The 72089-nt window shown below is 36.8% G+C and overlaps 2 protein-coding genes across 4 annotated transcripts; one reads left to right on the top strand and one right to left on the bottom strand.

Moving 5' to 3' along the window:
- Positions 1–1210: 1210 nt before the first annotated feature.
- LOC125679548 (uncharacterized) lies at positions 1211–27011 on the top strand. Of its 3 annotated transcripts, none has more exons than XM_056156472.1 (12): positions 1211–1312; positions 8073–8393; positions 9603–9665; positions 12214–12282; positions 13033–13131; positions 15819–15953; positions 18195–18389; positions 20480–20583; positions 22066–22279; positions 22821–22907; positions 23653–23844; positions 26165–27011. In XM_056156472.1, the coding sequence occupies exons 1-12, from the start codon at positions 1295–1297 to the stop codon at positions 26459–26461; spliced, it is 1794 nt and encodes a 597-aa protein (XP_056012447.1). In that variant the 5' UTR covers positions 1211–1294; the 3' UTR covers positions 26462–27011. The 3 variants fall into 3 exon arrangements, 2 of the variants coding, with proteins under 2 accessions (XP_056012447.1, XP_056012448.1); XM_056156473.1 differs by having other exon boundaries at positions 8073–8381; XR_008800568.1 differs by having other exon boundaries at positions 1225–1312; positions 23653–23924; positions 26165–26365.
- Positions 27012–30291: 3280 nt separating this feature from the next.
- On the bottom strand, positions 30292–51419 carry LOC125679565 (transmembrane protein 272-like). Its single transcript, XM_048918880.2, has 4 exons — positions 51108–51419; positions 36951–37125; positions 33797–33856; positions 30292–30731 (listed from the first exon to the last, which is right to left on the bottom strand). Exons 1-4 carry the CDS (start codon positions 51297–51299, stop codon positions 30292–30294), a joined length of 867 nt encoding a protein of 288 aa, XP_048774837.2. The 5' UTR covers positions 51300–51419.
- Between the last annotated feature and the right edge of the window lie 20670 nt (positions 51420–72089).

Genomic DNA, 72089 nt, shown 5'->3' on the forward strand with positions numbered 1-72089 from the left:
TCAGCAAAAAATGTCGATTCATGAATTATTCCCATCCTATCCGTAATCCCTGCTCATACTATTCGATGTGCAATGACCTTGGAGGTGAAACCAGCTCGGAAAAAAGCGAAAGCGAGGCACTGAGCACGTGTCAGATTTATAAACAATTTAAAATGCCAATTTTATAGGAAATTCACCATCAAAATTTTATTTGAGTGGCACATTTACGCAATTATTACTTTGCTACACTTATATAGTACTTCTTGTCATTCATGAAATGATGTAATATTCTAAAACAAATGAAACATGTAGTTACTCACGTCAGTTTCCGTCTTTGTAAATGGCCTCGGTCTCAGCAACCCGATTATGTTCGGCAATCATTGTTCCCATGTCCGTGTGCATACATGTACGGTGCAATGGCGCTTTATACAAAACGCTCATTGTAGGTATGCTCTCAAACAATATTTCCTTGTTTATTTGCTAAATTTTCCTTCAAATCTTGGGGATTATATATTAGCTATATATCGATAGGTGATATTTAGTGCATAATTGGATAGTTGAAAAAATACCGTCAGTTACAGCTTGTATTGCTTAAAAGATTTTCTGCTAGTCCATTCCAAAACATCTTTCTTAACATTTGATCTGTATTTGTTGGAGTGACCTCGCCGTTCTGAATTACTTTATTGAGCAAGTCCTCTAACCTACAGCTCCACTCTGACACATCTTCACTTCCTCCTTGTGCTGCACTATATAACTGGGATAGATCTTCAATAAGCATTGTCATCAATATATATACAACATCAAACTTCTGTAATATGTTTTCTATTGAAAACATGATATTTAAAATGTTTTCAATTTCTATCCCCAGTGGGGGGGAAAAACCGAGAATCTCGTGCTAACCAGACAGTTGAGGATGGAGGCTAAGAACAACAAATTGGTGTCGCAGAGAAAGAGGGCGTTTCATTGAGGAGATCTGCAAGACGAAAGAGAACACCACGACATTTATACGACATAGGAGTGTTTAGGTTGATTTCAACACAGACACACAAAACACTGAAGTTAGAATGAACTGGCTAGCATGAATGAACGAGAATCTGATCTAAATCTAAGTACAATGTAAAATGATAAAACAAATGTCCAACTATCGGTTCTTATATCATATTTACTGGATATTTTATATATTGTTTATATAAATATTTTAACAAAGCGCTCAGACTACGAAATGTGTCCCGTACGAGCTACCATATGTATGGTATGGGATTTTTGTGTGTGGTGTACCTACTTTCGTTTTGTTTTCTGATTGGAAACGACAGACATGGCAGATAAAGATGGGGTATCTATGCTTGTCTAATTCTGTTTTTATCATCATATATTTACTCGTTCTTGTCTGCTTTATTGTATTTTGTCTCACAAAAGTAAAGTTATGAAGATGATATGCTTGCATTCACTTCACTGAGTGCAAACAGACGTATGCAAACATCCAATGTCATGAGGTGAAAATTTATTTTAACCAGAAAAATAGGATTTTTTCGGACTATCTCCAACTAAATTATAGCACGCTCTGGTATAAAATGTTCTTTTATGTTAAATGGTATATTTCCTTTTATCTAGAAAAGTACAAATATATTGAGTGTTGTATTTAACATCCTTGAAGTTTTCACTTTCTGTTTTGATGAATTATTCATGTTGCGCGTGTAGCTGCAGAACTAATGTATTTCCCTGGGCTGCGTTGAAGATCATAGCGGCTTGACCAGCTGCTAGGCTAGATATATCTAGGTATATTGAATGCGCTGTATGAATTAACTCTTTGTTATCCCTATGTAGGACTAGCCTAACACATTGTTCAAGATCGTAGCGCTACCGATCTCTACGTAGCCGCAACGATCTTGAACGCAGCCCAGATTTAAGGCATTTGTAGAGACGACGTCGTGAATCCTGAATTTACATATCCGAGAGTTACAGAGAATTCTGTATCTATCATTTCGTTGAAGTTGGAGATTTGTTATTGTCAGCATAAACGACTGTTTGGTATAAAAGATTTATTATTTAACAGTCGGGGGGGGGGGGGGGGTCATAAGTAAAAAATAATCAACAGGGTTCCAATACTACTGACACAGACAATGATCGAGTAATCTCCTGTAATTTTTGAAAACAACCAATTTTCTAAACTATTGTAATAAATCTATTTAAAGGGACTGGTTCATGTTTTTCAAAAGAAATATTTTTCGTATTTTATGTTAGAAATTCAAAATATAACTCATTTAATGTTGACAACCAAAATTTGGTCGTCTGAATACAAGGATAGGAGCAATATTTTAGCCTTAAATCTGTGTTATGTAAACAAAGACTCATGACTCAAGTCTTTTTATGTAAACAAGCAAACCAGTGAAACATTAATTTTGTAATTTAAAGTACTTTTATTTTGTACAATCACAAAGTTTAACTTTTAATTACACATTTTACCTAAAGTATATTTGAGATGTGATATTTATATAATAAACTTGGATCAATATTCATTTATTTTGAAAACTTCATAAACAATAACACACCTCAATCTTTGTTTTCAAAACAAATAATAAACTCTCTATAATGAGTTTCTGTCATGATGAATAACCTTTTTTTTTTTTTTTTTGTGAAACCTTCTAAACATGTAGACTGTAGATTTTGATCATTTAAAGTGAAAAACAAAATTTGGAGGAAAATCGTGAATCAACTCCCTTTAAGATCAAATTATTTTATTTATTTTTTTTATACTATTATTGGTTTTTGTATACATGATAAAGTACATGAATACAACAAGTCATATATAATTATCATTATGTGCATGGAGAGAGGTAGTGAGAAAGAGAGAAAAAGAGAGAAGCATGTTTTAAGTAAAATTAAGTTCCATCTGTTCCATTGAGTATCAATTTTTTTCTTTTCACCATTCTTATATGCTATATATTTGTGTGTTTCATAAAATAATTTCATTTGTGATATTGCAGCGGGCAAGTTTAAAAGTTTCTTAGTGCATCTTGCAGTATAGACATAATACTTCAGAAATAAAATGATTATGTTTTGTATATCACTATTATTTTCAATACAAGCTAAAATAAAGGATTTCTTTGTAATTGTAATCTGTCGCTCAGTCTTGTCTTCTAAAAATTGTTTGAATTCTACAAGAAATAATTGTAAATAATTACATTCCCATAAAATATGTTCTATTGTTTCCTCTTCAGAGTGACAAAAGTTGCAATATTTAGAATCTATTCTTTTTATTTTGAACAATAATGAATTTGTTGCTAAAATTTTGTTTATAATTCTGTACTGAAACCAGTGGAGCTTACAGTCTTTTGTCACTCTGAAGGGTATTTTGTGAATCAGTCCCTTTAAGATCAAATTATAACAACTAAACTTTTCCACCATCAACAACACAAATATGCTTAATAGACAATTTCTGGTATCAACATAAAATTCTCTTATGAGAAAACTCGTATAATACAATTATGGACTGTTTAGCAGGGATGCATCACAAATTATCAGGTCTTAGTAGGGTTATCACCTGAGGGCGCCTATGCGTTTTATTTTTCTAAAGAATCTGAACGTTAAAAACATATCGCACATTTATTGACTTGTTTCATGTCTTTTTTAAATCTAAAACGTCAACAAATTCGTAACAACTTTCTCTACAGAAAATTCTTATAACTTTTCAATAGTTTCCGAGGGGTGAAACTAATATGTTATATCCTCAACTACTTGCACTATTTTGTTTTACACTCAATGTGATTGTCATACATTTATTAGATGTAAAGCAAAACATTGAGTGAGAGAAAGCTTTCAATTGTGACGTCACAGTAGAAGGACACAAAAATTAACATAACGTCAAACGTAAACATTTCGTAACGTATTTCAAAACAAAAACGTAAACATCAAGTGAAATACAAAATTGTAATGTACAGTGAAACTTCTCCAAACCGGCCCCTCAGAAAACCGGTTCTCCCTGAATATCGGCCGATTTTCAAAGTCCCGGCAGAAACCTTAACATTTCCTTACAAAGAAAGTCTCACAAAACCGGCCACCCCTGAAAACCGGACATCGGCCACTTTTTAAAGTACAATTGTTAACAAACATGTGTAATTTACCCTTATAATACCGGCCACTATTTGAAGACTAGAAAATTTTGGCCAGATGGATGATTAAGATCGGCCAGGTGTGGAAAATGACTGACCTACTGGCCAGGTGGGAAATTATCTACCGGAGGTGTGAAAAACACAAGTGGCCTCTATAAGTTCTATAGTTTACCTATTGTCCAGGGTGTTAATTGGTGCTTGGCTAATCCAAGTGACCCTTTCAAATTTCTGTACGAAATGTTATAAACAGATACGCACATATTGAATGAATACAATCAATCCGCCATATTGTTGCACCATGGATATAAGCGGCAGTTAATAAACAACAAACCATGACTGTTAATGATAATTTTCAATAGATAAATGATTTTTTGGGGGTTTCCATAGACTTAAAATTCCTAAGAAACATCAAAATTAAAATTATATATTTACTACTGTACTTTTCAAAAACGTCAAAACAAATTTGTTAACGATATAAGCAATGGACGTAAACAGAGTTTTTATGGGTAAGAGGAATTCCAATAATAAGCCATTAATAGACCTCTGTGTTTTCTTTATGTATCCCGTTATAAATTTTTAGTTAAAATTAGATGATTGCAGCAAGACTATTTCTCGTAATAATTACCTGTAGGTACGAGCGGACTAGTTTGATCTCCACCGATAATTGATCAGAGATCCCCATATCAAAGCGAGCAGTACCTACTCTGTGTATTAATTGCAGCAATCAAATGGCTATGTGTTTGTTTTGTTTATGAAAACATAAGCCGAAATTCTACATAAATGCTGCTAGTCTACAGATTTCTATACATATATCAAATGCAGTTTTATTTAAACAGAATGTTTTCCATTATTTATGCATGTCAATGTAAAAATGTTTATTCATGTTTAAATAGTTTTAGTGCTATAAATTGAAAATAAACATGTTAGTAAATTATTTTGTTTTATTTCCAATAGTGAAATAATAGTCCTTGAACGCCATATTATATGGTTTGTGTTATGTCAATGAAATATCTAAAAAAAAAAAAAAAAAAAAAAAAATTGAGCTGAAACGTCTCTAAATGCCAAATTCTCGGTATACCGGCCACCCCTCTAAACCGGCCGTTATTTTCGGTCCGACAGCTGGCCGGTTTAGAGAAGTTTCACTGTATTCGAATGGGAATATTTTTGTTCTTAGTTGTTATTTGTGACTGTTACTGTTAATCGCCAATAGAGCCTTTTCACTTGTGCCATTAAAATTTATCTTCTTTAGACCTTCCAAAAGAGTTGTAAATATGTGCAATTCACATTTGCACTGAAAAAGTTCCCAGATAAGTGAGAACAGCAATCATCAGATGATCCAGTAGAAGACTTATTGCTACACTGTAGATATTCAGGGGACCAAGTTTTGTGCTACGCTGTAGAAATTCAGATAATCCAGCTTTATGCTACACTGCAGAGATTCATGGGGCCGAGCTTTGTGCTGCGCTGTAGAGATTCATGGGGCCGAGCTTTGTGCTATGCTGTAGCGATTCATGGGGCCGAGATTTGTGCTACACTGCTTTGTTCTACACTGTAGAGATTCACAGGACCCACCTTTGTTCTACACTGTAGAGATTCACAGGACCTACCTTTATTCTACACTGTAGAGATTCACAGGACCCAGCTATGAATCCTGGTCTTGCTGCATTTTTATACCCCCCGCAACAAGTTGTGGGGGGTATACTGGAATCGGGTTGTCCGTCTGTAGATGCAATGGTTTCCGGGCTCTAAAGCATTATCCTTTCCACCTACCGTCACCATATCATATATATGGACTACCCATGGGATGAAGATGTTCCCTATTGATTTTGGGGTCAAAAGGTCAAAGGTCACGTGCACTGGACATCGAAGTAGCAATATGGTTTCCATTTAAATTCTTTAACGGCTTTTTTCATCGCATGGAGATGCTGTGTTCCTAGATACCTTTTGGATCATAATACTGAAGTTTTACCTATTACCAACACCCTTTGGGAGATTGGGGTAAGTGGGGGGTATTCTTAGTGAGCATTGCTCACAGTACCTCTTGTTCCTTCCTGTTCTACGGCACTAAATGTAACAGGACAGTGCTCCAAGTTGCGAGTAAAACAGTCACATTTGCGACCAGAAAATCGATTTTGCGACTAGAGATTATATTTAAGTCGCATTTTTGCGAGTGGAAAAAAATTGGGCATCCTGTAAAATTTTGTAATCGGGATCGGAAGTTTGAATAAATATTTTTCAGTCTCGGTCAAAACAGCATTTGAAAGCAATCAAAATGGCGGTAAAACGAGGGTTAAAACACTTTGGATTTGTCAGTAGTAAAAAGTAAAAAGTAGAAGCCTCGGCCTAGTACAAGTAACGAAGAAATTCAAGAATCACACGGAGAAAGTTCTGCATTTAAAGATGACGTAGATGTGTCTAAAGGAAACTGCAAAAGTAAAGGAAGAACCCCAGTCCTAATGGCTGAAGGAATTTTCATGGTTGATATACAGAGATTGCAAAATGTTTTGCAGAATTTGTGAGGCCAATTAGCCAGCAACGTCCACCATTTCTGGACATCCATTGTCCGATTTCACCACAACCAGGTGTACATCTTTCAAATGTGGAAGTGTGACTATTCACGGTAACAGTAAGAGACACGTCTTTGTCCGTGACTGCAGTATTAGCAGTAAGTTGAGCGGGGCAACTAGCTGTTGCTGCTAATTTTCACAGACAATTACAAACTCGGGATGTGGTGTTCTTATTGATGCTGGTACTGATTGTTCAGCAAAAGATCCAACAAAAGTAGAAGCTCTTATTCGCATAAGCAGCGAAGGCTCACTTATTGAGGACTTTAAAGCAAATCCTTGTGTGGAACGCTGAGTTTTCTTCCCCAGAAGCGTACTGTAAAATATACAGGACGGCCCAATGCAATACAACTTTTGCCAGAGTAAATACTTGACTTGTTTGCACCCAGCATGTTTCACAGCACATTTCTATTCAGTTTAAAAATTAAACAAACAAAACGCATACATGGGTATAGATTTTTTTCTTGAAAGATATTCAAATTAAAATAAAAACTTGTAGGTCTTATTTACAAAATCTTTTACCATGACGAGTAGAAATTTTTAACATGGCGACTAGAAATTTGAAAATGGCGACCAGAAATATTTCTAGGTCGCCATTTTGCGACCTGATAGCAGATGTGACTTGGAGCACTGCAGGAAGGGAGAAAATGCAACGGACCAGACCGGGACTCGAACCCGGGCCCCCTGAATCTCTAGTCAGGTGCTCTACCAACTGAGCTAACTGGCCACCGAAGATCGAACCCTACTGACCGCTACATTAGTGATATCTTATGGTATTAAATAGGTATATCTGTTTGTGTCTCTAATCTACTTATGACTTGCATTGAGTGATTAATCCATGTAAAGCATAAAACAGTCACACACTGAACACAATACAAAATATAGTTCTACCTCAGAATCTTTCCAAGTCGAGGGTTATTGATTCATTACCTCGCACTTAGTGCACTTAGTGCGAGGTAACGAATCAATAACCCTTGACTTGTGAAGATGCCTCAGAATCATATTATGGAAATTTGCATGAAGACACTAACATATTTATTCAGCCATTGCATTTAAACATCTGTATGTACATGTATACAATATAAATGCAGTTGGTCACATGATCAAAATCTTATAAAGCCTTCAGGCAATCTCATTATAATCAGTTCCTCAATCCGCTCTTTTTAGAATTTTTAAGAATTTGACTCGAGGAGCTGAGTGTAATCAGATTGATCAAGTGTGTATATCGTATAGATGTTAAAAACTGATTTGGAACAACATTGGTAGTTTTACCGAATGTCATGAAATAATGTTGCAGCTGAACCACATGGCTGTGACCTCTTGACCCCAGTGTATAGCAATACAATAGGGCACGTCTCTGTTGTCTGGTGTTGTTTAAGACAAAACATTAACAGATGTAGATATCTCATTCTATTTTTAGCCTACAGGTAAAAATGGTACTCCAACGTTGTCGAACACGAAGGACTACATAAGTAAAGTTATTCGAGAGTTTGAGAAAGACCCACTATATCCCGAGGCATCAAATGAATATGAGGACCTTCTGATGGGCAAGGGGTACAGATTTTCTCAACCAGTAACTCCATTTAAAGAAGAGAGCGTGACTGCAGAACAGAGAGAATATAAGCCAAATCTGGCCAAAATTCTTCTGCTTGCAAATAAACAGAAGATTGTAAATGCAGGGCTGGCATGGATGTCTTATGTTGATTTGATTGGCAAACACAAACTAGCAGTAAGTCAACAGGTGTGTACACGACTTCCTTTCTTATGAATTGAACATTAAAATGTGATTTAAAATGATTTTAATGGATAATATATGTATCATCCCTCCCCCCCCCCCCCCCCCCCCCCCCCCCCCCCCCCCCCAGTTATAATGCCACCTCTGCTTATTACCTGAAAATTCTAAAGAACAGGTTAACACCCCTGTTACAATACCAACCCAGCATAATGTTATATGCCACTGCTTTTCAAAAACGAATGCTCAGATTTGATAGGGTTTACCCTAGATAATAATGGCAATTACCTAACACCCATCAATAATCACACCTGTACTTTCAGAGTAGGCAGTGAGGTGTGACAAGATAGACAAGGTACATGTATTCCGTACATGGAATCAAATGATTGCTGAAAAAAGTCCATGTTTAAACAGAATGTAGCCCAAATAAATTTATAGGATTGAATTTCTTTTGAATGCTCAATGAATTGTATGTAATGGTGAATTTGTTATATTGCCACACCCGATTTATTGCCCAAATGGTCTTTAACAAAAGTTGGCAATTTATTTCGAGAAAGCATTATTTATGATTTTAGGGGAACAGTATTTCAATATCGTTGATACCTCTAGTGTAGAAGTAGTGTGACTTAAATTATATGTTGATGGTATGTGCAGAACTGAATCAGCAGAGTACAGCAATTCTCCTTGGATACCGGTAAATCTTCCACATCCTCGCATACATTATATGCCATTACAATGTCAAGGTCACACATACATATGTACAAATGGAGACAATGATGTCATTTCTGTCTTCTGTGTACTGTTATTTTTTTAAGACAACTGTCATCCTATCATTCACATCAGTTTGATGTAGCAGCAATTTGCAAAATAAAGTCATTCGAAGAGAGATTTCCATTTTGATCACCTTTTCATAAAATTTTATTTTTCTTATATGATCAGAATAATATGATTGTAAATATGCTGAAATATCATTGAATGTGAAAGGTAAGCTTTTTTTAGAGAAGGAAAATATACGTCTCTTGACCAACATAATAAGATTAATATTTTTGTCACCGTTAGTCAACAGGCCAAAATTTTCTATTTGTGAATCAAATCACACTTTTTTGCCTGCATTTTGTAATATCCAAAAAGTCAGACATGGCCAAATTATTGCAACAACTGGACAGTGAAAAAATAAATGCATAATGTTTTCTGGTTTTTTCCATACCTTTTGATTAGGAGCCATACAAAGATCCATCCTCGGGAGGTGAGGGAGGACAAACGGGAAATGATTCAGTCAGGGTAAGTAGATTAATTAATGCCACAGCAAACTGTCTTCAATTCTGTCCATTCATCCCATTTTGCATTCAGCTCATTATAAACATTGATAAAATTGCAAGTTGGTTTTTTTTTTACCTTCACCTTCTGTATAACCTTGAACTCACATTTGTGGTTTGCATTCAGCTCATTTCTGATGGATTTTTTATGTAAATAATATTGTATTCTGTACATGTACAATGAGATCAGAACCCACAGACTGACCCATATAAACCTGAACCCACAAACTGACCCATAACCCAAACTCAAAGATTGACTGATAACCCAAACTCAAAGACTGGCCCATAGCCTGAACCCAGACTGACCCATACCCTGAACCCACAGACTAACATAACCTGAACCCACAGACTGACCCATAACCTGAACTCAAAGGCTGACCCATAACCTCAACCCACAAACTGACCCATACCCTGAACCCACAGATTAACACATCATCTAAACCCACAGACTGACCCATAACCTGAACTCAAAGACTGACCCATAACCTCAACCCACAGACTGACACATAACATGAACCCACAGACTAACACATAACCTGAACCCACAGACTGACCCATAACCTGAACGCAAAGACTGACCCATAACCTCAACCCACAGACTGACACATAACATGAACCCACAGACTAACACATAACCTGAACCCACAGACTGACCCATAACCTGAACTCAAAGATTGAGCCATAGCCTGAACCCACAGACTAACTGATACCCTGAACCCAGAGACTGACCCATAACCTGAACTTAAAGACTGACCCATAGCCTGAACCCACAGATTGACCCATACCCTGAACTCACAGACTGACCCATAACCTGACCCTACAGACTAACAATTAAGCTGAACCCACAGACTGACCCATACCCTAAACTCAGACTGACCCATAACCTGAACCCACAGACTGATCCATAACCTGAATTCAAAGACTGACCCATAGCCTGAACCCACAGACTGACCCATAACCTGAATTCAAAGACTGACCCATAGCCTGAACTCACAGAGTGACCCATACCCTGAACTCACAGACTGACCCATACCCTGAACCCACAGACTAACACATAACCTCAACCCACAGACTGACCCATACCCTGAACCCACAGACTAACACATCATCTGAACCCACAGACTGACCCATAACCTCAACCCACAGACTGACCCATAACCTGAACTCAAAGACTGATCCATAACCTCAACCCACAGGCTGACACATAACCTCAACCCACAGACTAACACATAACCTCAACCCACAGACTAACCGATACCCTGAACCCGGAGACTGACCCATAACCTGAACCCACAGACTGACCCATACCCTGAACTCAGACTGACCCATAACCTGAACCCACAGACTGACCCATAATCTGATCTCACATATTGACATGTAACCTGAACCCACAGACTAACACATAACACAGGCTGACCCAGAACCAAAACCCACAGACTCGTACGTCAAACCTAGGACGTTAACATAGTTAGTGAATGCTCCTTTGCCAAACGCTCAGCATTTAGAAGTGAGAATCACGGGTCTTTCAGATATGACCTTAAAAACAGAGGTCCCTTGTCATGGCATGACAGTCATGGAACCTCACTGCTACAGCCCTGAGTGCTAAGCATAGGCATGAAATTTTGGGACTTCATATACAACTGGTGACATCTTAATATGAGTGAAAAATTCTAGATGGGAAATAAAACTAACAAACAATCAATCATTCACAGACTGGTTTATTATTAAACTTGAACTCACAGAGTGACACGTAACTAGAACTCACAGACTGACCCATAACCAAGATTTTTAGAGGGGGACAAATACCTATGATTTTTCTGAGAGATTTACCCTACAATGATATGAAAATTAAGTCCCAAATAGCATACTGATAATAGAAATTCAGGGTTAAATAGTGTTTTTGAGAAGGCTTTGATAGTGCTTAACACTGCTACCAAAAATAGGTCAGTGCTGATTCTGATTTCAAAGGAAATAGCTAACTGTCTGGGCGATTAACATTTTGGGGGGAATAGTTTTCTGAGTGATTAACTTTCTGGACCCAGTTGCATGAAGGTTGATTAACTTGAACTTAAAGTTAACTTGCCATTAACTTGAACATTTATATAGCGTTAATTTGAAGTGATTTTGTGCAACTTGACCCTGGGTGACTAACTTTCTGAGTGATTAACTTTCTGAGTGATTAACTTTCTGGATGACTAACTTTCTGGGTGATTAACTGTCTTGGTGACTAACTTTCTGGGTGATTAACTTTCTGGGTGACTAACTTTCTGGGTGATCGACTTTCTGGGTGACTAACTTTCTGGGTAATTAACTGTCTGGGAGACTAACTTTCTGGGCTACTAACTGTCTGGGTGATTAACTTTCTGGGTGACTAACGTTCTGGTTGATTGATTTTCTGGGTGATTAATTTTCTGGTTGATTAACTGTCTGGATGATTAACTGTCTGGGTGATTAACTTTCTGGATGTCAGTTTTGATGACTTGCATTGTAATATATCTATCCATTATTTTAAGGGATCTGATGCTATTGACCAATCACAGACGACCGTAACATCACATCCTCAGCAGGGTGACAAGGAACAGGTAGTCACAGACTGAATAAATAAATTTCATTTTTGAAAATTCATGAGGGTATGAACTGCAATGCTTCATGCCAGCATACTTCTTGGAGCGTATTATACATGTAAATGGATATTTGTGCTTTTTTATTAGGTCATTCAAAAGACAAAAATCATTAATCTGTGCCTTTCTATCATCGTATGTTGTAAACTTTTGAACATTCTTGACATCTTTTCTAAAACTTTGAGAACAATTCCTCCAAAATTGTTGTGAAACATCTTTTAAGGTTGTAATGAAATAGCAGCTCATGAATACTTGGTGCAAAGAACATTATTTATGACCAGCATGAGAAGAACTAAACGAGTTATTCAACCATAAGAACAACTTGTCCTCGGAGTTTTAGAGATTCACACTAGTGCATTTTACACACAACATTTCTAATTTAATTCCATTATTGTATGATTATCAGGTGACTGTTAAGGCGGGCCCATATGGCCTATTGTTTTTGTTGGATTTTCACCAAACACCATAAAAACCAACATTTCCTGAAGTTATCCTATATGTGGTATTTTCAGAGTTCTGTGGTAATGCTACTACACCTTTCCATGTTTTAATGAAACATATATTATTTAGTTAACAAAGGGGACGAGAGACGTAGTTTCTGATCCATGATTTTAATGAAAAGCCTCTTGAATGAAACTAAATCTACATTACATCTTTATAGACTCTCATTGCGTGATTTACTTATATCAAATTATATATCAAACAATTCAGGGGCCAGTCGAGCCAGGTCCCCAGGTGACAGTCATCAATGTACCCCCACAACAGACTGGACCAATGGAGGGGGCAGATAAACCGGACGGGAAGACACAGGTATGTAGGTTATCAACCTCCTCCTTAATCTTATGTAGGTCATCAACCTCCTCCTTAATCTTATGTAGGTCATCAACCCCCTCCTTAATCTTATGTAGGTCATCAACCTCCTCCTTAATCTTATGTAGGTCATCAACCCCCTCCTTAATCTTATGTAGGTCATCAACCTCCTCCTTAATCTTATGTAGGTCATCAACCCCTCCTTATAATCTTATGTAGGTCATCAACCCCCTCCTTAATCTTATGTAGGTCATCAACCCCCTCCTTAATCTTATGTAGGTCATCAACCCCCTCCTTAATCTTATGTAGGTCATCAAACCCCTCCTTAATCTTATGTAGGTCATCAACCCCCTCCTTAATGTTATGTAGGTCATTAACCCCCTCCTTAATCTTATGTAGGTCATCAACCTCCTCCTTAATCTTATGTAGGTCATCAACCCCCTCCTTAATCTTATGTAGGTCATCAACCCCCTCCTTAATGTTATGTAGGTCATCAACCCCCTCCTTAATGTTATGTAGGTCATTAACCCCCTCCTTAATCCTATGTTGGTCATCAACCCCCTCCTTAATCCTATGTAGGATCAATATTAGTCAGCAACAAAAACAAGGTCCCTTTTTTATGGATGCCATAGGAATGATGATACAGTAACTTGCTACTGACATGATGATGTGAACCTTCAGCACCCTAACTACCAAATAATGCAACCATGGTTTAGAATAGATCAAATTTCATTCTCATCATTTTTCTGGGGATGATAAAGTTCATAAACTGTGAACAGTGATAAACTACAGTTCTGTGAATTCCTTATTTTACGTGAGTATCGTGAAATGACTTGTAGACATCAAATTGCGAGAACATGAATTTGTGAGTGGTATTTTACATGTACTTTAGCAATACAAAAATCAAAGGGGGTAATTTTATTTTGCGAGTGATGCTTCTCACGAAATTATGCGATGATAAATTCCTCGTGTATATTTCGGTATCTACAGTACCCTATATCATTCCTTACCCTCACAACATGGTTTGATATTAACTTTATTCCCTATAATTTGATTTTCATAATGACCAGAAATTTTATATTTGAATCACATTTATTGCATACATTTTTTAAATCTGCAATATCATGCAGTGTTATGATGTCATAATGTTGTGTATGTACACCAATTTTAGCTCACCTGAGCTGAAAGCTCAAGTGAGCTTTTCTGATCACCCATTGTCCATCATCCGTCTGTCTGTAAACTTTTTATACTTTTGACTTCTTCTCCAGAACCACTGGACTAATTTCAACCAAACTTGGTACAAATCATCCTTGGATGAAGGGGACTTAAGATTGTTCAAATGAAGGACCATGCCCATCCCTTCAAAGGGGAGATAGTCACAAAATGCAAAAATAGGGTGGAGTAATTTAAAAATCTTTTTTTTCAAGAACCACAAAGCTAGAAAGCTGAAATTTACATGAAAGCTTCTTAACATAGTGTAGATTCAAGTTTGTTAACATAATGCCTCTCGGGAGGTGGGGTGGGGCTGCAATAGGGAATCAAAGTTTTACATGTGGATATATAGGGAAAATCTCTGAAAATTTTCTTCTTAAGAACCATTGTGCCAGAGAAGTTAACATTTACATGCAAGCGTCCTGAGATAGTGCAGATTCAAGTTTGTTAACATCACAGCCTCCGGAGGTAGGCTGGGACCACAATAGGAGATCAAAGTTTTACATACAAACCGTACGTAAAGCGAAAATCTTTAAAAATCTTTTCAAGAACCACTGGGCCAGAAAAGTTTACATTTATATGAAAGCTTTCTGACCAAATGCAGATTCAAGTTTGTAAAAATCATGGCCCCAAGGGGTAGGTTGGGACCACAATAAGTATCAAAGTTTTACATGGGAATTTGTAGGGAAAATCTTTAAATATGGGCCAATGTGACACAGGTGAGTGATATGGCCCATGGGCCTCAATAAGTCATGTATTGAAACCAATCAAAGAAAGAACACGGTACGATTGTATAAACAAAAAAAACAAAAAATTTTCTCTGTATAAAATGTGTCTGGAATTAACCTTATTCAGCGTTTTAAGAAAGTAAAATATATGCCAGGTACATGTATACTATGTCAACAAAATCAGAATGATATTCCTAGTTGCTAATTTTTGCTATACCTAATTTTTTCAAAATAAACCTGAAAACTATCAAATGTCATCCAGATTATTGTTTAGGAAAAGATGTACGCATTTGTCGAGCAAAATGAAAATTATATATTTTGTGTATTATTTTAAGATGAAAAACATACTTGAATATGAATATGCTCGACGCTTGTGCTAATTGTTTTCTGAAAGGAAAACCACCTGAATTTATGGATATTTTCATTGAAAATGGCATTTTTTAATTTTATGCCAACTTCAAGCTCTCGTCATATGACACAAGTCATTTTGCTGATCAAACTGAGCAGATTTTGGGTTTGCTAAACTATTCCTTATTTGAATACCAGGGTTTGAGCTCCAAGTGAAATCATCAATATTTTGGGCCAAATGACTTTAGAAACTTCTTTCATGTTACATTATCTGAAAATATTCAGCTGTGAACATCAGTGTTTCCATGATTTATAAATATTTTGAATTGAGAGATACTTTGATTTCAATACTTGAATATCACGGCTGTATAAATTGGATATTACCATCTTTATTTGAAGGAGGAGGTTCTCAATTTGTTTGATCTGTTGGAGAAAGAGACTAACAAAGAAACTGATGAATATGAAGAGGCTCATCAAGATCTGGTCCACATGTTTACCTGTCAGGCGGTGCTCAGAAGTTCATTTCCACAAGCTGTGAGTTGATTAAGTTTACCTGTCAGGCGGTCCTCAGAAGTTCATTTCCACATGCTGTGAGTTGATTAAGTTTACCTGTCAGGTGGTCCTCAGAATCTCATTTCCACACGCTGTGAGTTGATTAAGTTTACCTGTCAGGTGGTGCTCAGAAGTTCATTTCCACATGCTGTGAGTTGATTAAGTTTACCTGTCAGGCGGTGCTCAGAAACTCATTTTCACACACTCAGTTGATTAAGTTTACCTGTCAGGCGATGCTCAGAAACTCATTTTCACGCACTCAGTTGATTAAGTTTACCTGTCAGGCGGTGCTCAGAAACTCATTTTCACACACTCAGTTGATTAAGTTTACCTGTCAGACGGTCCTCAGAAACTCATTTTCACGCACTCGGTTGATTAAGTTTACCTGTCAGACGGTCCTCAGAAACTCATTTTCACGCACTCGGTTGATTAAGTTTACCTGTCAGACGGTGCTCAGAAACTCATTTTCACGCACTCAGTTGATTAAGTTTACCTGTCAGGCGGTGCTCAGAAACTCATTTTCACACACTCAGTTGATTAAGTTTACATGTCAGACGGTCCTCAGAAACTCATTTTCACGCACTCAGTTGATTAAGTTTACCTGTCAGGCAGTCCTCAGAAACTCATTTTCACGCACTCAGTTGATCAAGTTTACCTGTCAGACGGTCCTCAGAAACTCATTTTCACGCACTCAGTTGATTAAGTTTACCTGTCAGACGGTCCTCAGAAACTCATTTTCACGCACTCAGTTGATTAAGTTTACCTGTCAGGCAGTCCTCAGAAACTCATTTTCACGCACTCAGTTGATCAAGTTTACCTGTCAGACGGTCCTCAGAAACTCATTTTCACGCACTCAGTTGATTAAGTTTACCTGTCAGACGGTCCTCAGAAACTCATTTTCACGCACTCAGTTGATTAAGTTCACCTATCAGACAGCTTTAGACCTGTCATCCTTTGATGTTGTAGGCTGTGGTTTTATACATGTTATGATGTATCACTTATAGGATCACTTCTGACTGTATATTACACAAAATGTGCATTTTCACGTAAAAATTAAGATTCGTTAGTTTGAGTGGAGAACTTGTCACATAATCCACCATGTGGTCCTTTAACACTTACATTGTGGTCGCCAACATAAGCCCCGGCAAGAATTAAAGTGCACAAGGTCATGCTATCCTCAGCATAAGCCCCGGCAAGAATTAAAGTGCACAAGGTCATGCTATCCCCAGCATAAGCCCCGGCAAGAATTAAAGTGCACAAGGTCATGCTATCCCCAGCATAAGCCCCGGCAAGAATTAAAGTGCACAAGGTCATGCTATCCCCAACATAAGCCCCGGCAAGAATTAAAGTGCACAAGGTCATGCAATCAACAAATATGCTTGTTTATCTATGCTAAAAATTTTACTCTCTGAAACTAGAATGAATTCAAGGAAGGAAATAATTTTGAAATATATGTCAACATTTTATGTTTACTGTTCTTTGAAAATGTGAAATGATAAGGCCACATCAAATCGATTCTCTGGTGCTAAGACAATTGTTTTTCAAAAAATGGGTAGGTAGGTAGGGGGTTTAGTTTTTCAGTTTATCTCCATGTCACAAATGGGTAGGGATTTTTGTCCGTGGTTTTTTTTTTTTGTGTTGTGAAGAAAGTTAGAGTTTACAAATTATTATAATAATTATCTTACAAAAAGTTCAACCACTTCAGAAATTTTCACTGTTGAAAAAACCTTATTGCTGTCAGCCGTTTTGTTTCGACCTACGAAAACGTCATACTTCAACTCGGGCTTGCTTTCATCAATTTGTTCCTTCATGGTTTCAATTTCTTTAAATTCACTGCCCAGAAGTTTCTTGCAAAGCGTATCAACTGTCAAGGACGAGTCTACAGGTATAATTCTCCATGGAACAATCTGTTTTGAGTTAAAAATAATCTCAATGCTGACAAGAACTGTTTCTATCGCCGTATTGTTTACATCAACTAAGCAGCACGTCTTATTCAGCAAGGCGCTTTACGATTTTGGTGTCAAAACATGAGTTTTATTTTGACGGATCAAATATGGGCGGCGGCGATTTTTTTCCGGAGTGGCAATAAACTCGTGTCAGCAGCCGATTTTTTTTGGGGGGGGGGGGGGGGGGGCGGCGGGGTCTGAGAACCAGAGAATTGATTTTATGTGGCCTAAACAAGATGAATTATTGAGTTCTCATTTTGATTGAATTTTCCCCCAGAACATCCTACCTCTTGTGACTGTAAACATCAGTAAACCAGAGGAAGTACCAGAGTTAGTGAGAGAGAGGGCGCTGTATCGGTACCTCGCGAACCTGAAGCCGGAGCTGTACAACAAAAGTTACACTGATATGTGGAGGGAGTATGGCACATTACTGATGGCTGAAAACCTGCTGGACCTCGCCAAGAAAGCTAATGTAGGCATCAGTCATAGAGACTGAGTTATATTATACTAGATAAAGGGCTCACGGCGGGTGTGATCTGTCAACAGGGGATGCTTACTCGTCCTAGGCATCTAATCTCACCTCTGGTATATCCAGGGGTCCATTTTTTCCCAACCCTTAATTTGGTATTCTTTGTAGGAATTTTGAGATTGACCACTGTTTGTTATCTTTACTTTTTCATTAGGATCCATGTGTAGTACAGCTTTGCTATTCAAGGGTTTTTGGTCCACTCTGCTCCCCATGAATAGAGTGAACCAACAACCCAGGCTAGCAAAGTTGGTAATTGAGTGTAAAACTCAATTGGTATCTGATTGGTATTGCAGAGGTTTTGAAAGGGGGTTGGGGGGTCATTGTCCAGGGCAAGTACAGGGATACTTGTCTAACCCTGACTAGGTACCAAGAAAACAATCTTTGAATTAAACAACATCTGGAATATACTTAACTCGAGTGTTTCTTACATTGGAAGTCAAAAGTTTGCTGCCAAAATACAGACTCAATTTTACACAACAACTCAGATTGTGCAACATCCAGATTAAACAAGTTTCGCTGTAGCTGGGCCATTATGGTATACAATTTGAAACAAACACTTATTGAAATGGAGCTGACAGATTACTGTAAATCAGTTTTAAAAATTGATTGGTTCGTTTTGAAACTGTATCAAAACTTATATGTGTATAGTGAACAAGTAAATTTTAAATTTCACATTTTGAAAATACAGGGGGCATGAACTGTGATGCTTCACATTGGCATACTTCTTGAAGTACATTAGCATTTTGGTACAGTGGAACCCTGTTATTACGTTTTCCACTGTACCAAAATGACTTTGCTGCCATACTGGGGCATAAGTGTTTTACAAACACATCTTGTTTATATTTACATTATGGTACCAGAATTACTTTACAGCAGTCATACTGGGGCATCAGTGTTTCACAAACACATCATGTTTATATTTACATTGTGGTACCAGAATTACTTTACAGCAGTCATACTGGGGCATCAGTGTTTCACAAACACATCATGTTTATATTTACATTGTGGTACCAGAATTACTTTACAGCAGTCATACTGGGGCATCAGTGTTTCACAAACACATCATGTTTATATTTACATTGTGGTACCAGAATTACTTTACAGCAGTCATACTGGGGCATCAGTGTTTTACAAACACATCATGTTTATATTTACATTGTGGTACCAGAATTACTTTACAGCAGTCATACTGGGGCATCAGTGTTTTACAAACACATCATGTTTATATTTACATTGTGGTACCAGAATTACTTTACAGCAGTCATACTGGGGCATCAGTGTTTTACAAACACATCATGTTTATATTTACATTGTGGTACCAGAATTACTTTACAGCAGTCATACTGGGGCATCAGTGTTTTACAAACACATCATGTTTATATTTACATTGTGGTACCAGAATTACTTTACAGCAGTCATATTGGGGCATCAGTGTTTTACAAACACATCATGTTTATATTTATACATTCTACTTTCATTTCTGTTGGAATTCCTAGCTAATGGCCTAGTTCGATAATTAATTTTGAACCATAGTACGATCGAACTGTCTTTGGTCGAAACCGGAAGAGGTGTTACTGCGCATGTCTGGTCTACCAAACAGCAGCCTTTGCTTACAGAATGGTTAAACTTTAGTTACCAGACATGTGCACGGAAGATCCGGAAGCTAGGCATGCGCAATTAAGTTTCGGAAGTCAACTAGATATCTACTATGGTTGATGATCGAACTAGGCCGTTTAAAAGACATGCTATATTTATCAAGATCTTACCACTGCAGCACATTCATGAGGAAATGGCTATCATTACAATTTGTTAAATATCAAAGGCAAAAACATTGGAAATGTAAATATAATGAGGTATTGGTAGAAACATATTCAACCAAGATATTGGCTTTGGTTGAAAGGTAAAAGTTCATGTACCTGACAGAGCCAGAACTTTATCTGCAGCGTGTGAATCAATGATCATCACCCATGTCAGATATCTACTGTAAAGATATCTCATGATGCTTATCAAGGTTCTAATTGTTTCTACAACAGGGTCCAGACAGAAACATTTATGTCGTGATTGAAAAGAAAATGTTTTACACCATGCAGACAGAACTTCAGAAGAAGACACAGGAAGTAGAAGAACTTTCTACCAGGTATATATGTTGTGGATGTGGAAATTTTCCTGAATTTTACTTGTTCAAAGCCAAGTTTCTATCTACACTTCGTCCACAGTTCCTCTCCACTTAATCATCTATATCCACAGTCTCTTCTAATCCGTCTATATCCACAATCTCTTCTAATTCATCTATATCCACAGTCTCTTCTAATCCATCTATGTCCAGTCTCTCTCTTCTAATCTGTCTATGTCCACAGTCTCTCTCTTCTAATCCGTCTATGTCCACAGTCTCTTCTAATCCGTCTATGTCCACAGTCTCTTCTAATCCGTCTCTGTCCACAGTCTCTTCTAATCCGTCTCTGTCCACAGTCTCTTCTAATCCGTCTCTGTCCACAGTCTCTTCTAATTCGTCTATGTCCACAGTCTCTTCTAATTCGTCTATGTCCACAGTCTCTTCTAATCCGTCTATATCCACGGTCTCTCTTTTCTAATCCGTCTATGTCTATAGTCTCATCTAATCCGTCTGTGTCCACAGTCTCTTCTAATCTGTCTCTGTCCACAGTCTCTTCTAATCCGTCTATGTCTACAGTCTCCTCTAATCCGTCTATGTCCACAGTCTCTCTCTTCTAATCCGTCTCTGTCCACAGTCTTTTCTAATCTGTCTATGTCCACAGTCTCTTCTAATTCGTCTATGTTCACGGTCTCATCTAATTCGTCTATATCTTTATCTGTTTGTAGATGAGACAGAAACTCATCATGACAAGTGAATTAGAATTACTTGTTTTATTTTTATATTACTGATATACATGTACTTGATCAACATAGCACTCGCAAATTTCCATTCTCGCAATTTGACGTATACTAGTCATTTCGTGATATCAAGTTCTCGCATAAAATAATGAATCAACAGTAAATTGAAGCACATACTTACTAGCTACAGAAAATTGCTTTATGATTATCATTCTTGAATATCCATAAGTCATCATACATGTCCTTGTATGGTAATAATAATTCTATATGAAGGGAACTTTCACAGATTGCAGTATCAATTAACGTGCAAATTTGTTTGAATATCTCTATATGGTAGTCAGGCGGGTTTTATTGCTGGTGCTAGATAGCTCAGTTGGTAGAGCACCTGACTAGAGAATTCAGGGAGCCAGGGTTCGAATCCCTTTCTGGTCCGCTGCCTTTTCTCCCTTCCTGTTACATCTATATATCTTTAGGAATTTATATGTAGGCATAATGAAATTTATTTTAAATATTGTTTCCTATGACCTTTGACCTTAATTGATCCCAAGGAAGCTCTGTTACCTTTTGTAATTATTTGAATTTCAAGATGGCTGTCATAGCTTCTGATTTATAAGGCATTGTTCACCTTCTTGAGTATGGCTATAAACCCCCAGTCAAACTATTTACCTGTATTATGTCCTTTCTATGCACCATACCTTTCTCTTCTGACAATATACAGCTTTATAACTAAACATGTAATATATCATATTAATTTTCTTTTTATTCTCAGGTTGAGCAGATTTGCCAGCCAACAGTTGACGGAGGGAAACCCTAACATAGCTGATCTTAGTGATGTCCACCGCCCAACTAGACTAGGGGAAATGTACAGTCAACTGTTTGATGACGAGTGGTCCGAGGCGTTTGAAGCCCTGAAACCGTCCACAAAGGAAGACGAGGATGATATCTACCCCAATACACTGGCACTGCTTCAGAAGATTGTACAGGTCAGTGATTTGTCAGTCTGAGGTGGTACAGTACCTTTCATAAGTTACATATGTGAGACAAGACTGTCAAAGGTGGTACAGTGCCTTTCAAAAATTACATGCATGAGTCAGGACAGTTTTGAATTTCATTGAGAACAGACATATTCTTATAACTCTGTGAAAAATCTGACAATTTCAAAATGTAGACTTTTGCTAATCCTCTTTGTTTTTATTGCAGTAATTTGGCTTTTGCTTCTATCTATATCGTCTATCATCCTGAAGAAGGGACAAGTCAACCCGAAAATTTGACAATACCATATTGTTCGTGTGATTGGTCAATTTTAATGTTAATATATATTTTCCAGAAACAAGTACATGTAGCGAAAGAGAGAGATCAATTAAGGATGCATTATTTGTGGTTGAACGGAGAGGAATGTGAAATAACTCAATAGTCTCAACAGTAGTACCTGATCCAAAGTTTATCACATACAACCCTTGCAAGTTTTATGAAGCGTGACACTGGGGGTGTTTTGTTTAAGTTTTTACAATATTATATTTGTAGGAAGTTTTCACATTCTGCCAGAAGAAGTCAACAGAACAGCTACAAAGACTGGAAAATCACATGAAAGAAGCCCTAAAACCAACACAAGTAAGTGCTTCATTCAGTATATAGAATTCTATATTCAGAGCCACAGACATAAGCTAAATCATTCAGTACATAGAATTCTATACTCAGAGGCACAGACATAAGCTAAATCATTCAGTACATAGAATTCTATACTCAGAGGCACAGACATAAGCTAAATCATTCAGTACATAGAATTCTATACTCAGAGCCACAGACGTAACACAAATCATTCAGTACATAGAATTCTATACTCAGAGCCACAGACGTAACGTAAATCATTCAGTACATAGAATTCTATATTCAGAGCCACAGACGTAAACTAGATCATTCAGTACATAGAATTCTATATTCAGAGCCACAGACATAACCGAGATCATTCAGTACATAGAATTCTATATTCAGAGCCACAGACGTAACGTAAATCATTCAGTACATAGAATTCTATATTCAGAGCCACAGACATAACCGAGATCATTCAGTACATAGAATTCTATATTCAGAGCCACAGACATAAGCTAAATCATTCAGTACATAGAATTCTATACTCAGAGCCACAGACGTAAACTAGATCATTCAGTACATAGAATTCTATATTCAGAGCCACAGACATAAGCTAAATCATTCAGTACATAGAATTCTATATTCAGAGCCACAGACGTAAACTAGATTAGAAGCATATGATATGAATGATAAGCATTTCTTTGTGCCAGAAAATAAAACAACAAACTATACAACCTGAACTATTAGTGTACTTTGATATTTGAAGTCCTCTACATCAAACTCCGAGGAGGAGAAGATGGAGGTGGATCAGAGCCCTGCAGGGGGTGGAGAAGGAAAGACAGAAGCTGGAGGAGAGAAGATGGAGGGTGGAAATTCTCTACTAGATCAGGTGGTGGAGAGACATGGCAAGGAAGTCAGAAAGGCAGCATCTACTGAGACGGCCCGACATCAGACTAAGGTAGGCAGCATCTACTGAGACAGCCCGACATCAGGCTAAGGTAGGCAGCATCTACTGAGACAGCCCGACATCAGGCTAAGGTAGGGGCATACAGTAGATATCATACAGACATCGCACCAAGGTACAATGTAACTATATGTCATAAAGACACCCGAGATAAATCTTAGGGAGGAATGCTACACCAGAGAAATTTCATGTGGGTAAAAAGCGGAGGATATGTACAACAATATTTTGAAACTTGAAACTTTCAAATTCACTTTATTACAGTGTATGTCCAAAAATGCAGTTTTAGTAGAAAGTAATCTGAAAAAAATTTAAAACACCTGCTGGACTTGAAACAGTGATCTACAGTTCAGCAGTCGACATGCTAACTTACTGAGTTACTCAGCTCGACAGTTAGATAAAAAAGGAATTGACAAATATTGCTGATATTTATGTTTAAAGGGAAGTCGGCCATTATGATGATGTAGTACAGCTCCTTAAGTTCTAAAGGCAGCCTGTATAAGTCATTAAATACAGCAGCTGAAATTACTCAGAAAACTTAGGAGATACTCTACCTCATCATAATGGCTGACTTCCTTCTAAAACATGAATGAAAATATGAATATCAGCAATATTTGTCTATTCATGTCAAATATCGTTGAGTAGCTCAGTAGGTTAGCACGTTGACTGCTGAACTGTAAACCGTGGGTTCTAGTCCAATAGGTGTTTTTTTATTCCGATTGCTTTGTACTAAAACTGCATTTTTTGACTTAATAAAGTAAATTTGAAAGTTTTCAATTTCAAAATATTGTTGTATATATCCTCCACTTTTCATCCATATCAAATTTCTCTGGTGTAGCATTCCTCCTTTTAAAATAAAAACCCTAATCGCCCGTGTGAAATGTAGACCCCTTTAATACATGTATTAAGCTCTCTGTCCCTTTAAGGATTCATATTCTGACAGAGGGGAATGTCGGTAATAAGGAAACAGTACGCTTCATTGATGATACATGTATTTCGACATCGTGGAACTTGACATGACGGATCGTCTATCTACCAAAGTGCATAACATATTAGAATTTGTTACCACTTTGATAACCTCTATATGGGCAAAAAATTCTGTAATGAGAAATGAAGCAATTTGCAGACAAGTAAACCATGATAATACAACCTGACTTTATATGATCCATTAGTTCTAGATGTGTACAGAATTTCATTATGGGAAACACATCTTTTATTATACCCCCCGCAACAAGTTGTGGGGGGGGGGGGGGTATACTGGAATCGGGTTATCCGTCTGTCTGTCTGTCCGTCCGTCCGTCTGTAGACACAATGGTTTCCGGGCTCTAAATCATTATCCTTTCCACCTACCGTCACCATATCATATATATGGACTACCCATGGGATGAAGATGTTCCCTATCGATTTTGGGGTCAAAAGGTCAAAGGTCAAGCACACTGGACATTGAAGTAGCAATATCGTTTCCGGGCTCTAAAGCGTTATCCTTTCCACCTACAGTCACCATATCATACATATGGACTACCCATGGGATGAAGATGTTCCCTATCGATTTTGGGGTCAAAAGGTCAAGCACACTGTACATCGAAGTAGCAATATGGTTTCAGGGCTCTAAAGCGTTATCCTTTCCACCTACAGTCACCATATCTTACATATGGACTACCCATGGGATGAAGATGTTCCCTATTGATTTTGGGGTCAAAAGGTCAAAGGTCAAGCGCACTGGACATCGAAGTAGCAATATGGTTTCCGGGCTCTAAAGCGTTATCCTTTCCACCTACAGTCACCATATCATACATATGGACTACCCATGGGATGAAGATGTTCCCTATCGATTTTGGGGTCAAAAGGTCAAAGGTCAAGCGCACTGGACATCGAAGTAGCAATATGGTTTCCGGGCTCTAAAGCGTTATCCTTTCCACCTACAGTCACCATATCATACATATGGACTACCCATGGGACGAAGATGTTCCCTATTGATTTTGGGGTCAAAAGGTCAAAGGTCATGCGCACTGGACATTGAAGTAGCAATATGGTTTCCGGGCTCTAAAGCGTTATCCTTTCCACCTACAGATACCATATCATACATATGGACTACCCATGGGATGAAGATGTTCCCTATCGATTTTGGGGTCAAAAGGTCAAAGGTCATGCGCACTGGACATCGAAGTAGCAATATGGTTTGGTTTGTCATGCCATTTGTTGTTTACACTCAGAAAAGAGGTAGTTTATACCTATTACCAACACCCTTTAGGAGATTGGGGTAAGCGGGGGGTATTCTTAGTGAGCATTGCTCACAGTACCTCTTGTTTTAAAACAGTTGTTCATTGAACAAAAGCTAAGGGAGCTTTTACCTGATGAGAAACATCACCAGGACGAGAGAGTTCGAAGCTACATCAATAAATCCGTGGAACTGTGCTGGTTCATGTGTATGCAGGACCCTCCTATGGAGCTAGTCTTCCCGCAGAAAGGTGACACGATAGACAAAGCCTTGTTTTCTCACCACGGCAGGAAAGGAAAAGTTGCGGACACATGTGTGTGGGCGGCCATGCTTCTTCACAAAGATGGACCACTGGTGTGTAAGGGTTACGTGCTCCCCGAGGAAAAGAAGAAGTGAACGAACAAAATGAAACAGTATTATCATATATGTGTTTTAGTTTATACATTAGGGCTAGATCTCTGTTTCTTGACAGACAACTGATTGATTATCATCTGTATTTACACTTATACATTTGCAGCCATATTATTTATGAATTTTTTGTATGTTAGCCAGATAGTAGTGTTATTTTCATGCCCCCGTAATCAGAGATTCGGGGCATAATTTTCTCTTTACACATGTAAGCTTCTTTGAAATGCTGTTTTTTTAATGATTAAATCAGTTCCTTTGAATAAACATAGTTGAACTTCAACACACTACATACATGTATGTTAAGAGTGAAGCATTTATTTGTACCATATTTAAAATGGATCTAACTAATCTTTTACATACAAATGTACCTTGTCAATTCAGTGGATTTTATTACCAAGGATATTCCAAAATGTAAAAAAAAAAATTGAAGACATTTCCTTGGAAAATGGAATAGAAATTTTGAAGAAGAAAAAATGTTTGAACAAATTGGAAATTGTATTAATAGCTGAATTTAAATAAAGTTTTCTCTCATGTTTAATTTTGTCAGGAAATTGTTTTAAGAATGGGAGAGGCCTTAGCATTTGCACCTTTTGATTTGTATACACAATATTATATTATATTTGTTGTCAATGTTTGATGTAATATTGTGAGATTTTTATGCCCTCGAGATCGAAGATCGGGGGGCATATTGTTTTTGTCCTGTCTGTCATTCTGTAATTCTGTCTGAAACTTTAACCTTGCTAATAACTTTTGAACAGTAAGTGATAGAGCTTTCATATTTCACATGAGTATTCCTTGTGACAAGACCTTTCCATGGGTACCAACATTTTTGACCCCGTGATCTTGGAGTTTGACCTAGTTTTTGAAAACTTTAACCTTGCTAATAACTTTTGAACAGTAAGAGATAGAGCTTTGATATTTCACATGAATATTCCTTGTGACAAGATCTTTCCGTTGGTATTGAACCTTTTGACCTTGACATTTGACCTACTTTTAATTTTTTTTTACATTGGTCATAACTTCTAAATGGTAAATATTAGAGCTTTCATATTGTACATGAGCATTTCTTTTGACAAGATCTTTCTACTGGTACCAAGATATTTGCCCTTGTGACCTTGGCCATCTTCGGAATTGGCCATTATCAGGGGCATTTGTGTTTCACAAACACATCTTGTTTCGCCATTATTTTGAAATCTGTGGCGAGAATTATACAAAGGGTAGGAGAACTCCAGATAATGGGATGGAGAGGTTGGTTGAGGGATTATTTTTGCGAGACTGATTGAGGTCCAGAGAGTTGCCTGTAGTAATGCTGAAAAGCTCGAGAATGTTTGATTACATAACACCACATCCAATTTAAACATTCTCGAGCTTTTAAACAAGTAATCCACTGGGGAGACAGAATCGTGGCAATTCCAATTAAATTTCATGTTGCCATTTTAACGATGATATTTGAAATTGGAAGATTTTTTTTTATTTTTTTTTGAAATTGTATTAGAGAAAATAATGTTAAAAACATTTCTAGTTGAATACAGCAAATTTTCTGTTTGAAAAGTCATGGTGCTAAAGGGGATTGGTGATAAACATCTTGTAATATGAAAAACAAAACTCCAATGAAGAAGTAAAAAGTTTTAATCACAATTTATATTATTCAGTTTAATAAGATACAAACCACATACTTGTAAGATTTTAAGAAAAAATAATAAAACATTTTTATCATCGGGTTATACAGCCCGAGTACAAAATCCATTAATATGTCCATACATCACAGGATAAAGCCACTTATTTGTTATGATGACAGTATACTTTTGTAACACCCTCTATATATACTAAGCAAATCCTCGCTAACACAGAAGTACTGTGGTACAAATATTTGATTAAATTTAAACGTACTACATGTATCTTAAAAATGATATTTTCATGTACAATTTGGGATAGGGTTGAGGTTTTGAAATCATACAGTGGGAAAAGGAGACACTTTTAGAATAAAACTAGATGTGTTGACACGACACGAATGCCCCGGCCTTCAGGCACGACACGAATGCCCCAGCCTTCAGGCACGACACGAATGCCCCGGCCTTCAAGCACGACACAAATGCCCCAGCCTTCAGGCACGACACGAATGCCCCGGCCTTCAAGCACGACACGAATGCCCCAGCCTTCAGGCACGACACGAATGCCCCCGCTTTCAGCAAAGTCAAATGTAGGAAATCAATCAAAGCATAGTATTGAACCTGGTATTCAGATTGTATGTTACACACATTAAGTAAAATTAAGAACTTAACAACAATCCTTTATATGTTTTAACAGCCATAAAATAAATACATGCTTTATAAAAGTTGCTTCTGAATCGATAACAGCTTCTGAAAAGAAAAGAAAAATTCCAGAAAACTGGTCCTATCAGTAATTTTTCTACGTTAAAGGGGCACAACTACATAAAAAAATCAACAAACTGAAACAAAATTCAAACTTGACTCGATCTGTAACTCATCAATATACATCTGCATTCAAACAAATCAGTTCAATATCACAAGGCGTTTAGAAAAAGTCCGGAAAATGCATGGTCCATACATTTATTTTTCTACGTTAAAGGGACACAACTCAATTTTAAAAAAAAATCAATGCACCATAACAAAATTCAAACTCCATCAATATACATCTGCATACAAAAAAAAATCAGTTCAATATCACAAGGCGTTTAGAAAGGAGTCCGGAAAATGGTCCATACATTTATTTTTCTATGTTAAAGGGACACAACTCAATAAAAAAAATCAACGAACCAGAACAAAACTCAAACTCGATCTGTAACTCATCAATATACATCTGCATTCAAAAAATCAATATCTCAAAGCGTTAGAAGAAAAAGTCCGGAAAACTGAGTGTCGCGGAAGAACAGAAGGATGGACAAGGGTACAATTATTTGCCCCAACCACATTGTGACGGGGAGGGGGGGCATAAAAATGATTTAGAATATCGATAGAAACAAACGATATGGCCGATATAATTCGGATATCATTTACAATATCAACAGAACCTATACAACAATCTGATTTAAATCGGATCAGTAGTGACAAAATATTACCGGAGCAGATCAAAGATCTGTATTTAGTCAGATTGGTATGAAACGAAACCAAAATCATGAAAACATAATCATTCACATTTCGAGTCGTCAAAACTATAGACGAAGTTAAGATTCGAACACACTAGTGTTGCTAGTACGTTGGTACTATTAGTCTACAACTTTTATCCTCTGACGGGAAATAAACAACATTATGTTCTTGATCTGAACTCGGGTAAATCACACTTACAACAAAAAATGAGATTGATTGAATATTGTTTACCGTCCCTCTCGAGAATATTTCACTCATATGGAGACGTCCACAGGGGCTAAGCCCTATATTTATGGTAACACAGAGTTCGGGCCCGAAACGGGCTTAGCCCCTGTGGGGACGTCACCACTGCCGGTGAAGGGCTGCAAAATCTAGGCCTATGCTCAGCGCTTACGGCTTTTGAGCAGGGAGGGATCTTTATTGTGCCACACCCGCTGTGACACGGGACCTCGGTTTTTGTGGTCTCCTCCGAAGGACCGCCCCAATTAGTCGCCTCTTTCGACAAGCAAGGGGGTACTGAGGACCTATTCTAAACCGGCTTCCAACGGAATAAAAAATGAGAGTCTTGTGATATACGCATGACCACCGTCCATGCTACTACATGTATTTATAACGAATCGGGATATTGACGAGTAGGAATCAACGTTAATAGACCCCACCCCACCCCCAAATCTCTTGTCAGATATACGTGTCTCAGTATAGGTATTAGTACTATTTGATATAGGTATATTTCTTGCAACAGTAATAACTAATGAAGCAAGTCGTTGTTAGCACCGCTAGTCCCAAAAGACCGTAACAGGTTACCAGCTGATACAAGGTGTAGCGAAACACGATCACGTGACACCAATTGCTCGGTTCATGTAAAGGCTGTTCAAAGTTAGGCATCCAGTCTATTTTGTAAAACCAGATGTTTCCCATGACGAACCACACAAACAGAAACACTGTCAGTATGAACCCGGTGAACTTTGTCGTTCGGTGCACGACCGCGTCCTCAGTGTCGGCGTCATCATCCTCGTCTGCGCATGCGTTGTTGCTGTTCTTATTTTGGTTCCACAATAACAGGAATACCTTGATGAGACCGAAGCTTCCACCAACCAACAGGTAGATCGGGAGTCGAGGTTCTACAGGACACTCGTTACGATAGGTCGACCCTGAAAGATGCAAAACGGATGTCATACGAGTGAGAGTAAGTGATGTTGATCCGGTGTTTCCCGCAAGCCACTCTTCCACCCGAAACCTGTCTATATGTAACAGGATTAACCCCCACCCCCCAGAAAATCTGCTCAAAAAACGGGATTACCCACCACACACAGAGAGAGAGAGATAAAACCTGTCTATATATATAACAGAATTACCCACCCCACCCCCCAGAAAATCTGCTCAAAAAACAGGATTACCCACCACACACAGAGAGAGAGAGAGAGAGAGAAAACCTGTCTATATATATAACAGGATTACCCCCACCCCCCAGAAAATCTGCCCAAAAAACAGGATTAGCCACCACACGCACACACACAGAAAGAGAAAATCGGTCTATATATATAACAGGATTACCCCCACCACCCCACCCCAGAAAATCTACTCATAAAACAGGATTACCCACCACACACAAACAGAGAGAGAGAGAGAGAGAACCTGTCTATAAAACAGCATTGCCCCCACAAAAAACTGACTCTATAGTAAAATTCTTCCACCCGAAACCAGTCTATATATATATATATATATATATATATATATATATATATATATATATATAATTAAAACAAGATTACCCACCACACACACAAACACACACACAGAGAGAAAGAGAGAGCCTGTCTATATAACAGCATTGCCCCCACAAAAAAGCTGACTATATAGTCAAATTCATCCCTGCCGATTTTATGGACGACCAGTTATGGTAAAAACTAGCAATGTTTGATTTTCACTGTGAAATATACGGTATTTTGAAGAAATGTGTGCACGAGATAATAAGTCTTGCACACGGCATAATATTTTGTGCGTACTACTTTTTCGTGCGCACTACTTTTTATATCGAGCGCACAACATAATATATCTCACAAGACTGAGAGACTACACGTTGGTGGAAGTCAAATATTCAAAGCAGGAGAAAGAATCTGAAAGGTTTTTATTATTAGCTCTGCTTACTTAGCACAACACATGAAGCTCAGGTGACCAAGCATTTTCAGTGACCGAAAGATTTTAATATGGGGAAAATCTTTCTAAGAGCCATTGGGCCAGAAAAGTTGAAATTAATGACGAAAGCTTCGATCCTGACATAGTGCAGATTCAAGTTTGTTCAAATTATGGCCTCTGGTGTAGGGCAGGGCCACAATCACAGGCAATCATATCGCTTGAATTCAAATTCACTATTAAAGAGTTATAGAAAATTGGAATTCATGGTCCCCGAGGGTAGGGTTTGGCCATAATGGGGATCAAAGTGTTATATGCTGATATATGAGGAAATATTTTTTAAAAATCTCCTGAACTATTTAAGCCAGGGCTCTTATATTTTGCATATACATTTTTTTTTTACCAAAAAAACTTTAAATGTGATGTAATGGTATATGATCTTGTGACCTAGACCTGGAAGTTTGACCTACTTTTAATAAAAATCTTACCTATGTAATATCTCCTGAACTATTTAAGGTATATACATGTACATCTTTCATATCTTGTTTATATATTTCTTATGACAAGACCTTTCATATGATGTTATGATCTTTGGCCCTGTGACCTTGAACTCGGAGTTTGACCAACTTATAAGAAAGGATAACCTATTCAATATGTTCGGAAATATTTTAGGTGTGGCTTTATTATCTTGTGTATAGATTCATTATGTCAAGATCTTGTACACAAAGGTGTTTGATCTTTTGACCTTGGAGTTTGGCTTACCTTTTATTAAAAAAAACAATCCCTGACCTATTCAATGCAAGGTGAAGATAACGAACAGTAATCAATCTCATAACTCCTATAAGCAATACAAAATAGATAGTTGGGCAAACACGGACCCCTGGACACACCAGAGGTGGGATTAGGTGCCTAGGAAGAGTAAGCATCCCCTGTTGACCGGTCACACCCGCTGTGAGCCCTATATCCTGATCAGGTAAACGGAGTTATCCACAGTCAAAATCAGTGTGCCAAGAACGGCCTAACATTCGGTATGAAACACGTCAGACAGCATTTGACCCAATGCGAGGTTGTATTGACGAACTAGATCGTTATAAAGACCATAAAATTTGCGAAATGCTGACTTCAATCGAGACTGTTGAAACCCCTGTACCATCTCCTGAAATATTTAAGGTAGGGCGTTCATATTTTGTATATAGGGTCTTTATAGCAAAAAATTATGTTTTGAAGCTTAGTATTGTGACCTTGACCTGGAAGTTTTACCTACTTTTAATAAAAGTCTTGCCTATTTAACATCTCCTGAACTATTTAAGATATAGCTTTCATATTTTGTATTTAGATTTCGTATTGCAAGGTGTTCATGTCATACCACGATCAATGACCTTGTGACCTTGGTCTTATCCAGAACAGCAGGATCATACCCGGGTATTAGTCATATTGGTATTGAGGCATCTCAGGTATGTGAATTAATTTTCAGTTATGTTGTGATCCTTTGGGGCCACAATATCGGGTCAAAATTTTTCATGGGAATAAAGATGGAAATAAAGATTGATAAAACAATAAATCTTTTAAAAATTACAACAGCTGGACAATGGCAAACCCAAGGCCACTCAGGTGAGCTATGTGGCCCACGAGCCTCTTGTTCTTCTATGAACATTGATTTCGGATGATATAAACTAAACACCCCCACTAAACAATTTGAATTTAGATTTTTATCTGACATTGATCTATAGATCTACCTATCAAAGTCGTGTGACCATGGAAAAAAGCTTCCTGTTTCTCATTGGCTCAGTAAACTCCTAAATCTACCCGAACACTGACACATGTTTTAGTGAGCTGAGTAGAAATATTATTGTAACACATCTTAAGATTCTGCTTCCCATCTGATTGCAATGATTTAGAATCAATTCTCTCGGATGTTCCTCCTTTGCCAAACAATGATATTTCTTATCTAAAGTGAGTTAAACCAAGAACTGATTTGGTAAAAATTTCTAGGAGATCACAAATCCTGTAACACTCCCGATAGATCCGCCATTGATATTCCTTTAACACTCCCGATAGATCCGCCATTGATATTCCTGCTTACCTACTGCAATCATTGATATTGGGAGAGCTGTCAGCATCACCAGGAACACAGTACTCAGGACTACAGAAAAGAAGACAAAAGCTCAATATCACAAAGATACCCCGACGTTTTCACTAATTGTTTTTATTATTAACTAGACTAATTACAGTTTTCTTAATTGATTTTTATTAACCTGAGTTTACCCAAGTGCTATATAACGCCTTGTGTTAACAACTGAACATTTTTAACTTCTTGATAACTCGGTCATTCCAGAAAAAAGTGCATTTTGAACAAAATCAGTGTCGCCGGATAAGAACTTAATACAGAAGAAAAAAGAACCAATGAAAAAGAAAAAAACTGTCTCTATTTCAAGGCAGTTATAAAATAAAGTTTTAAAATGTATACAATTTAAAAGGTCTAGTTTCGATAAATCGCCGCTACATATGACATGGTATATGCATACATGCTAAAAAGCACATGTCGCAAGACAACTTGTCATTGCATCAGTTTGAATTCTATTTTGCTTGTGCTCATAATCACGGAAAAGTTTTACAAAGTTATTTTTGTATGTCCATTGCTTCTTTATTTGTAATTATTTCTTAGAAATTTCACTTTGAAATAAAATCATTATGGCTGAATACATTGTCGCCAGATAATACTTAACCTCCGATACCGAAATTCAAATGGTTGTAGATAGAGCAATGCATATGTCACCGACCCCCCAAAACACTTTACTTTCAAGTTAAGGGTACTTTAAATATGAAAATGTACGGAAAGTTGAATAACTTTCATTATTTGAAGACTTGGGTTCCCATGTTGACAGCTGATTGTTCTGGGACAGATAAGGAATTAATTTCCAAGACCATAAATTTGTACCTTATTCATTGAAGGAAAGTTTATTTTGCTGTAGAATTAGTAAGAGGTATCTCTTATCTGCAAAACAAAATGATTGTTTGCGTATAGACTCGAATCAAAAAGAGAATTTTTGCACAAATGGCTTGAAATCTTTTTAAACCTCCGAGATCATTAACTTCCGATACCACAGATAACCCCCCTTTTTTCTGGTCCGGGTTCCAAAAACCTGTAAGGTTACAGTTACGCGTTATATCTATATTGCGCTTACAAAAGTTTGTGCACGCGGCAAAAACAAATACTGGACAGATAAATCCTTCGAGATACCAGTCCCATTATTTCCGGGGAAGGTAAGTATTTCAATTTTTGAAAGTCAAACCATCCTATGACATAGAATAGGTGTAGAATGCTGATTTATGTGAATTTAAACGAGAAAACATGAATAATGTGATACAAAGCATACATACTTTTCATTTCATTCTAAATTTGAAATGGAAACAGACTAGCTGTATATTTATGAAAATTGTATCGGAAGTTATTACTTTGGCGATCATAGACGGAAAATTATGCCAAGGATATGAAGTCACGTGATTCAGATAATAAAGCATATATATGATTAACCATTCTAAAGCCAATGAATACAACATATATCTTTTTACAATGATACTATCCAGGCTTGGTAACGGAAGTTACCACAAATATAAGATATTCTATTTTCCCGTGGATTTTACCTTTACAGTGTGATCATTTTATGATTAATTTGTCAATAGCATTGTAACAGAGAAAGGAAATCATGAAGTCTCTCCTGTAAGACATTTAATTGATTCATGACAAATTGATAAGTAACGGAAGTTAATTAAAGAAACAGTTGTAAGTTACACGTTTGACACAAATTACACATACGAACCCTGAAATGTGATAGAAAGTGGTGCTCTTTTAATTTTCAGGTAAATGGCTCTCTTGAGACAAGAAATTCAGAGGCGTTGCAGAGAACGGAAGAAACAAACGGACCCCAATTATACAAACAAAGTGAATGAACTTCCGTCATCCTTTACTTTCTCAGTACTTAACTGACTTTATTCATGCCTTAACATGAATTATTGCGTTAATCCTCATTTGCATTTGTTACGGCATAGATAATGTTTTCTTCTGTTCAAACTGACAATACATTTGATAAACAAAAGCTTCCTTGATAACTTCCGTAACAAAATCTAAATGTAGAAAATTGATGAAAATAATGATTCTTCCCGTGGACTTGTTTAAACTACGTTGGAAATCAACCATTTCATCGACTCGAGACGTAAAAGGAACTTTTGAAGAGATAATTCTATCCCCTAATTTGTGTATTAACTTCCGTGACTTTGATATGTTTATTTCAAAGTGTAAGCATTTGATACCGATATTGTTCCGTGAAGAAAAACATTTTTTCAGATATATTTGATACGACCTCATGATGTACAATATATATTTTGTCATTCTGAGATATATTTCCCCCTTGATTCAGTTTGATGTTGAACCAAAAATAAGGTTCCAAATTGTGTCAACTATAGCTACTTTAAATAAACAGCTTTTCGGAAGAAAATATTTGTTGTTGATAAGTGTGAATGTTTTTGTACGGACAATAAATTGTTGTAAGTCACAAATTAGCAGCAAATTTACTACCATGACAAGGTTATCTGACTGAAAATGCTACATTCAGTGTTCTACACGTCAAATTTAACCTCGTTACTTCCAAATACATACCCATGATCAAGGGATCATAGCTTTTTGATGAGAAAACTTTTACGAGTAAAAGTTTGTAGTTTCAGGTGATGGTATCCTATCAGGAAAACGTAAAATAATTAGTGGATTCATTTTTATCATTTGCTGCTAGTAAAAAATGTCATTTCGCTGGAATGACTGAACTACATTGTACCCTTCTAATTCTTTTAAAATTGGGTATAAAGCATCTTTGGAACAGGGGGAGATATTAATGTTAAATTCCAGGGCTATTGCACCCCCGGAATCTTAGAGGCGGGGCAAAACTGCCAAAAGTTGACCAATTTTCAAAAATGTCTTTACAACCGCACATGTGTGAGAAAACCAACTGAATTAAAGACATCGTCAAAATATTTAAATACCGAACTCCGAATTAAATTTTGTTACCAATAATTCCACAACTATGATGCGCGCATCAATTCACATTTATTGAGCACAATAATTGAATCATCAATGATATATTCAATTATCTGCGTTTAATTACTTTGGTGCTCCATTGATATGGCATGCAAGTCTTCCAAAGACTCGACACGGTCTAATGATATAGTTACGTCTGATCACTTACCGGTGCTCCACAGCACCCGATACGTTCTAGACAGGAAGTCATAGAGCCCTTCACAGTCCGACGAGTTCTCCTGAATCTGTGACAGTACACTTCCGTAGGAAGGGGGCGTGTCCGAACTGGGCGTGGCTGTGAGTCGACTGGAGCTCCCGTACATCGTCTTGTCATCATCCAGCGCCTAAAATTTGTCAAGAAAACTTTCTTCGCTTTTAAAAGGGTAACAATGTATACAATGCCATTTAGCAAACTCCAGTTCTTTCATTACCCTCGACCATTCTCCCACAAGGCGGACGTGAAGGCTAGGCTGTGTTTAGTATATCACTGTAGATATTATATTTACATGCCCAGTTGCTCCAGTGTGTTAATCTCCCCAATCCGCATGTGCATTTTTCACTTACATGCAAACAAATGGGCAGTGGGCGAGGAATATGGAAATGACATGTGTATTTCAATTTCTATCTGGCAGTATTTCTCATATGTCGATTTCATATTTTTATTGGGGGGGGGGGGGGGTTATACCTGCACAAGCAACAATATTTCATAAACAACAATTAAGTGAATTTTTAAAACTGATGTTCTGTTTAGTTTGCTTTAGTATACTTGATAAAAATAATAGATGTTGTGGAAACTAATTAATATATAGCAAGGGGGGGGGGGGGGGTCCTGAACCTCCTCCCACCCCCACCCCCCCACCCCTTTTTTTGCGGACCGAAAAGTTTAAGAGTTATTCAATATTAACGAGTCCTTCACTCCAAATGATATGAAAGGTGGATACTTACATGTTATTTATCAACACCAGTAAAATAATAAGATGACACACTGAGTGATATATATTTACGATATTTTCGTCAGATACAAGTATCACTTAAGAATTCTTAATAAGTATATGTAACATAAAATTTTGTTAAAGAAGTAGACAATTTGAAAGTGAAATAGAAGTGCCAGGAAATGCTCAGAATGCAGGATTTTGCACCATTTACCCCAGAGCTTCTGGGGACCTAGGAGGCCCCAAGACCCCCACCCCCACCCCCACCCCGGACTATTGGGCGTAATCTTTGAATCAGCTTCTTGCTTTTGCAGTGTGAAATAAGGTCTGAGTATGGAGAATAGAATGACTAGAACTTTGGAAACAAGTAGTAAATAAACTAAGTATTTTCATGTATACAAACATGTCTCAAGACCTCCTTAAGATGGTATGTACACAGGCAAAGGGTGTAAATAGTGTAGGGGTGGAGGACAGGTTGTGAAAAGTACCTAAAAGATCAAGTGCTAGACCCCCCCCCCCCTTCACAAATTTCTGGATCCGCCTATGCATAGTTACAATACAACATATTTATTCACCTCAGCAACACTCCACAAAGGAAGGAGTATATTGTTCATATTTTAAAATGGGCGTCATTTGTGAAGTTGCTCCGAGATAAGATAATCAAGTTTGTGAGTCTCAGTGTTTTGTTGCCAGATTTATATCATTGGATCACGGTATTGTGTTGCCAGATTTATATCATTGGATTAAAGATATTGTGTTGCCAGATTTATATCATTGGATTAAAGATATTGTGTTGCCAGATTTATATCATTGGATTAAAGATATTGTGTTGCCAGATTTATATCATTGGTTCAAGGTATTGTGTTGCCAGATTTATATCATTGGATTAAAGATATTTTGTTGCCAGATTTATATCATTGGATCAAGGTATTGTGCTGCCAGATTTATATCATTGGATCAAGGTATTGTGCTGCCAGATTTCTCTAAGTGTATGAAACTCAAACGTTATTACTTAGACCAGATAACGTTATTACTTAGACCAGAATGTATCCTCGGTTGTATTTGAGCTTTAAGGTCCATATCAAATAAAAGGATGACTCTTAATTCTGAGTTTAAAGGTCAAAGCTGCATATATTTCATACCTATATCAGTACAGCGTAGTAATAAGACTTTTAATGAAATACAAAATTGCATGTTTCAAGATAATAAAAAAATCTGTTATAAAACAAATATCTATTTCAATCTAAAATATTAAGTTTTCTGTTAGAAACACTTGCCTATGGCCCGCGTATTGCAGTCCTATTTTAAAGGACAGCAACGTAATTAAAACATGAGGTGTGATTATGTAGGTTGTTAGGTATGTGAGGTGATTATAAAATGTGATAATTTATGCATAACGGCTTTGCCTCTATGCAAATCGTCACGTTTTCCATTATGGTTATCATCTCACATACCCGACAAACTAGACAGTGATTTCTTAAACCTGTATATTTCTAATGCCAGTGCAGTCATATTTCCTTTGATAACGTTCATGTAGGCAAAATATTGATTTCTTATTTTCTATGCTATTCTAGTCAACATCGAAATTGAAAATCTTGGAATTAATAATATCGTGGTTTACTAGAATTGAAAACCCTCTCCCCCCGCCAGGAGGCTTTCAACACAAACCATGGCAATGTCTTCTTTTCATTTTGTATTTCTTTTTCTTAAAAAGTAGAAAGAAAGAGAAAAATAATTGAAATCAGTTATTGGAAAAGTTAGATATAAAACACCTACATAGGATTCTATAGACTGTGTGTCAACAAATTCATTTGATATCCTTTTAGGAAGGCTTTCTAAAAAATAAAATAAGAAAGAAAAAATGAGATTAGGGACTAATGAGAGAAATATTTTGATTATTTCGCTGAATTGATGAATAGCACGGGAATATACTAATTAATATGAATAATGAAGTCGGTGATGATTATCTTTTTTCAATAAACACCCAACACCATATTGTTATGAAAATCTAATTAAATATTTGCCTTCTAATCAAATTCTATTCCTACTATTCCCAGCGAATCCAATCACTAAAGACTGGGCCTTTTTATTTTTTATTCTCATTACAAAGCTCCGACAAAATGTCTGTGTACCGCAGTTACGCCGCTGTACGCAGGTGATTCAAAGCGGTTCCATTTCACAACTCCATTGTAGGTTACAATCAAAAGAAACATTTTGTAGTTTGTGTCTCTCTTTTTCACCAGGACGATACTCTCCTTTCACTTTGAAAGCTTTCAGCTCTAATAAGTAGTTTTCAATTTTCTACGTCAGTTTTTAAATAGCACATTTCACGTTCTGGAATACAACTTTCAATTAGTTCAATGGCGAACTAGGGATTCGAATATTTTAAACCAACGAAATGATATACCGGAATACGTGCTTCATGTTGAGATTACATCGATTTCTTTTTCTAAAGCAGATACTACCGAACAGAAGAGAGTCACTGTAGGTCTTCGGAATGTTTTCTTTGACAAATCAGAAAAGGAAACAAGAAGTGTTTGTAAAACACTGATTACAACAAAGTGGAACCAGGTCAAGGTCACAAGGTCAAGATTTTGATGTCATTGGAAATGTCTTGCTACAAGAAATACGGAAACTCTACCTTCTATGGGGTAAAAATAAGACCAAGGTTCAAGTTTTGCCACATACAAACATACGGACAGACAAAAACTATATGCCCTCGAATCTTTGATTCTGGGGGCATAAAAATGGTATTGCTCAAATATATCCAGTTGTGGTCATAACATGAATCAAGGCGTAATACAGACTGCCTTTTTTAGTGTGTTTCACTGATTCGTTCATGTGACGCCTTCGGGAGAAATCTATCTTTAGAAAAACAGTCACTTAATAACATCGGGTTTGTCGTGTAAAATAAAAAAAAAGTTTAATTTCTATCCGAAGTGTGACTTTGTAATCCTGATACCCCGCTATCGTGTTAGGCGATTGTGTAATCCTTAACCAATTTATCGTGTGTTACTATATATAGAACATTGCTTACAACAAGCCATCGTCTGTTACTATATATAGAACAGGCACCATGTGAACATTACACCGAGCGATCGTTTGTCACTCTCAATGGATCGGGCGTCAGATACACCGTGCTATATCTCTAGTACATTATACATTTTTCCTAATATACAGTATTTAGACTAATTTTAAAGTGTGATCTCTATTTATTACCGTCTTCCTTGGAAGACGGTATACAGAGTTGAAGCGTTTTACAGTCTTCGGGCTTTGCACTTCCTCTCTTTTTTCATTAGTAGAAAGTGCATGAAGTGAAAATTTTCAATTATTTCATTGGTTGAAATGCTCTTCAAGGCAAGGGAGATAATTTTCTGGTGTTCTAATTTTCGTACGACTTAACAATTTTTCAAGATTTTCAATCTTAAAAAAATCGACAAAACGAACAAAAGAAAAATGCAATTCATGAAATTGACACATTACTTTTTTAAAGCAACTAATACAAAGCATTTCTATGATTACTTCATTTACATCAATGTTTTCATTTTTGCATTCAAACAGAAAAACTCGCCGTTTTTTGTTTTGATTGCTTGTGTTTTGGGATAATTTTAATTGACAATCAGTGATTCCAATGCAACCATTTTTGTTTGTATTATCAGTGGCATTTGAGAACTTTGCTAATCTTAAGAAGGAATAGGAGAGTAACATTTCATTACATATTATGTTGCTTAAAATTACCCCTGTCTGTATCAGGTAAACTTAAAGTTTTTGTTTTTTTCAACACATCTGTTCTAAAACTATCCTATTCCTTCAGAATATTTTTTTCCCTTACAATTGCTCAAATTTGAATAACAATTATTAATCTTTTCCATCAAACTCTATGTATTTTATGATATAATTTTTGGCAAAACTATTACAATATTCTCAGGTCTTTATCCTGGTTAATTTCTAAAGCAGTTGTACTGTACAATATGCAAGAATAATTTTTATGCAAATTTGAGTAAATTAAATCTTTTTAGTTTGTTTTGTTTCATAACTTTGTTAAAAAATAAATATTTTGATATACACACTGAAAATCTCAGTTTCATTTGATATAGAGGCTTTAATCAGTGCTAATACAGGTAACAGTGATTTCGATTTCCAGTACATATACCCTTCATAAATACAAACTTTTACAATGGGAGTCAGGACACAGCTTTGTAGGCATGATGTCCGTGAGATTATTTATTTTAGCTTAATTCAATAATGAAGACAAGGGACATAATTCAAATTCGCTCTATAGAGTTGCTGCTAAAGACGGCAAGCTTTTTTAAAAAGCTTTACTTGTGGTGCTTGTATTGTTGATATTAAAAGTTCTATATTATTTTGTACGAAACGAAGCTGACACCTAATCTTGTTAAACAATATGATGTGATTTGAGCCAGGTTTCGGGATATTGTTTGTAAGTAAACATTAATTTTCCGACATTGTTTGGCGTTAGAACGTATTGACTGCATTCTGAAATAATTTTACAATAATTAGAAAATTAAAAAGATATGAATTATGTTACAGAACAAGAACACGAGATCACAATATCAAAATAACATTCATCAAGTTTTGTTATATTGACGATCATTTAAGGAATCGATTGCGATAGGTTGAAAGCTAGCCTATCTATAATACTTCGGCAAGATTATTTCACTTTTACTTGGAAGTTATCTAAGAAATAAGTTTCGTTTTTTAAGATACATGAGGGTATGAACTGCTACGCTTTGTGTCAGCATACTTGCCATGAAGTGCTTATAATGCATACTTTGGAAACATGCGGTAACTCTTTTAATGCTTCATGAAGAGAAGGCTGGCGTGAAGCGGTACTGTTCATACCCTCATATATTTAAAAAAAAAATGAAATTTATTCATATCTTTACATCTTACTTTCATTTCTGTCGGGAATTCCAAATCGTTAAATTACTATATCTATCAAAATTCATACCCACATAGTTAACATTAATGAAGAAATGTTTACTTTCACTGAATCTTCTCTCTTATATTTCTTTTGAAATTGACATTGCTTTAATCATACAATGAATACATGTTTGTTGCAGACTAGTTCGATCCGGTTACATGTACCACCTGTCTGCAAAATCAATACCAAATATGGAGTGCCATCAAGGTGAAAGAGTGCATTGGCTGTTCCGTTTAATGTAACAAATGGATCAACCATATGATATTTTAGATCTTAATTCTAGTTTATATCTTTAAATAATGCATAAAAATATAAATATAAACAAAAACATTTCTTTCTTTGTTGTTTCATCGGGTAATAAAGGTAGCAATCATTGCAGAAAAAATTTACATTAGCCGCTTACGATGAAACAACAAAGAAAGCATTTTTTGTTTAAATGGCTATCATTCAATTGGTAAAGATATCAAAGATAAAACATTAGAAATATAGATATATTTTGTACAAGACATCATTGTGACATTGATTTAGAAGGAAGCGACGTTCTCGTGACAGTGCGATCAGTGGGTTTTTTAAGGTCTCGTCGGAAACACCATTAACTTTCACACTTTATACCGGAGCGAATAACCTGACACCCCTCACCTGTCGCTCGCCTCAACTCTAACTCCCATAGTGAGTGTGTTTCATTGTTTTCCTTTATATACCATCATGAAATTTCCAATAAGGTATTTATCTTTTTTTTTTTTTACGAACAAGGAAGTAGATCCAAACAATTATCAAACCACGGACGCTGATAATCTAACCGCAAAATGCCATTTCATTGCCATAGTTACATGATATGAAGAAAAATATTAGTACTCATGAGAATTTTGAATAGTGCAACAAAAAAACTGGATTTTTCTGAACAAAACATTTTACTTGATCATTATGATTGTACGCTTAACATCATTTTATCATTGTAGAAATATAGTGTGACATTGATATGCATGGGAAGCGAGAAGCCCATGGGACACAAGGCTCACATGAATAACCTTGCTCTCGAATATTTTACGCTAACCAATCTTTATAAACACTATTCTTTTTACCACATGGTCAGTCGAGAAGTATACGTGGTCTATTTAGCGTAATATACGTTTCTGCTCAGCATACGTGTTAGACCCTCGATGTATGGATAAACAAACAAACGGAATATCCTCCGATGGTATTCATTTTATTGAGTAGAAAAAAAGGGGGGGGGATAAGATATTTTATGTATGATCCGTTAGTCGAGTGCCTGTGGCTCCTGTTCCTAGTTGTAGTCATGTGACGTTTAGATGGTGTTCATCATCGACAGTGTTGTTTCTCTTTTTGCTTTTACAATAAAAGAAGGGTACAGCGAACACGTTTGTAATGAATTCACGGTTATATTACAACATGGTTACAACGAAAACGCTCATAATGAATTCATGGTTACAGCCGAACAAAGTTACAGCGTACACGCTTATAATGAATTCATGATTACAGTCGAACAAAGTTACAGCGAACACGCTTATAATGAATTCACACTTACAGTCAAACAAGGTTACAGCGAACACGTTTGTAATGAATTCATTGTTACAATAAAAAAAAAAGTACAGCGAACACGTTTGTAATGAATTCACAGTTACAGTAAAACAAGGTTACAGCGAAGACTCTTATAATAAATTCACACTTACAGTGAAACAAGGTTACAGCGAAGACTCTTATAATGAATTCACACTTACAGTGAAACAAGGTTACAGTGAACACGCTTATGATGAATACATACTTGCAGTAAAACACAGTAACAATGAACACGCTTATAATGAATTCACACATAAACAGTAAAGCAAGGGTACAGTGAAGACGTTTTTAATGAGTTCACAGTTACAGGAAAGTGATTTTCATTCCCTGTAGTTTTAAAACATATTTGAACTTTTTTGATTTATTGAAGCACGTTTAATGCCAAATCAAAATTGTTCGTCACCAGCACTTTGCTATAAGAGCATTTTACTGTATTTTGTTCGCTGCAACAACTATAATTCTTAAGGTGTTCAACTGTATTAAGTCTGATCAAAATTTAATATATCTCACGACACGTTTATTTCCATGTGTCTTGAAAGTGAGATATTATCTTGTTTGACAGTGAAATTCTAATGCTATAATCCGTGCTCATTTAGCAATTATATCAAAATGCTTTCTTTGCTATTTCATTGGGTAATGAAGGTAGCAAATATTGCAGAAAAATTCATAATCCGGGTTAGCAGGTTAAGCAATTCTATCTGTAATGATTGCTTTACCTTCATCACCCGATAAAACAACAATGAAAGACATTTTATTGTTTTTATCTACATGTGTATTTTGTAAAAATATAAACTAGATTTAAGTACTGAAATATCATATCGTTGATCACTTTAAACGGAATTAATTAGAAGCAAAAGTTTCGAATGAATTCAAAGAAATGAATGCAATTCTGAAATCGAAGGGTTTTTAATATGTAACTGGCAGACATGTGTAATATAAATTGGTGGATTATTCTCAACCTACTTTTAATTTAAAGAATATCTCAAAGATAGATATGTATATATGACTACAAACATGGGTGAATTATTCTCAGCCTACTATGAGTTATTGTTGGATGTTTCAGAAGATGATAAACGTGATAATTTGCATAACAAGCCAAGCCATTAAACAAATTACCACGTTTTCCGTTTTTCCCGCCCACTGACGTCATTCATTTACATGCTAATGAGAAATTCACACCCATGCATTCGTGTACATGGGGAAATTAACACATTGGATCTTCAAATGGTTATCAAAAAGAAAACAGATATAATTGTAAAAATTAGGAAACGAATGACTATTATCCAGGAGTGTACATAAGTAACTGTGGGTTTTATCGTCATTCTATGAATCTACAATATGATGAAAATACGCCAATTTTATTGTATGTAAAGTAAATTTCGCGAAAAATATTGAGGGCTAACATTTGGCCTTTTTCATTGATCTAAGGATCCTATATAATCTATAGACAACGATCATTTTGGAAAATTAAATAATATCCAATGCAATAAAATTTGCCTAGAAAGTATAAACAATAAAATTCTTTCTTTTTTTATCGGTTGATGACGGTAACTAGCATTGCAGAAAAAATTCAAAACCTGCGTAAGCGGGTCATGAAATTTTAGTGTGTGCAATGATTGCTACCACCATTACCAGATAAAACAAGAGAGACATTTCATTTTTTATATAAAATTTTATATATTTCTCTGTAATTTTTAAAAATATGAACTAGATTAAGTACTGAAATATCGCATCATTGACCCATTTGTTACCTTAAACGGAACAGCCAATGCACCCTTTGACCTTCACGACGCTCCATATTTGGTAATGATTAGTAATGATATTTGGTTGATTGATTGATTGATTGATGTTTTCCGCCACACTCAACAATTTTTCAGTAATCTGGTGGCGCCCAGTTTTTATTGGTGGAAGAGGGAACCCAGATACACTAGCTGTACCTGGGAAGAGACCACCGACCTTCCGAAAGTAAACTGGGAAATTTTCTCACTTACCGGCGCGAGCGGGATTTTAACTAGCTTGTAACAAATATATATTCATTGTCTATAGGCCTTTCCAAAAACGTGAGTTATCTCTCTTTGTATTCTTACATTTAGTGTGAATATGACAACTTCCGGGTAGTAACACACTCAGACTGCGCATATATTATAAGAGTTATATATTAGTATGGGTGCTGCTTAAAATCGAAAACAGTTGAAATCATTTGTACGAGAGTAAGAAAATGTTAATGGAAACAAAAACGAATTTCTTGATCGAGTCGGGTCTGATTTTTCGAGTTGGGGGGGGGGGGGGGGGGGTTGGGGTTAAAAATTAAATTGGAAATCACGCAGACATTCATTTGTTTACAAATATGTCTCCAATAACGACTGACATAATTATTTTGTATGAAATCAGAACAGAACTTCTAATTCTCAAGAAATGATGACAACTCATCAACTCAAAGCTCGGGTTTTTACAAGGATCGACACGTGCAAAGATCTTGCATAACATGCCCCCCCCCCCTTTCCAAAAAAAAAAAATCAATAAGGAAATCAACGTTCTCATTGTTTTATCAGGGCTAAAATTATTCCACCACTACCAATCGACTCTTTCAAAAATAAACCAGATTGCAATGTTTGGGTAACTTTCTCCAAAATACCTGGATGTGTTCATTCTGTGTGCAAATCATTTGTACACTGCAGCATGACGCTGGAAGTGTTAATATCAACTGATATGTTTAAAATGCAGAAAAATAGGTAATCAAAAATATTTTTTTAAAAATTAATTGTGTTCAATATTGCTCGATTGATATAAATCATTTTTCATAGACCTGTGTGATCCCCCCCCCCCCCCCCCGGGGGGGGGGGGGTTGCCATATTCTCAAATGTACTCTCTGGGGGAAGGTAAGTATAACCCCCAATAGAATGCTTTTGACGTCTCTGCATCTTCCCTCTTTTATTCATTTTAGCCCCCTTGAAATGTACTTGATTATGTATAGGCACGTATCGTGTCATAACAGAAATTGCAATGACAAGATTTAGACCCCCTCCCCCTTTTTGCCACAAATTTACAAAATAATTTGAGTAAAATTCCAAATGTGTAAATGTCAGTTTAAAGATTGTTTGTGACGACGAATTTCTTTATGGTTATAATACTTGTATTTGAAACTATAAAATTAGTGGGCAGACAGCTGAAAATCTGTCAGTGGCCTCTCACTTACAAGTACAGGCTGGGATAAATTTTACTCGCCAATCAAAGAGATGGACATTTTCAAAATCCAGAGGTATCAGTTCGACATACCTATACTACATCGTGGCAGAACTTTTATCGCTGAATGTACTACATTGATATTGAACAAGTAACTTCTGATATTTTATTATAAAGCTGACTGTATTAAAACACGGGCTAAAGATCCTGAGGAAATGTAGGCAATATATGATATATGCTAATTTCAGTCATAAAACACGTGAAATCCTGGAAAATGGGGGTGGGTGGGGGGTGGGGGTGTTGTTAGTTACTGTAAATATCAAAATGTATTTATAACCGATGAGCTGTATAGCTTAAGGAAATAAAAAATCTGAATCTAAATAATCTAACTGCGTCTCGGGACAGCCCCGCCGTAGGAAATTACATCACTTTAATGATAGAACATTCTATCGGGGAGGAGGGTGTCATCCTCTACTTACAACATTAATTTTCTATTATTTTTACATGCAAATTTGGTTATTTTCACGTGTATGAAGTAAACTTATACATTGGGATTTTTTTTATTAACGTTAACATATTTGTTGGCGTGATTGCTGTGAAATTATACAGCAATATCTTTGCGGCCTTCTGCACTGTTGATAATGACGCTTCTCGAATATACTACCCGGAAGTCTTAAACTACTGCTAAGCAAGCGCACTACGTTCCGGATCAAGGAAAGATAACTCATGTTTTCGGATTGGCCTATAATGAAAGCAATGTCAATTTCAAAAGAAATATAAGAGAAAAGATTCAGTAAATGTGAATATATTAAATGAATATAAATTTAAACAAGATTGTTGACGGAACATCGTATTTCACTTAACTATTCCTGAAATTAACATCTTGACATATCATAATGAGACTTGCCGATATTACAGTTGGTCACGTGTCACAAACTGTATTAAGATAGAAATATTTATCCTGTAACTTTTCCTTTAAAATTCTTTTCTGTAACCTGAGTTGTTTTGGCTATCTGTTTGCACTTTTTCTTAAGATATAAACCCACAACTTCGGCGTTGTGTTAGCCTGAAAATCGTAGTCGATGTCTCCACAACGTACCATGGTCCGTTTCCTGAAAATTCATCGGGCTCTTTCTTGAAATTTCAATGGGCCTTTCCATGAACATTCATTGGATCGTTCCCTGAAAATCCATTAGCTGTACCCTGAAAATTCACGAGGCCGTTCCATGAAAATTCACGTGGCCTTTTCCTGAAAATTCACGAGGCCTTTTCCTGAAAATTCACGAGGCCGTTCCATGAAAATTCATTTCGTCGTTCATTTTTCAGTCACCCTTACATCCCGTCGACAACATTTCGCCTTTGACAGTCTTTTGTCTAAATTGTCATCATTTATCTGTTTTTTAAGCAGATGTTCCATAGGTCGGCCATTCGATACCCATGCTGATTTGGTAAAACCTTGACAACTGGCGAAAATTTGTCCCCCTTACTACGCTAATTGAGTACCGTCTTCGAATTTTTCAAGTTCATACTTCAATATTCTCTATTTCTTTCATCTTCATTTCATCTGTGTCAATTAATCAAAGTTTCAATCCTAACTCAGATAGTAAGGGTTTTATTTTCCGTGTAATTATTATATTTCATGAGATGTCAAAATTGAGCAACTTGAAATCTTTAATTCTGAAGCGACAATGACATGTGTAGCCTGTGATAGTCTATCAAGAATGATCAAAACCTACACTCTATTTCAATGATAAATATTGCAATTATCACTTGGTTGATAAAACAGTACTTAATACACGAAGCATTACCTCAACAGGTCATTAAAATACAGTAATAATGGGACATCACCTCAACGGGTCAATATGATACAGCAAAATATGGAGCAATCACCTTAACAGGTCAATAAGAGACATCAAAATGCGCAGCAATCACCTTAACATGTCAATAACAGACATCAAAATACGGAGCAATCACTTTAACAGGTCAATAAGAGACATCAAAATGCGCAGCAATCACCTTAACATGTCAATAACAGACATCAAAATACGGAGCAATCACTTTAACAGGTCAATAAGAGACATCAAAATGCGCAACAATCACCTCAAAAGGACAATAAAATACAATAATATACGAAACCTCATCTCAATTGGTGTATAAAATACAGTAATTTATGGAACATCACCTCAAAAGGTCAATAAAAGACAGTAATATACGGAGATTCACCTCAATAGGTCAATAAGAGACAACAAAATACTATCGAGCAATCACCTCAACGGGTCAATCAGATACAGCAACATGCGGAGATTCACCTCGACAGGTAAATTTTATATGAAGGTTCACCTGAATGAAAGCAGTTATAAACGCATGAGTCCGTATAGAACTTACAGTGCAAACATTATCTTTAAATCTTAGAAAATAACAATACTTTAGAATTTGTACTTTTTATGTAGAAATGCGAACAGTTTATTAATTTCTTAGAAGGTGTGAAAACGAATGGCGTGTTATACTTTAATATGGATGTCCCTGCAGGAAGATGAAATTGGCGCACACCCAACATTAACCCTCTGTGTAAACATATGACGGTAAGGTTATTTCTTCAACCTCCTACGTTCGGAAGACATACATTTCAAAACTAATACCAATCTTTTCCCAAGCCTACCTATTCTTAATAATAGGTGGTTTATTTCACTAATATCTTACGACTGTTTGTGTAATTCACGACTGGGAACACTGCAATTTCTTCATCGTTCATTGCACTGCAAAATCTTGGACTGAACAAAGAGAGCAGTGCTCTGTAAGCACAAATTACGTGTTTCTCTGATTACATATGGTGATATGCATTTTTTTTATATCAAAGTCGCGAGTTCCTTTGTTGTGAAAATATCAATTTTAAGTCAGAAGGACAACGTTATCCAATTTACGTCTTTCTAAGTTTCCAAACCACAAAATTTTCATGATTTGACAGCCATCACCTAAGCATAATATGACGTCTATCACGGCGATTGCTCGGTGGTAGAGCGTTTGCTTCGTAACCGAAAGGTCTTGATTTTGAGTCCCGCTCTTGCCACTGCCGCATCAAACCTAAGATGTAAATATAAGTACCGATTGTTCCTTTGCCAAACTCTCGGCATTTAGAAGTGAGAATCACAAGTTTTTCGGATATGACCTAAAAGCGGATATCTCGTGTTGCGGCAGATATTAATACGTTAAAAAACTCTTATTCATTGAGCACTACGGCCCTGGGCGCTAAGCTTAGGTCTAAATTTGTGGTACTTCACCTACAGGCTGGTGACGTCTCAACGTGAAAATTTCTAGACAGGACGTGAATCATACAACCAACCAAGATGTAATTTAATAATATAATAATGGTTCATAGCTGAGACGTGTTCCAGAAATATGGTGTACTGTCGGTAAATATTAATATTATTTTCTTTTAAAACGTGTTAAACGTTTAAAACGTGTTCTTTCTTCCCGTTTCCGTTTCAATAACGATTTCCTGTACACACAAAGCAAGGCATTGTTTACCTTAAAGTCTCATTTATATCTCATCATTTTAGATATTATACCAAACGTGTGTCATCTTACACAAATATCGTCAGAATTTAAGAAAAATTTAATGTTCATTTTTTGGCAGACGTTTCTGCAGTTTTCCAAATTCTTTCTGGGTAGAAAGAAAAAATGTACTCACCAACCGAGTCATAGTGGCCTTAGCTCGCTGGTGTTCGAGATATCGATGGGTATTCAGGGACTCCACGATAGACGGGACGGACATCCGGTGTGGGGTGCGTGGCGGGATTTGTCCGGAAGTGGTTGAGTACGCAGGTGCTGACGTCCTCCTTCCCCGTCCCTGGTGTTTCCGAATGATCGTCGCCCTCCTCATTGTTTACTAGGTGCTCAAGGAGTCTGGATGCGATTTTCAGACGATCATTTACGTCTCAGGGAGTTCTGCTAAATCAATAACATTCTGTTGAAGTTTGTTGTATCTATGAATTAAAACATATTTCGCAGTCTCATTTCATAAAACTATTGTATTAGATTCTAGCGTTCGTCGCGAAATCTTTAGGTATGTGTCCTTCTTTGCTGATACGAACGACTGATACTCAGCTCGTTCTCCCTATGATATAGTTTGTCACTCCAACGATCAATACAACTATGTAAGGAATGGAAATCTAGCTTCCTTGAACACACCTATGGTATTCTCCATATAAAGTAAGAGTATGTCATCAACAGTTGATTCCATGTGAATAACTAGTGTTTTTATCCTCTTCCAAGTTTGTAATTGGGTGACAATGACATGTAAATCAATGGGAGCGTGTTGCATGAGTATGATCTGTTAATGAAATATATATATACCCAGAGAAACATCCCTATCAGAGCGTGTTTTGAAGAGAAGCGATTATAGTGATAGATACTGTATAGTGAAGGACTACGTATAAATAAACACTATGTCCTTGTGACTTGGTATCAATTGTACATATAGGTGACTTTACTTGAGACAATACATTGAGACTGTAACAGATTTGTCGTATATTTCACTATAATCAATATTGTATTGATAAAGGTAGATCGTTGGACACTCCCAAACATCCCGTATACTGAAAGTTTTCACATATGTGAATAAACATAATTTACATGTAAACAAGTCATTTACAAAAACATTTACATGAATCTACGTCATTTCCATGAATACGTCATTTTCACTGAACAAATACGAATACATATTGCTTACTTAATACTGATTGCATTTCCGAGCTACCCCTGACAACAGAAATCTGACAACATTTCCTGCCCCTTACAACAGAAATCTAACAGTTCCTGCCAGTGACTACAGAAATCTGACATTTCCTACCACTGATAACAGAATCTATCAGCATTTCCTAACACTGACTACAGAAATCTGACAACATTTCCTACCCCTGACAACAGAATCTGACAACATTTCCTGCCACTGACAACAGAAATCTGACATTTCCTACCACTGACTACAGAAATCTGACAACATTTCCTACCCCTGATAACAGAAATCTGACATTTCCTGCCACTGACAACAGAAAGCTGACAACATTTCCTACCACTGATAACAGAAATATAATAACATTTCCTACCACTGACAACAGAAATCTGACAACATTTCCTACCACTGATAACAGAAATCTGACAACATTTACTAGCACTGATTAAAGAAATCTGACAACATTCCCTACCACTGGCTACAGAAATCTGACAACATTTCCTACCACTGGCTACAGAAATCTGACAACATTTCCTACCACTGGCTACAGAAATCTGACAACATTTCCTACCACTGGCTACAGAAATCTAACATTTCCTACCACTGACTACAGAAACATTTGCTACATAAAACAAATAACACAGTCTACCTACAACTGAATACAACTCCTTATCTACTGATTGCACATTCCACAGAAAACAATATCTTCCCTACCCACTGCCTGCATTTCCTACATATTACTGACTACATACCCCTCTACCTACAAAACCTACCTAATCTGAATACATTTCCTTCCTACCGATGACTACATCCTTACCTTTAAATGACTACTTTCCTTACTTACAACCAAGAAGTCTCTATATTTTTACGTGTCAAGACATAACATGAATCACAAAGATAAATACTGGTAGCAGGTAAATGACGTCAAACTTTCAACCTATTCCCGTACTTTTCAGGAATATATAATGTGATGAAGTACGTTCCAAATATCAAAGTGTGAAGCCTTATCATGAAACTTAAATGATGACATTTATTCCTCGTATTTGGCAAACTTTGAAGATTACATCCACATTACCGCTGTAATCTGTGAAATTCTAAGAGGTGAGGAAGCTACATGTGTTTTACTCTAACGAAATGTACATGTATGCCTGCTGTAGTCTGTGGTAGTCTTTTCGCACTGTGACATACACAGCCATTCCAGCCTCTTTTTAAATCTCTGTTTCGTGATATGGTACCATTCCTCACGATAAATTAAAGACTAGACTTTTTGATATCATAGACAGTTGCTTCTTCAACAAAAATTGAAAACGGAAATATTCATATTTAGTGATCAGTCATCCAAAAAATATGCTGGAGTTACTCATTGACAAAATATTTTCGTGATCTTTGGTGATCAGATCTTCCAACTGTCGGTTGGAATTCCCATGGGCACGAATAATAATAGTAATAATAAATTTATGTTGCAAAGCGTAAAATCCATATTGCTCTAAACGCTATTTAAATAACAATAAAATAAATAAAATACGTTGTATAAGAACAAATGACTAGTAGGTGACAATAAGGAGTACGTTATGATTGCACAACATAGTAATCTTGGCTTAGATTTCATCTACACAGACTAGTTGTAATGAATTATAAACATATGAGTCTTTAGTTTAGATTTAAAGATACAGAGACTAGCAGCAGTTCTGATATATGGTGGAGCAGTCCACAGTTTAGGGCCAGCCACACTAAAAGCTCGAGTTTGAATCACAGATGAGGTGGTAAATGGCACTTGTAGTAGGCTCTGATCACTGGACCGCAGAGTTCTGGAGGGAGCATAGGGTGTTATGAGTTCCTGTAGATAGGATGGAGCTATGATGTTGACTGTTTTGTACACTAACACCAATGTCTTGAAGATGACTGCTGAACTGGAAGCCAATGGAGGGAGCGTAGTACTGGTGTAATGCTATCATATTTGCAGGTGTCTGAGATGATTCTGGCTGCAGCTTTTTGGATGGATTGAAGCCGCTGGATCTGCTTTGATGGTAAGCCGTAGTAGAGAGAGTTACAGTAGTCCAGTTTTGTTGTTATGAAGGCATGGACATTACATACCAGCAATTCCCTGTCCAGATATCTCCTCAGCTGACTCAGGTTCTTAAGGTGGATGAAGCACCTCTGCACACTGATGATATATATGCCTCCATGGTCATGTGACAGTCAATGGTTGCACCAACGCCCTTGACCTTAGTAACAGGAGTGATAGAGTCGTCTCCTACTTGCAGTGGTGGTATGTGCAGCTTAGAGGTCATATGTTTGGAGGATATCACTAGCACCTCAGTCTTGTCTGTTTTGATCTTGAGGTGATGCTGAGCCATCCAGGTTTGAACTGACCTCAAGCAAGACTCCATCTGACTGAATACCAGAGCGGCCTGATGGACTTTAAAGCTGATATACAGTTCATCATCGTCAGTATACATGTGGTACAAGACATTGTTCTTTCTGAGAAGGACCCCCAGGGGTACTGTGTAGATATTGAACAGAACGGGCCCGATGACAGATCCTTGGAGGACACTGCAGCCCAACTCAGTGGCACCAGACTTCGCTCCCATCACTTTGACAATCTGGGTCCGATTAGTAAAATAGGACGCGAACCACATGAGCACAGTGTCCTTACTTTCAAGGTCCTTGAGTATTCGCAGCAAGCGTGAATGATCTACAGTGTTCATGGCAGCCGATAGGTCCAATTGCGTTAGCAAGACAGCCTTCTGCTCTCCAATGGCACAAACCAAATCGTTGAAAACTCGCAGAAGTGCCTTCTCAGTACTATGCCCCTGATGGTAAGCACTTTGGAATGGCTCCAGTAGATTGTTCTCACTGAGGTAGGTTTGTATCTGTGCTGCTAAAACCTTCTCAATCAACTTAAATAGATATGCAAGGTTATACACTGGCCGGTAGTTCTTTGGTATGTCAGGGTCGAGAGAAGACTTTTTCACCATATGTGGGATTAGGTGCCAAGGAGAAGTAAACATCCCCTGTCAACCGGTCACACCCGCCGTGAGCCCTATATCTTGATCAGGTAAACGAAGTATATGATTTTTAAAAATTTAATGTATAAAGGGAAATATATGCGACTTTCTTGTCCTTCCCCACGTGCATCTCCACTGTCTATAGTAAATTGTCGTAAGGGTAGGTTGTATTCTGCGTAAAAAGCACGATTGTATCCTTTGTAGGAATGGCTGTATCCAAATGACGTTTGCCCACGGTGGTCCCACTCGAAAATCTTTCACTTATATGGAGACGTCAACATTGCCGGTGAAGGGCTGCAAAATTTAGACATATGCTCGGCGCTTACGGTCTTTGAACAGGAAGGGATCTTTAACGTGTCATACCTACTGTGATACGGGACCTTGGTTTTTGTCATAGTAGAAGTCAGCACGTTAAAGGGTTCTCGCTGCTCAATGGCCTTGAATGACGAGTAAAGGTCTAAATTTGAAGCCCTGTACCAGCATCGGTGATGCCTCCATCTGAGTGAAACATACGTTAAACTCCAAATAAACAAATAACTATGGCCCGTGTGACATCTATACCGCTGTCCATACCATAGACAGGCGATGTTTTGCCAAATAGTATGCAATAACTCGTCAAGGTCTTTTGACAAATTTCAAGGTTATTATGATGGGATACTGGACAATGGTATTTGCTTCAAAATGTGAAGGCATGATTGTAATTTATATATGAGGTCCCATGCTTAATTGTGTGTTGTTTAATATCCCTGTAAAGAATATTTTAATCATATATGGAGACGTCATCGGTGGAAGAGCTTCAAATTCAGATCTTTATTTGGTTCTCAAGGTCATTGAGCAGTGACACCAATCATTCTTGGTAGTTGCATATCTGACAGATTGTAACGTTTCTGGGTTCGTTTTGGGATTCGGCTATTCTACCTGAATAGATCAGCAAAACATATTTCTCATTCACAGATTTAAATTACAAGTATTTACATAATAATCACTTCGTTTCTCTGTAGCTCACGCACTTATCAGGGCCTTAAGCGTATGCGCTTTTCAAGGACTAAAGCGCACGCGCCTGTCGGGGACTAAAGCGCTCTAGCTTCACTTCAGTTTACAAGCCAGTTAAACAGTATGTATTTATATACTCAAAGTCTCGAAAGCCTATTTCAGGCACGTAAGACTTTATTCAGTTTATACTTACTAAACCTTATTCTTTCCTGGCTACCTTTCACTCCGGCCGTCAGACACAGAATGCTTATCATCCCGATTGTCTCGGCTTATATAGTACCCAGGTATCACGTGACCTCCGAGAACCTAAGGGAATGACGAATGTGAAACCGGAAGTTATCACAACGTCACTACAGGGAACGAAGGGATATTTTGATCTCGATTACCACTTTGCTTCAAGATAATAGGAGGAGTAAGCATCCCCAGGCGCCCGGTCATACCCACTGTGAGCCTATATTTTGGTCAAAATATCCGGGGGATAAAAGTAAGGCCTTCTACTCCATCATCGCTTATGATTTTCAAATAAGGAAGTCTTAACATTGTGCTTGAGTTTTCTTGATGAACCAGCATCAGACCAATCATTCGGGAAGAGTATTTTGACTTTGCTTATTTATAACGCACCACCGGAGCATCGATATCTGCCAAAATTGACGAAAGTTTGCAAGAGACAAAGATGCTAACCTTCGTTTATCAAAATGTATATAAACTCGGGAAAATACAAGTCAACTGAGCCGCGCAATGATTCACTTAGCAACAACGACACGAAGCGTCTAGCTGTGAAGGTCGCCATCTTTAATCTTAGTTTTATGGAGCCTAGCCATTCATCAAAATATTGTATCGAAGGTGAAGTGTATCATGATAGAAAATATGTGTAGACTATGCATGCAATGCGTATTTTGCTGTCCTTTAGAGATAGGCTAGAGATCGACTTTGAAGTCGCTCATCTCCGACAGATTAAGAAAATGCGGGAAATTGCATTGTTTAGGTATACCCAAAATAAATCTTCAAATATCAGAAAATGCAAAATTTGCGGCTTTTAACTCTGTGAAAACTTCTACTACATGAAAACTTACCCTTGTATACAACATTGTCGATAATAGAAAATCCGACACAAGAAAATATGTAAGCAAGTGACAAATCGCGATCCACATGTCAATGTGTGACAGACTCATATTATACATATGATGGGTATATGTATAAAGAATCAATTCATTTTTTTACACACATGAATAAAATGCTTATGCAAGGTAATGTAATTTAAACATGCAGTCAAGCATAATTTGGTCACTTTCCCAGTGTATTGGCCTGGGGTACATAATTATATTTTGGCTAAATGTCCCTTGTGTCTTTTAATTTGATTGGTGTTTTAGTTTGTCTTATTTGAATATATTTACGTAACAGAGAAAACGTCACTTTGTGCTCTTAAAACGTTAACGTCACCTATTTCGGTGGGGAGTGTCTATCGGCACGAAGGTCGTGCCGATTATATTCACTATTCACACGACATATCCACACGACAGTCAGTTAGCACGACATATAATAGAGATAACTTCAATTCACTTCTTGGAGAGAGAGAGAGAGAGAGAGAGAGAGAGAGAGAGAGAGAGAGAGAGAGAGAGAGAGAGATGCAATAAATATTGATAATTCTGGTAGTGAGTGTGTGCGTTAATAAATTTTTAAATCCCAATTTAAATAAGTTTATACATGTCACTAAATTATAAAGTATTACATTAATTGCTTTCCATAAGGTTATTTTAATAAACCCTTGATAAATTATTATGTCTAGTATGGATTTCCATAGATTGTCATTAGTGACTAGTGTTGTTTATGGGTGATTGATTTTGGAGGTTTGGGTTGGTTGAAAGTTTAGATCAGGTGATTTTCTTAGAGTTTTTTCTAGTCTATTCAATCATTTTTGAATATAACACTTTTGTCAGTTAAGCTGAATGGTTCCATTTACTATATACTGTGATATTTCTTTTTATGGGACAGGTCAGTTTATTTTAATCACATTGATGTCAAAGTATGAATGATATGAGATTATAAATTCTTTTGCAGAGTATACATTAAATATACTTTAAATATACTCAACAACAAAAAAAGAAACGCATATTCAGATTATACATAATAATTTAATTCTTCAGTTTACATCTTATTTTTATTTTTTTTTAAGTTTAAATGCAGTAAACCGTCCTGTGATAAAAATCAAACATGTCTATGTTGCTGTGTTGAACAGTTAAAAATAATATCACAGCTTCTCTCGGTCCATACAAGGTAATAATTTAATGACTGCATTACAGTGAGTTTTAATATCGCGTATGTCCTCCGTTTGCATCAATTCCAGCCTGAACACGTCTTGTCATAGAGTTAATAAGCATGTTGATGATAACTTGAGGGATATTGTTCCATTCCTACAACAAGGCCTGCTCTAAATCCTGGATGGTGGTTGGTGGATTGGGACGGCGTCTAACTCGTTCATCCAGCTCATCCAATAGATGTTCAATTGGATTAAGGTCTGATGAGAACGCTGGCCATGGAAGAACATCCACGTTGTTCGTCTGCAGAAAATCCGAGCACACCCTTGCCACATGCGGCCTTGCGTTGTCCTGTTGCAGAGTCAGATTGTGCTGATGGACAAATGGAACAGCCAAAGGAGCAAGGATTTCATCACGATATTTTAGTTTATTCATATTGCCATGAATTACGTGGAGTGGTGTTCGCCTTCCGTAAGCAATCTCTCCCCACACCATAACGTTTCCACCACCAGAGCGATCTCTTTCAATTACACAACAGTCGGCAAAACGCTCATTCTTCCGGCGATACACACGTGGACGACCATCAGCTCTATACAAGTTGAATTTCGACTCATCTGTGAAGAGAACTTGATGCCATTGTCGTCGCCTCCAAATTCTAGGGTCATGCTGTCTTAACCAATCCATTCGTCCCTGGCGACGTCTCGGCGTTAGTGGATTTCCAATGTATGGACGTCGTGCACGAATTCCAGCTCCTCGCAGTCTGTTACGAACAGTTTGAGCACTTATACGCTGATTTCCTCGTCCAGCAATTGTAGCAGCAGTTTCTACAGCAGTTTTGAATCGACTGCGCAGGTGCTGAAGGCGGATCTGACGGTCCTGCCTGGGAGTGGTAACCCGCGGACGGCCAGTTCTTGGTCTGTCATCTGTGCTTTCCAGCTGGTGGAGACGAACATTTAACCGCTGCACAGTCGATTGATGTACTCCAAATGCAGTTGCAACTTCCTGTTGCGTAGCTCCGGCTAGTAGCATCGTTACAGCCCGGTTGCGTTTATCTTTGTTTAGGCGCGGCATTGCGGCATCAAACATGCCATAAAATCTTAAATATGGGTTTGATAGGAGTGTTTGTTGTTTCCCTAATTCCAAAATATATTAATGACAATAGACCCCCGATTTACAAGAAATCGTGCAAAACACTCTTTTTATAAACATGATTAACCAAGCAAAACATTTCGACACTGGGGTTTGAAAGGGCCATGCTGTGTTTTAAATAGGCCACAGGTATCCATTGACAGACGTGATAGTTATTCCATGTACTGTTTCAAAATTTCTTTGATGAGTAAAAAATATGCGTTTCTTTTTTTGCTGAGTATATAATTAGGAATATTATTTCTTGTATATAGAGTTACCTGATGTGTTGATTGGTCGTACTGGTCTGGTACCACATATTGGGTAAGGATATATGATTATGAGTGTGATAACCTGTTTATATTGTGGTCGAATGAAAGATGACAACTAGGCTGGCTGGGTTCTACATTTATTGACACGAATAGAAATCAGGATCTCTGAGAGAGAGAGAGAGAGAGAGAGAGAGAGAGAGAGAGAGAGAGAGAGAGACCCTGTTTGTGGAACAAGGTAGTGCTTAATCTCTCATCAGTCAATTAATGAAGCTCTAGATTTCAATTCAGTATATTAGTAATATGTCCAAAATGTCCAGATCTTCAATTCTATTGAAAGTTATGCTCTATATAAAATGCAGTCTGAAGTCTGACTTTGGTATGAACAAAGACTAGGGACTTTTTAAGCGGGAAATAAAATAAGTAAAACTATTGGTTTAGATAACCACCTGACCTTAATCACATGTCTGTAAGTGACCACACAGGTATAGATGCTCCAAGGCTCAAAGAGAACTTTGGTTACAAACAATAAATAACCAGAGAGTATAAGGTTGTTGTATGTATGATGATATAAATGATACTAATGAATATGTACATAATGATCAAGTGAGATAATTATACCATTGCATAATGAATATGAATAAAACAACACCCTTCTACATGAGTAACAAACATGTGTGTATATTCTGCTTGTATAGTATCATCTCATGATCTTTATGTATTTATATGATATATTCATTTTCTATTGAAAATTTGGGAAATTCTTCTGTTCGAAATAATCACACGATTATTGAATTTAAAATTCATTGTCACCGAAAATTCAAATATAAATTCATAAATGATTCCGATGCCGAGAGGTTAGAGCGTTCGCCCCGCATGCGGAAGCCCCTGGGTTCGATTCCCGGCCGCGACACACCTAAGTCGTTGAAACCGGTAGTGACAGTTCCATCGCCAAACGCTCGGCATCAAGTGTGAATGTCACGGGTCCTCGGAGATGACCTTAAAATAGGATGACCCGTGTCACAGTAGGTGTGGCACGCTAAAGAACCCTCACTGCTCAATGGCCGTAAGCGCCGAACATAGGTCTAAATTTGAAGCCCTTCACCGGTCTTGGTGACGTCTCCATATGGGTGAAAATTCTCGAGTGAGACGTTAAGTAAGATACAATCAATCAATCAATCCGATATACAGACCAAAAAATAAAAGTTTCTAAAAAGTTTGAATAAGATTTTAGAACTGTCCTTGCATATTCACACATGTTTCAACTTTGAGAGATCCTGATAACTTTCATTCATATGTCGATTCGATGTATCCGTGTGAGCTCGAAATAAAGGACACCACAGAGTCGTCCCCTTCTGCTTCATACTTCGATATTTTATTGAAAGTAGACATTAACGGCAAACTAACAACTCAACTGTATGACAAACGGGATGATTTCATCTTCTCCATCGTCAACTTCCCATATTTATTTAGCAATATTCCATTATCACCAGTATATGGTGTTTATGTCTCTCAACTGATTCGATACGCTAGAGCTTGTTCTGGGTATAGTCAGTTTTTAAATCGAGGCCAGCTACTGACAAACAAGTTGATGGTATAGGGGTTTCAACAGTCTCGATTGGAGTCAGCATTTCGCAAATTCTATGGTCGTTATAACGATCTAGTTCCTCAATACAACTTATCATTGGGTCAAATGCTGTCTGACATGTTTCATACCGATTGGTAGACCGTTCTTGACACACTGGTTTTGACTACGGATAAATCCGTTTACCTGATCTAGATATAGGGCTCACGGCGGATGTGACCGGTCGACAGGGGATTCTTCCTCCTACTAGGCACCTGATCCCACCTCTGGTGTGTCCAGGGGTCCGTGTTTGCCCAACTATCTATTTTGTATCTATTTATTGATATTGCAGTGGCGGATTTAAGGGGGCGCAGTCGATCCCACCCCCTTCCTATTTTTTTTTTTTTCAAATGTAAGGTAAATCGTGGTCTCTTGTTTAGAAAAATGTAAACGATAAATGAAGCAACAATTTCCTCCACTCTTAATCACAAAATCTTTTGATTTTTTAAAATTTCTTTTATTGGGAGAACTTACATTTTTTTTCCAAAAACCTTACAATCTACGTACATGTAATTTTATCAATTTCACCTTATCAAAATGACAGAAAATAGTAAAAATGACTACATAGGAGACATATTTCAAGTATTATAAAAATCTGCAAAAATCCAAGAGCTCCTGGCCCCCATCAGAACTTCGCCTTGGCCCTGCTGGGGACTTCAAGTTGCCCCCCCCCCCCCTAACCACCCCTGTATTGGGTCTACTTACATTTCACCCTGCATTATTTTCATTTTCAAGTATTTCGTCAAAATAAAGACTATTATGAACCCCAATTTAGTAAGAAATTGAATGTCTTATTATATTCTTGTGACACATTATCATGGTTCTTTCTCAAATTATTTCAAACCTTGAAATCAGCTCATGAAGCAAACAGCCGTGCGAATTTTCTTAGGTACTCGATATTAAACACGAGTGTTTGAGAAAAGTGACTACTTTCATTCAAAGTATGGGGCATATTCTGTTTCTTAAAACTCTGTCCGTTCCGTGCGATATGTGATAGACAAAGAAAACTCTCATTTATGTTGTTTTTGAGAAAAATAAATAGACCGGTCGCTTCAAAAACCTTTTCACCATGGTGTATAATTACGTCACAGTCGTACATTATACTTTCAAATGCATCCAATATATTATACATATTTAAGGTATTCTACCGCTACCAATTTCCACATATATGTTTATGTAAAACTTATACGGTACCAATTTTGATGCACCATAAATATACATCCGTATTTTCAAGCTAGTAACGAAGTACTTAGCTACTGGGCTGTAGAGACCCTCGGGGACTAACATTGTAATATAATGAATAAGACATTAATGATACCAAAACTGAATTTGTGGTGAAAATCTAAATAACACATTATTCAGGGATTTGGTTTTGGCCTTATAACCTCATCCACGAGTGTGCTTCCGGCGAAGAAATGCTTCGATTTTATGCAATTCCTGCGCCGATCTACGTACGAGTCTTCTTACCGGTTACAGAAAAAGACGAGAGCGTTATCCGATTGGTTTCAATGTTAATACAATGTTGTTACTTCAACGTCATTGTAACTTTCAAATCCAACAAAATATCAACCAATCGGAACTCTTCGAATGTCTCGAGCGCTCGATATAGATCTAAGTAGTCAGGTTCCCGAGACCCCTCTGTATTTATTATAAATGCAGAGGGGTCTCGGGAACCTGACTAAGATCTAAGTCGAGAGTGCGAGACATTCGAGAAGTTCCGATTGAAATATCAACGTCAAAACAATTCGTCAGACTTCAACGTTGTCCATTCAACGTCATTAAAACTTTCAAATGCAACCACCTTCCAACCTCATATCAACGTTGCAAACCAAACAAAAATCTGGTATAAAATAATCATACTGTTTACTTTGAACAAAATTCAGCATTGAAAGTAATTACACCCACCTGTGATGTCATCAGATTTTGCAAAATCAATGATATATTTACATTTATGCATGATAGGAACATAATTTTTTTTGGAATCTTTTCCAATAGTTATTGTAAAAAAATCTTGTTGAAAATAAAATATTTCAAAAGTCTAAGTTATAGATGAATAATCAATAATACGTTTCAAAATATTGAATCCAAGGGCAATAACTCTATTTCTATTGGTTTCTTTATCAAGTCTGTTATGCGACGATTTCATGTATTTTTTACAGACATTTTGTATATTTTTGTGAAGATACATTTTCATGAAATTGTTATGAATGCTACTATATCGTCATAACCAGTTTGTATGGAATTTTAATAGCGCTGTTTAAGGAAACTTGCAATTTTCTGATGTTGATATACGATTCTGCTTAAGTACGTCTCGTATCTTAAAAAGTGTGATGACCTATGTATTTATTTGATAATTTGTTAGTTTTAACTCTAATGAATGAAAATAAATACACATTTTAAACTTGTATCAGATAAAACTGCGAGTATGGAGTTACCTTAATTTCCAAAATTGCATGCCAGAGTCTCGTATTTTTGCCAATCAAAATTAAAACATGAATAATTGTTTAGCAACTAATGAATGAGAAAATGAGAAAATGGCGGTGTCTGTATGATAACACGTATTACGGAATATCGGAACCATCATTTCGTCTCCATTTCCATCGTGTTTAGTATACCCAACGAAATCAAGTTTTCTGCGTTAATTTGGGCAACTTTTCATTAATCAAGCCTTACTTAGTTACTATCAGATATAGTGAGTTCAGGCACAGTTTAGCGTCGGGTTTTTTTTTTTAAAGATGAGGGGTGGGGAGGAAACGGAGAAGAAATGTGCCATTATAGTTGTATGAAAATCACAACGGGGGGGGGGGGGGGGGGTGGTTGTAATCCTTCAGTACATGTTATGGGTTTTATTCATCGGTTCAACCCTGCATTTCTACTACAATTCACTATCACCATAAGACGTGATCAGCAAATAAACCGATCTATGCATGTATTAATAACAAACGTTATATATAATAATGCGATAAGTACATCACATGTCAAGAAAACGGTGTGTGTAAGGGGGGGGGGGGTGTGCATGTCGCTGTATGTACATGTCTGGAGATCGATGCATAACTTGTGGTTATCTATATCATTTAATAGCCGACGGTTGTTTTATTGACTCGAGAATAACTCATTTAAGTAAATATCCACATACATGCATACAGCAAAGAAAATAAACTTTTTTCTAATCTCCACTACCAAACATCAGAAATTTGATGCAATAACCCATGCTTTTAGTACTAATGCTTTCACTTGCAACGTTCTGAAAAATAATCTTCAAACCAGGCAGATATTTTTGTATAAGAAATGAGTCGTCTTTAGCCCTTACTAATTTGTATACAAGAGTTGTCCAAGTGACGCATAATTTTCGTTACTTCTTTTTCTGAAGAGTTTCAAAATGATCTAGTTCCGATGTAGAGGTGATTTCTTTTACTTTTGCTGATTTTGACGTTTCCCTTTTACATATGAGTTACCGTTAGGGCCTTGATTCGGTCCGTCCAAACATCGCTCCGTATAGTATCCAATTTCGTACTTCACTCAGCACCACATGTCAGCAGCTGGGAAAGACTATAAGCCCGTGAACTGATCCGACCGGAAATACCCTGCCGTCAGCAGCTAGCTCATTCAACAAACGGGCATGCGCATATAGTGGTTTCTTCTTCCGAAAAATTTCGGCGGTAACAAAAATTATATATGAGTAGATGTACGGGCATGGCAGCAAACGGCAATTGGCTAAATCTATATCAGTCTTTGGCTACATTTATATCAGTCTTTAGCTAAATTTATATCGGTTTTTGGCTAAATTTATATCGGTCTTTATTCATAAACAGTCTAACATACTATTTTCGTCCTAATCAATATTTTACTCAGTTTTGTGGAATGAGAGGGAAACGGATACATTTGTAGGGTATTGGTGACGGAGAGTAGAGAGATGAGGGGTTGTTTCAACAGTAAACACATACACGTACCACATCAGTATAATTCAATGATTATTTAAAACAACACGACGTAATAGAATGTACACCAAAAGTCGTGAGGGAATGTTGTTTAAACGTTGTTTCAACGCTGATACAATGTTGGATAGTCATAACCTTCAATGACTGAAATAAGAACGTTATTTTAACGTGGACACAACCACCGTGTACAATGCCACATGCGGGGACCGTGATTGGTGTAGCATGGGGGTGTGAATTCGAAGCGAAGAAAGTAGGCCAATAAGTATTCAAAGACTGACTGTGTTTAATCAAAATCAATTTACATGTAGATAGCCAAAACTATTGCACGGAAGACACTGGTTATTGAATAGTATTGGGGAGCCTGGAACTCTTTAAAAATACTCAAACACTTCGACAATATACAAGTAGGGTAGGCACCGGGTATATTTTTCGGTGTACTTAATGAGAAATCTGCATAAAGTGCCAAGTTGTTTTTTACCAGAAACATTTCCTTTGAATGGGAACTCAATATTCAACTGAAGAAACCAACACAAAATCATGATATGCCGAGTATTTGACCCAAAACCTCGTGTGGCGTAGGGGGTTGAGAATTTTGTGGCGTAGGGGGACCGAGAATCCTTTTAACGTAAGCAAAGTTTCTTACTAAATTACACATCTTCAGAACAGTAAATGTTGTTTTTATTCAAAATTATATGGAAAATTCTCAGATCATTTTGTTCAAAGGGAACCTAAGTAAAATTACAGTGCATGATTGACTGTTATCTATATGTTTAAACTTATAAGTGTTTTGCAGAGTAAAATTGATAGCATGTGGAGGAAATGATGGAATCCCAACCAACCCAGTATATATACGATTTATGCGGGAAATATTATATGGGTCAAAATCAAACTTAAAGTACACAACTCATGTTTCTAAACTTTTTCATTTTTTCAGCAAAATTAATTCTTTCCATGCCTAAAACTACTTTAAATGTGTTTGGAATGGAATATTTTGTGTAGTTTTAGGATTTGAAAGCGATGAAATTCAAATCTTGTGATATGCATATTTACTTTCTGTGGTGTCCGGATAGGGCCATTTGCAAAAGCGTGAGAGCGCATTAGTCACAACACGTCGTCATACCAATAAGCAACTCGCTTTCGCGCCGACAAGCAACGCGCCGTTACGCTAACACAACTGTACACAACTCGCATTCGCGCCGTCACGCTAACACAACTTTACACAACTCACCTTCGCGCCGACAAGCAACGCGCCGTCACGCTAACACAACTTTACACAACTCACCTTCGCGCCGACAAGCAACGCGCCGTCACGCTAACACAACTTTACACAACTCGCCCTCGTTCCGACAAGCAACGCGCAGTCCCGCTAGCACAACTTTACACAACTCGCCCTCGTTCCGACAAGCAACGCGCAGTCCCGCTAGCACAACTTTACACAACTCGCGCTTGTCTGCGCGAAGACGAGTTGTGTTAATGTGAAGCCGCGTTTGTCGGCGCGAAGGTGCGTTGCTTGTTGGCGTGACGGCGCGATGGTGCGTTGCTTGTCGGCGCAAAGGCACGCTGCTTGTCGGCGTGAAAGTGGGGAGGCGCGTTGCTTGTTGGCGTGACGGCGTGTTGTGACCAACGCGCAGTCTCGCTTTTGCAAATGGCCCAATTCGGACACCGTAAATACCAAAGAAAAAACAATAAGTTTTGAAAGGTTATTTCTTTTTCGGTATTTTATTGTTTCATTTTTTATATATATATATATATATATTTGCGAAACAACATAATGTCACAATTGGTGGGAGAGAGGGTTTCAGAAAATGGCAACTCCGGGAAAAGGGGTAGTATATACAAGCTCTTGTTTAAATAGTAAGTTATTACGATTTTAAAATCTGTGCATACACACACCACGTATGTATATATGTATACATGTAACTTATGAAGTATATGAAACGGTGGGACATAAAGACGACTTCCCGTTTTCAATGACATTTCTGCTGCCCTTGTTCATATTACAATAAGCCTTTTGATGTTACAAAGGCCGATCACCCCCGTAATATCAACTATGCATAAAGCATTAGAAATCGTTCCGTTTCATTTTCCATTCCACGTTTTACCAACACCTGTGACGCTGTAGCGTTTTGTTAGACGTTTGGTTGCGTTTTGAAAAAAATGGAGAAACGTCGACATTCTACAAATTGAGTTTCTAGGTCAACGTTGTTATAACGTTCTTGTAACGCTCAGTCAACGTTCGTGCCGTGTCAGGCGATGTTTGTGGTCAAAAATAGCACCTCATTTCAAAGTAATTATTTATATAAAACATTATTAATCAATGTAAAATTGTCCATTCGGTAAAAGTACGTATTAAACATTGTTACAAAATAAAATTGTCCTTGAATAATGTAAAAATACTTCTTTTGTATAAATCTTTATTGAGAAAGATTGCAAATAAAATAATGACTGTGTAATAAAAAAAAAAACAGTGATGAGAATCAAAAACATATTAGTTAATTCAAATGTATATTTCATGCAACCATGAATTACTACACAAGCATGATGTATATACCAGTATTTGCCTAACAGGTACATACATTATACATGAATACGCACATTCAGGTAGGTATGCACATATAGGGTTACAATAATTTTAATTATTTTTTTTTTTGGGGGGGGGGCTAAAAATTAAAGGACAAAAGTCCATGCCATAATAAATAAAGCGAAAGGCAAGCATGTTTGTTTTTTTTTATTTCACAGAAACAATAAGACATTCGTTAATAATGTTTTATACAAATGACTATTTTGAAATGTCACACATTTATTATAATTGTTGTCTACAAATAAGTCAATGTAAATTACAATTAGGGTTTAAATCATCATCAATTTCAACTTTGTAGACCTACTCGTGAAACGCGAATGAAGTGTGAGGTAAGTACGGGTTTCTGAAATTCGGTGACAAATTTTAATGGTCAAAATATTTATACCACACTCTATGCAATATGATGTGTTTGCAGAAATATGGTGTAGTTTATGAGAAAATCGATCTCATACTCGGTGATACTGCGTTTTCTCAGCTTCGGATCCAATCGCTTATGCTCCACAGTGACGACTCCTCGAATTTGACGTTGTATACGGTGGACATGGTCATTAAGAATGGAAATGGGAAACAGTTATATCCATTATATACATACATAGTAATTGCAGTTAGGGTTGGGGGGGGGGGGTTATGATTGATTGGTTGTATCTTGTTTAACGAGCCTCTTGATAATTTGCCTTTGCTCGGCGCTTACCGCCATTGAGCAGTGAGAGTTCTTTAGCGTGTCACACCTACTGGACACGGGGTGATCCTGTGACATTCACACTTGATGCCGAGCGTTGGCGATGGAACTGTCACTACCTGTTTTGACGAATAAGGTATGTTGCAGCCGGGATTCGAACAAAGCCCTTGGAACCTCCTAGATTTAAATAAAAATTAAAAAGGGCTTGAAATATGTCCTAAATGTAGTAGTCATCTTTACTATTGTCTGTCAATTTAACAAGGTGAATTTAATAAAATGACGCAAATTTTAAGGGGTTGAGAGGGGAGGGGGAGGGTCTAAAATAAAGGTAATTCAATAAATCAAAAGATTTTGTCAATCACTTTTTCTCGAGTGTAGGAAACTATTGCTTCTTTTATCATTTACATTATTTCTTAACGAGACCAAAATTTACCTCAAATTAATTTTTTTAAGAGGAGGGGGTGGCTGCGCCAATCCGTAAGTAAAGTACATAAACTACGTGAATATCAGCCTCGTCGTCTTGATATAGAACTTGATATTTACAATGATATGCATGCTTTGTAACATAAATTCAAATCTTTTAAAAGCTCAAAATGAATACGCGTAAGTTAACTCAATAGCCAACCACGGGTTCAATGAAAACGCGTGAGATTTCTACTCGATGTATACGATATGGAGACGCTAATGTTATCACCCATCTTATATACACATTGCATTATCATCGATTTTCTGAAGGCTCAAACTACCTGGGTTTATTAATCTAATCTACCTGGGATCATATTTTCACTGATTTATTGCAAAAACATTTGTTTATCACTTTTGAATTATTTTTTTTTCACTTTTGAAAAAAAAAATTCGCTTAAAGGGCCTATGGATGAAATCGTATTTAATTGTGTTTAAAAAGAATTTTCTCGGACCTAATATGAATGTATGTAGATCTATATCATTTGTCATTTACAAATCAATTAAGGGGGGTGTGGCACGGACTCATGTATGAAACAAGTGCCTGTGGCTTATTTCGTATCTGAATATTGCGAGAAATTTTTGTTCAAATGAACCTTACCCTTACTGCCAAAGCGTAAAAAATGTGGCGTGGATCTACAATATTCTGACAATTTTTAAAATAAGTGTGTGGAGTGGGAAGATTATGTACGCTAAATTTTGAAATGATAATATCAGCTGAGCACTACATAATTTACAGTAGCGGATCTAGGCCTAGTGGGTGGGCGTTATTTGAACGTTATCAACCAAAAAATTATCAGCATTTGTTCTTTTGCGGTCTTCGATTCACTTCCCTTTTTGAAAAAAATTTCTGGATCCGCCACTGATTTGTTATCAAGAAATACAACTCATTCCATGTTCATTTATACCACTAAAAGTCTACAAGAGTTGTCTTTCTTTAAGAAGCAGAAGACACTTGCCGTGAAAACGGAAATGGATGCCGAATTTTGAAGAAAAACTTAGACTATTTTAGGGATCTTTGCAGGTACTTAGCAAAAATTACTTTTGAGTACAGTGCAATATGGTAATACACTGAATATTTTGTCTGGTTAATATATATATATATATATATATATATATATATATATATATATATGTGAGTTGCATAAAAGAAATATCTAGGCAACCTAGGCTTAAAGTACTTTTTAGTTTGTTTTCACCAGTGGCGGATCTAGGCAATTTTGAAAGGGGTGCGACCTAAATGTGTACTTTTTCTATCCAAGACCATAAAATGACACAAAATTCTTTCTTTTGTTTTAAAATTATTCAACCAAATGTGTGTGTGAGGTGGGGGGGGGGGGGGTTAACCCCCTGTAGTAGATCCGCCACTGGTTTAGGTCATAGCTGTCTCTAGGGACATGGATGAGGTATTAAAAGATGTTCAAAGATTTGAATAGAATTCATGATCTTGAAAAAAAAAATTCTCAAGAACCACAGGGTACAATATGACATTTGATATAAAGGTTCAAGTTGTTTAATATTGTGGCCTCAGCTGTGTTAGGAGTAAGGACTAAGGACTTTAGAAAACTTTAATTTATGCACACCAATGTGATCACCACCCACCCATTAGTTAATAGTATGGGACAGCATAGAAGTCTAAAGTTTTACATAGTAATCACTAATGTATTTGAAAAGAATTCTTTCAAAATGTATTTAAAATCCACAATGATATATATAATTCTTTATGTTGTAATGCCTACACCCTCATGTAGTGTAAATTCCAGTTTGTAGACACAGTGATCTCGGACAGCGGATACAGAAATACAGACATACAAAAACTAGTGTGAGCAGTAGGACCCATCAAGTCTCTGTCGTATATCTTAAGAACAATAAGGGTTATTGAAATATTATATAAGTTAAATTAATATGCATGCATCCTCGTGAAGTATACATTCAGGTTTGTTCACACAATGACTACTGAGGTCAGGGTAAGGTCGCAAGAGGAGAAAGTGTTTTCTTCCAAGATAAATGTTCTTTTTTAGGAACCACAAATTTAAATTCATTTTACAAATAAATATATTTGCAAGCATCATCTTGTACTTTTTAAAAAAAAATTTGTACACAACACGACTCTTGTGTTCAAGATTGGGTCACTAAGGAGGAATACACAGAACTGAGATTTTTGTTTTAAAAGAGATAATGCTGCAACTCAGATGGGCATCCTCATTCACTGTAGATTACAGTTATTTCATGTTAAGATGACCCCTGGGATTAGGATGGAGTCACAAAAGAGTTGTAATTATTACGTATGAATAAAGTAGACATTTTTAATGAAAATCATGATGAATTCTATATTTTTAAAATTATGTGTACTAGCATCTCCATATCTTGTAGATTCATAGTTAACATTGCGACCCCTGAGTCCAGGTAGGGGAAGATGCACTATAGATAAGATAAGATAAGATAAGTTTATTCCAATTTTGGGCCCAGAGGGCATAACAGTAAGACATTTTATAAAGAAGGAAATTCAAAAAAAGAAAGTTTACAACATTAACTACAGGTTACAGAGACTGCAAACTGCGTGTGGATGCAGCATGTTGGGGAAACAAGTACATACATATATGAATTGCTAATCATGTATATATACAAGTAGATAGACAGTATCAGTATTATACCAATATATGAATAATAAACTATAATGATTTTTGCAGTTTTAAAGCATCACTTCTTTTTCTGAAAGTTTGCACTAAATATTCACTCAATTTGACAATTACTGGTTTGTCTTCATTAATCATCAACCAAGTAAATTTGTCCTTATTTGTTAGATAGATAAAAATTTTGTTGAGCTTGTATATACCATTAAAAAACATATTTCTCTCTTCAACATAGAATGGGCAATCAATCAGTAAGGAAATGAAATTCATCTTCAACACAATTAAGGTTACATAATTCACATATTCTTTTGTTTCTTTCTAAAGAAATCTTCTGGCCAGAATTGGTTTTTGTAAATTCATATCTTCCTCTT

Source organism: Ostrea edulis, chromosome 2, assembly GCF_947568905.1.
Source record: "Ostrea edulis chromosome 2, xbOstEdul1.1, whole genome shotgun sequence".
NCBI lineage: Eukaryota > Metazoa > Mollusca > Bivalvia > Ostreida > Ostreidae > Ostrea > Ostrea edulis.

Coding starts and splice junctions, on each gene's coding strand:
- LOC125679565 (XM_048918880.2), bottom strand. CDS start 51,299: ATGAGGAGGGCGACGATCATTCGGAAACACCAGGGACGGGGAAGGAGG. Junction 37,126..51,107: donor AGGCCACTATGACTCGGTTG/GTGAGTACATTT, acceptor GACAAATTTTAG/GCGCTGGATGATGACAAGAC. Junction 33,857..36,950: donor TCGGGTGCTGTGGAGCACCG/GTAAGTGATCAG, acceptor TCTTTTCTGTAG/TCCTGAGTACTGTGTTCCTG.
- LOC125679548 (XM_056156472.1), top strand. Junction 9,666..12,213: donor CGGGAAATGATTCAGTCAGG/GTAAGTAGATTA, acceptor CATTATTTTAAG/GGATCTGATGCTATTGACCA. Junction 12,283..13,032: donor AGCAGGGTGACAAGGAACAG/GTAGTCACAGAC, acceptor CAAACAATTCAG/GGGCCAGTCGAGCCAGGTCC.